General features: G+C 52.4%; 2 protein-coding genes across 3 annotated transcripts; one reads left to right on the top strand and one right to left on the bottom strand.

The window, feature by feature from the left end:
* The first annotated feature begins 31113 nt into the window (after nucleotides 1-31113).
* On the top strand, nucleotides 31114-41088 carry CST7 (cystatin F). 2 transcript variants are annotated; one of them, XM_040248854.1, is made up of 4 exons: nucleotides 31114-31226; nucleotides 38662-38834; nucleotides 39562-39699; nucleotides 40664-41088. In XM_040248854.1, the coding sequence occupies exons 1-4, from the start codon at nucleotides 31157-31159 to the stop codon at nucleotides 40739-40741; spliced, it is 459 nt and encodes a 152-aa protein (XP_040104788.1). In that variant the 5' UTR covers nucleotides 31114-31156; the 3' UTR covers nucleotides 40742-41088. The 2 variants fall into 2 exon arrangements, with proteins under 2 accessions (XP_040104788.1, XP_040104789.1); XM_040248855.1 differs by having other exon boundaries at nucleotides 31119-31226; nucleotides 39583-39699.
* A 1055-nt stretch (nucleotides 41089-42143) lies between these two features.
* Nucleotides 42144-70054, bottom strand: LOC120869493 (adipocyte plasma membrane associated protein). Its single transcript, XM_040248853.1, has 9 exons — nucleotides 68622-70054; nucleotides 60579-60695; nucleotides 56169-56284; nucleotides 49301-49393; nucleotides 47854-47970; nucleotides 46583-46757; nucleotides 45926-46060; nucleotides 45338-45530; nucleotides 42144-44147 (listed from the first exon to the last, which is right to left on the bottom strand). The coding sequence occupies exons 1-9, from the start codon at nucleotides 68711-68713 to the stop codon at nucleotides 43947-43949; spliced, it is 1239 nt and encodes a 412-aa protein (XP_040104787.1). The 5' UTR covers nucleotides 68714-70054; the 3' UTR covers nucleotides 42144-43946.
* Between the last annotated feature and the right edge of the window lie 641 nt (nucleotides 70055-70695).

Raw genomic sequence — 70695 nt, 5'->3', positions numbered from 1 at the left:
TTGATTTCAGTGTTTCTTACCTGTAATCTCTCTGCCTCACTCCCTCGTGACTGTCCCCCGAAAGTGATGCTGGTTTTGGCTATACGTACAGAGCCCCGCTGCTCCACTGCCTGCATCTCTGGGTGCAGACCCTTCCAGCACTTCTCCCGACAGAGCATGTTTCATGTGGGAAGGGTCCCCACACTCACCTGCCACCTTCCAGCAGCCCTGATTTCCAGAACAGGAGAGATGAGGTATCAGTGGGCACTGTGAGTGGGGAACGGGACAGGGGCCCTGCATGCCCCCCAGTCAACTTAAGAGGCCAGCATGTGGGTGCTAAGGATCTGGGAATCTCTCCTCTGTGTCTGTGTGCCCAGGGTGCAAGTGTCCAGGTGAGAATTCACATCTGCTGCTTATCCCCAAATTAACATTGAGTCCGCATTCCCCTCTGGTCCATGACTTTCTCAGTATCTCATTCAAGGCCCAGCCAGCATTCAGGGACTCTGTGCAGAGTCACTGAGTATTAAAAACAAGCCCCACTTGCTAAGGGGCCAGAAAGCCCTGCCCACCCCTGGGGAGATCTGGGCCTGGGACCAGGGCACCCCAGCTCTAGCTAAGAGAGAGAGACACACACACACCCTGCCTGGCAGGGCAAGCTCTGAGCCCACAAACAGCCTGGGTCTCCAGGCCTCAAATCTCCATCTCCGGGGAGGCCAGGTAAGCACCCTTCCCTCCCCTGAAGGCCACTCAGAGCCCAAGAAATCCTCTCTCTTGCCACTAAGCAGCTCATAGCCTGTCAAACTGGAGTCATCTTGTTAATCATTCACAAACTTTCATCTCCACTGGTATCTGCTATTCGTTAATTGAATAATTAGGTATAATTAATAACCTCACATATTAGTATCATCACAACATTATGGGTGTCAGGAGGATGGAAGTTAATTAGAGGTTAATGGTGTTGGCTCCAAATCAGATGCTTAAGCTGTGCGTTAGGCTCCTGCCAGCTGGGGAAGCATGAACTGTGCCCCTTTAATTAATTTTTCAGTGTTTCTAGGATCTAGAAAAGCTGATTTTTAAAAAATCTACTGATGTCTTTGGACTTCGTGGTTTAAGAGAAGTTCCCAGAAAACGACACCAATATTGCATATCAATACTTTCACCAAAAACCTGCCTTTTAGGGGACTACATGTAAGTCACCATGGGAGACACAAAAATCAGTCAGATGCAGACCCCACTGAAATGCCTGAAGCCAGGAAGGTAAAATCGGCCGGCACACGGGTCCCTTCAGGGGGATATAGAGAGAGCCGATGACTGTGGCCAAGGGGTGCTAAGCTGCTCTGAGTTTGCAGTGTGTGCGCTCAGGGAACAGTGGTTCTTTCATAAAGGTGACTTTTTAATAAACCACTAATTTCCTGTAATGAAACATTCAGGTCGGTGCTGGAGCTGGACTCTGGCAGGTCAGGAAAAGAAACTCTGTGTCAAAGCATTGATCATGATTTCGATTTAGAAAATCTGGCTCTTCAAGGGATATATGACAGACATAGGCTGTGGGAATTGTAGGGAAGATAAGGTTGTCTCTGCTTGAACGTGTTAGAACCCTTGGTTGTAAGTGAAGGGACCCCAATTCAAGTTGGCTATATCACCTGGGCTCCCCAGGGTGTCACTAATAGTAAAGAACCCACCTGCCAAAGCAGGAGATGGAAGAGATACAGGTTCCATCCCTGGGTAGGGAAGATCCCCTGGAGAAGGGAATGGCAACCCACTCCAGGATTCTTGCCTGGAGAATCCCATGGACAGAGGAGCCTGGTGGGCTACAGTCCATGGGGTCGCAAAGAGTCAGACATGACTGAGTGGCTTAGCACACACACAGTGGCCCACAGCACTGAAAACTCCAGGAGTAGATATCAGGCATGGCTGCCTCTAGGAATTCAGGAAGTATCAGCAGGAAGCTCTTTTTGTCTTTTCATTTTTTGGATGGGTGAGGCTTATGAGGAGGCTTCCCTGGTGGCTCAGATGGTAAAGAATCTACCTGCAATGTGGGAGACCTGGGTTCAATCCCTAGGTCAAGAAGATACCCAGGAGAAGGGAATGGCAACCCACTCTAGTATTCTTGCCTGGAGAATTCCATGTCCATCTGTGTTGGCATTTTCTCAGCCAGGCTCCCCTGTGGCAAAATGCCCAGGTTTAACTCTCTACCCACTCGGTTACTCCAGAAACAGCGATGGTGACAGTGATACGGAAACAGCTGGCACTTATTGTCCACTGTGCTGGGAAACGCAGCACCCAGGGGGTTTACATGGACTGATTCCTTTAATCTTCGACTCCTGGAAGGAAAGGGGTTGTGTAATGGGATGATAAAATCTGAGTTTAGAGCCAGACACTTGGGTTAAATTCCAGGTCTTCCTCTCACATCTGGTTGAACTTGAACCATGACTTCACATCCAAGCCTCAGCTTCATCACCTACACAGTAAACATCTCATTCAGATGAGGCCACTTCAGCCAGGCCTGTGACCCAGGCTGGCTTGTGTGTACTCAACAAACATTGGCTATTTGCTTTACCAATTATTTGTAGCAATGATGACAGAGGTCATGTGTACATAGCAGCAGTCAGCTTGGACTTTTAAAAATAGGCCCCATGTCTAATCTTCCATTTTCCCAGAAATTTTAACCAATATTTTGAAGTCCAAACAGCATCCTTCGGACAGAACTTTGAACTGGGAAAACCACACAAACTCCTTTATAAGACATGTTCCAGGCCAGGGTCAGGACCCCAACAGGACAGTCTCATTCCTTGGGGCCACTGCCACCGTAGCTGACCACCTGCTGTACAGTAGGTACCAGACAAGCCACGTGACAAGGGCAGCAGCCTCTCTGAGCAGGTGAGGAAGAAGCCTGGCCCGAGGTCCCTGCAGGCAAGAACGCTGAGCCGACGCTGAGCCCGCATCCAGATGCTGTGATGTCAGCCTTGGTGGCACCTCCTGAAGGCTCCAGCAACCGCGCTTGTCCCCCAGCAGCGGCCTCCCCGTGCTGCCCCAGCCTCATCTCGCGAGTGATGAGTGAGCTTGATGCTGCCTATTTTCTCTGCTGGTTTTCCTGAGAGAGTGCTTGCTTGCCACAAAATGGCCATCTAATGGCCACATCTAAAGGACAGAAGCACCATCAGAGCCAGATGCGGGCGGGTCATGGGGCTTCCTGCAGATTCCACCTGGCTTTGCGAGGTAATCACCTCGTAATGTGCAGGCTGGGATCTACAAAGACCGGGATGTTGCTGTCGCGGGAAGAGAGGTGCTGATAAAAAAGTGTCTGGTTGCACGTGGAAGCAAGCGCCTGTGTCCACATTAGCGCCCTGAAATGTACACCTGCCAGGACAGTGAGCTGGACTCTGTCTAGACCACCCTCCCCAGATAGTCCCTGCATGGGCCGGCAGCCGGCTGCTCCAAAATGCTGCAGAGCCACAGGCAGACAGTCCTTAGGCCCCATCTCGAAAGATAATTGGACATTTGCTTAATAGCCTCAATTTCTATTTCTGGCTCATGGATGCTTTTTCTGGCTTTTCCATGGCTAAGAGACAACAAAAGCTCCCCTAAGAGACAGCAGCCCAGGTTCCTGACGGCCACACAGATGCCAGCCACCTGGAGCACTGCTGCAAAGGGACCCCAGGCCACCTGAGCAGCAAGAAAATAGAGTGAAAAATTAGCAGCCTCTGGGCTGGGGCCTGGCAAGGTGGCGGGGAGGCCCTCTCCGCCAGCTCGGGGCCAGAGGGCAACATCACCCAGCTCTAGCCAGGCATTGGAGGCCTACTCAGGCCCAGACTTCTCCCAGACATGCCTCTGCCAATCAGTCCAGTGGTAACCCTGGACCCTCAAAGGACCACCACTCTGGAGTTCCTGCAGCCTCCCTAGGGGGCTGGTCCACAGGCAGTACCCCACCCTTTCTCCCCTCAGCCCCCGAATCCCTAGAAAAATGTCGTGCCCTTGGCTGATTAAATAAGGACCCTGAACTGAGCTTTCCATGAGCATGGGTACAGGGGTGAGCCTTCTGGGTGCAGAGGGTGCTCCCCCACTGGGACGCAGCTTCAGCCATGCTTCCCTGAGATGAAGGGAACACAGGGCCTTGCCCACCCCCACCCCCGCCCCATGGCTCCACGTGCAGGCTCACAGCATCCACATCAACCCCACCTGTGGGCCACGCCGGGAGATGCTGATTTGCAGGAATTCCTTCCATCCTGAGGGTTGACCGTTTCTTAACGAGTCCTTCTAAGGTCGCGTGTCAGCAGCCTTGTACCCCGGGACTGTGTGCTTCTGGCCAGGAGGGCCTGGACCGGTCCCCTAGGCTACCAGGACCTCTGTTCCTCCTTGGCTGGAGCTCTGGGGCAGTACTGGCACCCACGCCCGCCCCCTCCCCAGCTGCCAGGCGAGGAGGCTGGGGGTTGGAGATGTGGGGTGGTTAGAATAAGGGGTATCGATTCCCAGGCTCACAAGGCTCCCTGAAGACACAGAACGGTGACTGGACCCACGGGCAGTGGGAAATGGGGTACGCACCCCTCCCTGCAGTTTCTAAGGCCTCTCTGAAGGTACCCACCCACCCAGTGGTCCATTTGCTTGCTCCCTACCTTCCCTCCTCACCCCCACTGCCTTACTCCCCCGGGATCACACTCCCCAGCCCCCTACTCCACCCCTCCCTAATCCCTTCCCTATAAAAGGGGAACACGGGCTGTGTCTCAGGCTCTGCTTTCTAGGGAGCCAAGGCCAGGACAGGCCCTACCGAGAAGTGACCCCATACTGGGAGTCACTTCCTGCCAGGAGCAGGGCTATGACTGCCCTCCCGACCCTGACCCTGCTTCCTCCTGTGTCCCCCTGCTGGACACAAAGGCCAGGCTGGTACAAAGGCAAATCGCTCCAGTCAGGATAACCCACAGACAGCCCCCCACCCCAGTTCTCCAGAGCCTGTGGTTCCCCCCTCCCCAGAAATTCTGGCCCGTATCAATTCAGAGTCCAGCAGAGAAGCCGCCCCAAAACCCCTAGAAAGAGGGGACAGGTTTGAAAAGCAGTTGATGAAATGGAATTTAAATCATTCATTTGAATGTTAAATCATGAAATTGGTTATTTTTATCACATACCTTGGGAGCTGAATATTTTGACATATTAATCAGTTCTCCAAAATGGCATTTACATCAAAATTCTGGTTGCTTTTGCTGAGCTTCTGTCCTGGCTGTTATAGTTTCTCTCCGCCCCGGCTGGGTGAGAGACGGTTGCCAGTGGTGACTTGAAACCCATCCCTCAGCTTCCTAGGACATCTCCACCCCATGAACGGGGGAAGTGGTCCATTCCCTGGAGTTCCTTGGAGAAGTCTGCCAAACTTCTGTTCAGAGCTGGGGGAGGGGTGGGGGCAGGGCGCGCCTGGACCACACCCTTCACCCTTGTCCCTCCCCCCTCATCAGGTCTCATCTCCTTTCTCATTCTCCTTCCTGGAGCTCACTACCTCCCAACAACCTGTGCCGTGTTCTTACCTGTCTTGTCCACAGCCTTCCTCTTTTCTCACTGGGATGAAACTCTGAATGGACAAGGAATTTTGTCCCTTTATCTCACCACTTTCTCCCCAGGCACCCAGAAAATTTCCTAGCCCCTGGGAACTACTCAATATATATTCTGGTTGCTTCTGGATAAACTAGGTACCAACAAAAGAAGATAGCTGAACTTGCACATTATCAAAGGCCAACCCTTCAGCCCAGAGAAGGAGACTGTAAGGATGCGAGTCCACGCCAGTTTCCGCCCGTTGAGAGCTTGTCATGTCCCAGCCTCTGAGCGTCTCTCTACTCTCAGTTCGGGATGAATAAGCCCTTGTTCAGAAACGCCTGAAACCTCAGTCCCCAGCCTTGTGCTGGGGCCAGCCCCTCACCTCTGTGCTCCAGCTGCTACCCTCATCTACAAGGGAGTCGGGTAGAGCCTTCTTTCCCAAACTGCTTTCAGGGTTCAGGGTCCAGGGTCGATGACACTGCCTCTGCAGGGAGTGTCCAGAAACCACGCCCCCGTCATCACGGAAGGAGCAGAAATGGAACCACCAGTGAGGACGGCCACATCCATCACCCACACCGTGCACCAGAGAACTTGTCACTCAGTGGAAGCCCCATAGCAACCCTGTGGTTTGGGGACAATTATTAACCCACTTGTTCACAAGAACCTAGGTCGTAAGAGTCTTTCTCAACAGCCTAAATGCACAGAGAGCTGGCACTGCATTCACTCCTGCGAATGCCTTGGGGTGGCTTCTGAGCCCCAGTCTAACCTGGCCACTTCCCACCAGGGGTTCCACTCTGTCTCATGTCCCCTTGGCCTTGGCTCATCCTGGGGTGAACCAGGGGTGCCCTCCACACTCCCAGCTCCCATCCCTCTGCCCTCATTCCAGTAGCCAATGCAGCCTAGCAGTCAGCCTGAAATTAATGGTGGGAAGCACCACTCCATCATGCTTCGCTCCATTAATTTCAGGATGGCCCCTGTGGTGCCTTAGTACCCAGACTTCAGAAAGGGCACCGCAGGGCTGGCTGTCTGCCCTACATCCTCTGGGGTGCCTGGGATTGGGGCGACTAAGAGATGCAGATGCTAGCCATGGAATCTGGCTGGCATGAGCTGCAGGGGTAAGGACAGGCCCCAGGCAGCTTCTGGCACAACATGAGTCCTCAAAACTAAGTCACAGACAGTGCATACTTTGTTGACGAGATGTGAGGAGGAGGAAGGTCCTTTAACTCATGGCATGAGTTAAAAGAGCAGCTGGTAGAGGGGAAGTATATCAGCTAGAATGCTGTGCTCATAAGAACTGCTCCAACCCAGAGAATTCACGAACATATAGGAAGCCCATAGGTACAGGATCAAGACTGGGAACAGGTTCCCCAGAGACCAGGAGAGAAATGAAAACTCTCTGCAGTGGGCAGTCTCTCCCAGAAGCCACTGTTGACACAAGATGCAAACACCATAGTGGGAATACCTGGTGGTTTGGCCTGAACGGTCTGCTATGCCAGCCCTTTGGAGAAAACGTAGTTCCTGAAAAGGAAACCAGGCTGCAGAAAGGACGGAAAGAGGGACACGAGTGCACACAGTGATATAAGATGGAAAGAATTCTCACTGGATTCCAGCTCTGTTCTTTTCGTCCAGGCATGTGCCAGACCCAGAACTGCCTCTCAGTGGAGAGATCTCAGGTTTTCCCCCCCACAAAGCAACTAAACACTTGTGGGCAAACACCTGAATACCAAACAGTGCTGCGTGTCTCTCCTCTGAAACAAACAAGCAGTTCCTTGCAATTTTTGTGCCTACAAAGTCCTGCACAGTCTTTGTTTACCGAGGCATTTAAAGATAGCTCCTAATAGTGTGAATTCTTTTACCACTTTAAATAGAGTTTAGAATGTATTATTTTCGATTTTCAGCAACCATATTTATTTAGCAATTAAGGGTATTAGGGCTGCTAAATGATTTTGAAAAATGAACGTGGTGGCTGGAATAATGCAGTACGAAGGCTTTTTCTGTTAAATGGGAATCCAGATCACACAGTTTTATCCCAGTCCTCTAGTCCCTGAGTCCCCCAGTTAACTAGAAGCACAGACAATATACTTCTTCCCATCCTAAATAGATTCTCCTCTCTATTAACTCCAAAAAGTTTTACACTGGTCACCATATTCCCAAATTGTCCAATACAAACCATGGTACCTTGGGTGCCCTGGCCACAGACCCCAGCTCTCAGGGTTCCTGCCATATCCACAGAGTCCCTTATGTGGCCCGGAGACTCTGCCTAGGGGCTTTCCTGTCATGGGGTCCAGCAGGAAGGGACAGAGGGTGGATTCCCAGAAGCAGACCTTCAGTTCAGTCACTCAATTGTTTCCGACTCTTTGCGACCCCATGAATCGCGCATGCCAGGCCTCCCTGTCCATCACCAACTCCCAGACTTCACTCAGACTCACGTCCATCAAGTCAGTGATGCCATCCAGCCATCTCATCCTCTGTCGTCCTCTTCTCCTCCTGCCCCCAATCCCTCCCAGCATCAGAGTCTTTTCCGATGAGTCAGCTCTTCACATGAGGTGGCCAAAGTACTGGAGTTTAAGCAGATCTTAGCCAACAAGAAACGGAGGTTGAGAGAGATAGCCCGATTTCCCTGCCCCTCCGCCCCTTGGCTGGGACGGCACTGGCAGAAGGGAAAATGTTCTGAATCAGGAAGCCAGTGGCTCCCATGGGAATCCACAGATAAATCTTAGCCTGGGTCTTAGGTATCTCCCAGGGAGATCTAAAGGTCAGAGGGTACAGGAAAGAGCTGCCAGTCCCATCAGACACGAGGAGTGAGTACCTGCAGGCCCCTCCCTCACTTTTCACCCCTCCATCCCCCACCCCCCTCAAGTGGTCTGGGTGGCAGGACCTACCACCCTCCCCTGGCCTTTGTTCTTGAGGCTCCGGGAAGGAAAAAAAAAGCAAATTCCATTCAATCACCATAACCTGTCCTTGCAGAAGCATAAAAGTAACTGATTGCTTATTTTAAACACCTAACCTATCTATTGCAGCAGCAACTCAGAAAATCTGATAAGGTGCTAATGGAAAATGTGTCTTGCATGAATATCCATTTTAAAAATACACATGTCACACTTCACATATAGGTCAAAATTAATGTTATGTTGGAAACATTTTTCAAAGTACAATTATCTGGACTCATGAAGTGAACCAAATTCCTGTTTGGTTTACTGTCTTGGATTTCAGCCACACACATTTCACCAGAAGGGCCTCACCATCAGACTGTAGGCTGAGTTGATGTGCTACTCAGGGTCCCTCAGCCTCTGTCCAGATCCCTGCGTAGCCACCTCACCCTCCATGAGAAGCAAGCACCCTTCCTCCGCCTGGCCAGATGTATCCCCTCCCCGCTGGTGTCATCAGCTCTGAAGCCCCTGACCTGGGAGCCAATGGCCTCACATTTTGCAGCAGCAAGGAGCCCCCGTGGCATCCCAGGCACACAGACGAGCACTCAGCTGCTGACGGGTGTCCAGCTGGGGGACCGTCTTCCAGATATAGATGGGACTAGCTTCCCCCCAGTGTTGTCGCGTTACCTGGGGTCTACAAAGGGGGAGCTAGTGAAGAAAGCAAGAGCTGTTTTACCCTCTCTGATTTCTAAAATTCAAGTAAAAGAGACAGGCAATGAGGCCAAAAGCATAAGAAACTATAGATACCCATCTTGAGAGACGAGTTGCCCCGGGGACCTTCCTGAGCAAGGTTAAGTGGAACAGAAAAGACGGCAGGACACCCCGGGGCCTCGAATTTGGTGGTTAAATGTGAGTGGGTAGCCACACAGGCAAGCCAGGGATTCTGATGATCAGACGCCCTCACCGTGCCCCTCACTTCAGCATCCAGACCCTTGGGCTCTGGGGGCTCTGTCCTCTGCTGCCCCCTGGTGTCTGGAAGGTTGCCCACATGGAACAGAGACGAGGGATATTTGCTGAATTTAGAGCCAACAGGAATAGCCAATCCTATGGGAGTGAGCTTTCCGCCTGCCGTGTATTGAGGAGGGGACAATTCCAGGGCACACGCCCACCCACTCCACCCCAGCAACCCCCACCACTGACAGGTGGAGAAAAGTTAGACAAGTCACCTTGGATTCCACCTCTTTCCATTGCAGCCCTAACAACCTGCATCATGGAGCTGTCATGGGTCATCATGGGTCATCCCTGCAAGAGCCGTTCCAAACCCTAAGGTGTTGTGCAAACGAGCTGGTGATGATGATGGAAAAGGCACAGCAGGTGTTTCAAGTCCATTTCAAACAAATAAAGGCTAAAGTCCAAAAAGACAGGACAGATTTCTATTTATGGAAGGTTCAGAGGACGGAACAGACCCTGTCGTCAGAAATGGCTGGGCCCCAGGCGAGCCCTGACCCTAACACCCCTTCTGGACAGTGTGTCTTTGGGGGTTCAATGTCCCACTTCAAGTGAGCATGCCAAGTTTTAATCAGATAATCAATTGGCGGAGTAACAGCCAGACTGGCATGGATGAGGCCGAAGTCTGTCGCATATCTCCGGCCGGCAGGTGATATGCTTAGCTAAGCCTCTTCTGCCTCTGGTTCCTTGGTGTGAAGGGAGAGAAGGACTTGACCTCGTTGCTTTTCTACTGTTAGAGCTGCAGAACTAGGTTTTCAAGCAGAGCCCTGCACAGACTGAAGTCAATGTGTCTTATCCACGGCAGGCACAACATAAACGTTGTAAATGGACGCCTCTGCTACGGTGAATGCCTTCCCCCAACCACCCCAGCCCGTCCCCTTCAGTGTCACCCTGAACACATCTGAAACGCCCAAGCAACATGACCCCTGGCACTGCTGTCCTGCTGCAGAAAGTCTGGGCACACAAGACCCCAACCAGCAGGTTTCCCATCTGCCAGTCTGTCCTCCCCACCAGACACAGGCCTCAATTTCTTTGGAAATGTGTCTTACTGCCCTTGTTTGAATGAGATGGCCTGAATGTATGTGCAAAATCAAAAGATCATAAAAAAAAAAAAACCTCTCCAGAAACTGCTTGAACAGCCACGAGCCCCAGCTCCCATAGACCACAGAGATGCTTGTTGGATTTTCCTTTTGAAATCACACCTGGTGCAGCCACAGGAGTCCAGAGCCAGCCACCTCCCAGCTCAGAAACCATTCCAACCATCTGCTGATGCCACCTGGCCATGGGGCTTCCAGAACCATGTGCTCTGGGTCGTGACCAACATGCAATAAAGTCCTGATTCTGTTGGGAAGATCCCCTAGAGAAGGGAAAGGGTACCCACTCCAGTGTTCTGTCCTGGAGAATTCCATGGACTGTACAGTCCATGGGGTTGCAAAGAGTCAGACACAACTGAGCAACTTGCACTTTCTGCACAAACGCCCACCGGTGGTTGTAGAGCAGGTGAGTGTGTCAGTTGGGGGCACCTTAGAGGGAGAGGAAGGACCTCTGCTCTTTAATCTTATTATTAAGGTGGCTCAGACCATAAAGAATCTGCTGGCCATGCAGAAGACCCAGGTTTGATCCCTGGGCCAGGAAAGTCCCCTGGAGGAGGGCATGGCTACCCACTCCAGTATTCTTGCCTGGAGAATCCCATGGACAGAGGAGCCTATCGTGCATGATGCCACAAAGAGTCAGAAATGACTGAGAGACTAACTCTAAGGTGCCATCCACCTAAGTCTTTGTGCCTGCTCTTGGTTGATCTTCCCCAAGAATCAAGCATGAGCATCAGTCAACTTAGGGCCATCCTCACAGTCGTTCACTTGCCGTTGTCACTATGGCAAGTGAGGGCAGTGGGCAGTAATTAGATAAGAGATGACCAGCTTTTCCCTAGAGAAGACCAGGATGACCTCCTTACTCTACTCCTGCGACCAAAGACGGGGGGACCCAGGCCAGACAGAGCTCCACATGGAGTCAGCCCACACCAGCAGCCTCTCCCGTCCCACCTGCCTCCCCATCTCCCTGCAGCCCCACCTAGGAGCACTTCCTTAGAAACCACCGGCCCGTGAACCACCTACAGGGTCTGCCTCCAGGGCCTCCTCTCTCCTCAACCATGCAGGGTCAGCCTGGGCTGACGAAGCTTCTGGAGACTTTCAGAGACTGTATCTGCATTCGGGGCTGTGCACCCTTGGACAGACACAGGCATAAATCCTCTCTCCCTACATTTGGCCCTGCTGGCTCTGGGGACAAGCTTTTCTGTCCAAAGAGTGGCAGGAGCTGTCTTATCGTCTTCAGCAGCCCCGGGAAATCCCAGTGCCTTCCCTCCAGTGAGGGTCCCGGGGTACAGAGGCAGAGAGGGGAACAGAGTCTCCAGGTCAGCCTGGGAGATGTGGCTAGTCAACGGCCATCCCAAGAGTAAGCATGGAGATCTGGGCCGAGGCCAGGCAGGAACACTCATTTTACTGGGGAAGCGAGCCTCATCTCATCTTATCTGGTCCTTAGGGTAGGATGCTGCATTGTCCTGCCCACCAGGGTCCTCTAGGTCACCAGAACCCCGGGCACGCATGCATGCCAAGTTGCTTCAGTTGTGTCCCACTCTTTGTGACCCCATGGACTATACCCCACCAGGCTCCTCTGTCCATGGGATTCTCCAGGCAAGAATACTGGAGTGGGTTGAGTGACTTTCACTTTTGGGTTCTGGGGGAGAAGCAGGGGTGATGGAGGCAGGCCGTGGCCCTAGAGGAGCCCCACTGTGACACGGCACCTTGTTCTAAGGGCAGTCAGCCACTGCAGGGTTTCCCACATGGAGGCAGGATGAAGCACCACCTTCTGGATGCCGTCAGCCTGGAGCCTCCAAAAAGAGACTCTGAGTCAAAGACTTGTTGGGCTGTGGTCCCAGGAGCAGGGGGACGGGACAGGGGTGAGCGAGGCAAGAGGGAAGTCCACCTCCCCAGCTCAGGCCCACAGACTCTCAATCAGGAGGCACATGATGATTAAGAACCCTCAAGACCCTCCTCATTAACCCCTTGGCTCCCTGGAAGGCTGACCTGCCCAGGGGTCCAGGTGGGAGGTGTAGGGCCATGTGGGACAAGGATGTCTGGCATTGAGGCATCAGGGGAGGACCAAGCAGGGGAGGACAGAGCCCAGGCCCAGTCGGACTGCACAAGGTCACAGCCTGCGTGGCTCGGGTCATCACAGCCATGGCCGAAGCAAGACGGGGCCAGGACTGAATGGGTGCCGAGGAGGGTCCATCCGGAGACCGGAGGGATGTGAGGAGCGCCCAGGCACTGCCTCTCCAGGAGCAGGCCTCTGAATGGGCAGACATGTGGTCGACCGACAGAGGTCTCACAGGTATATTGTAGAAGTAGGTAAGAGCCACCACAGGTCAAAGAGGATAGAGTAACTCCAGACTCAGAGAGGTCTCAAAAAACCAGAAACAGCTAAAGAGAAGGTAGAGAGAGCACTGGACTAGAATTTCTCCAGCTTCTGGAATTAACATATTTCTCCAAATTTTACTTGCCATCAATCCCAATTCACAACTGATTTCTGCATCCACCTACCTCCCCCACTGAGGAGGAGCAGGACGAAGAGTTGAATGGGGATGTTAACAAAGAGAGCTCAAAAGACTTGAGCAGATAGTTAACAGGAGGTTGTATGAAAAATGACAAGCACAGCCGAGAATCTGGACGAACTCACGACCAGTAAGCACAACTTAAAGCCACAGCAAACTGCATGGAAAGAACACACTTCAGTTTTCAAATCTTTTCTAAGATTAGAGGTAACATGCTACGCATGCCTGCTTACTTGTGTCTTTCTAGTTTGTGAACCCATGGACTGTATCCCACCAGGCTCCTTCTGTCCGTGGAATTTTTCCAGGCAAGAATACTGGAGTAGGTTGCCATTTCTTCCTCCAGGGGATCTTCCCAACCCAGGGATCAAACCCATGTCCCTTGCATCTCCTGCACTGGCAATCGGGTTCTTCACCACTGCATCAGCTGGGAGTACCTAGAAAGAATTTGGAAGCACAGTTAGTCTTCATACCAGTAACATACTGAAAAATCAGCACATGCTTGCAAATCCTAGGTTATACCCCAATAGTATTTGAGAAATGGGGTTAAACTTATTAATTAACCAAGCCCATTATCAGTATGAATGCTGAGGTGCTTTGTCATCCATTCTTCATCTCATGCCTCTCCTTGCATGTTTCCAGATTACTATAGATGCTTCCTTTCAAAGGAATAAACCTCTGGACAAAGAAAAATGAGCACATACCACGTTGGGATACAAGGTATGGGTTGCAGAGTCAATAAATTTTGACATTTTAGGTTCTCAAGTGGAGAAAGGAAAATAGGGAGTGGGAAGGATTTAAAAAAAAAAAACATTTAAGCTGAACATGAAGAGCTTGGTGACTTGGGGCATTAAATTCTTAGTTTCCAACTGAAGATGGTGTTTCTGTCTCTATGATTTTCTGTTAAATAATATAACTTAGGATTTGTGAAGTTTTATTTTTAAATTAAAGAATGTTTTATTGCTTTACAAGATTAAAAAATAAAGCCAAGGACAAGATTCCACTATATCTCTCAGTGAAGAAAAACAGACATTGTCAAACGCTGGCAAGGTACCAACAGAGGAGAGCGCGTGACTTTGGAACTTGTGTCAACAGAACCACCTGGAAACTGACACTTTCCTGTAAAGCTGCACCTCTGTTGTCACTGTAACCTAACAGCCCACACCTGGGTGTGTATTCAAGAGAAGAGAAAACCAGTGTCCAGAGACAAAAGTTCCCAGGCTCTGCATCGCTGTGGGCGCGACTCAGTAACTGGAAGGAAGGTTCTGACTTCAGCCCCAGCCTGGACAAGGCAACAAAACATTATTCAGACAACAGCAGCCTGACAAAAAAAAAAAAAAACACCACCGCCTGTGACAGCAGGAACAGGAAACCAGTCTGGGCAGAAAGATCAGCACAGGGATCCCAGGGTGGGGAGCAGGCTGGGTGGGAAGGATCACAGGAAAATCCTGGATGATGAAGACCTCTATCTTGTCTGGATGATGCTCACATTGATACGTGAAATTTTCAAAGCTCATCAAACTGCAGGATCTGTGTATTTTACTCTGTGTCAGTTATGTTTAAATCTTAAAAAATGATGAATGTGGGCCCCTGACCGACCGAGGCTCAGACATGCAGGCCCCTGGACTGTGTCCTGCTGATGAAGCAGGGAGGTTTGCATGGTGTTTGCCCACCTGTCTCAGGTCCCAGGGCAGCAGCTTCAGTTCCTGTGTGAACAAATGAAGTCAGGATCACCACGTCCCCTGGCTTCAGCCCCACACTGCTTTGTCACTGCTCCCACCGATTTCATCCTGACCTTTCCAAGTCATTAAGTATTGGACACCAGGTCTGACGGCAGGACCATCCGTCCCACTGGACGGGCCGCACCCTGTGTTGGGGGAGGTGGTCTGGGTCTGGGTCTAGTGGCCACGCTGCCCACATCCAGAGTCAGCTGAAGTCCCTTTACTGCTCCGTGCCCCGGTGTCCTTACCTGTAAGGTGGGGACAATGTGTGTTACCTACCTCACAAGGGCTGCAGTGGAGGTCAAAGTGAATCATTTCTGCTGTGTGCTTATGGGGCTTTCTCAGTAACATTTAACTGTTTTCCTCTCTGCTGGGCACGTTGTGTCTTTCCAAGTTTCTATAAATAAGGGTGCATTGAACACCTGTGATTTTACTTGTTCTGAAATATTTCCTAAAGACACATTCCTGGAAGTGGAAAGCTGCTTTCCAGAAGGAGTCTTCTAAATTCTGCTGTGACCAAAAAGATGAGATGGGACCCATTCCCCATATCCGTGCAAGACTGTGCATTGCTGTGGGGGTTTTTTGTTTGTTTCAGGGTTTTTCAGCTATGTCATGTGGCATGCAGGCTCTTAGTTCCCCCATCAGGGATCAAAGCCGTGCCTCCTGCATTACGAGCACAGAGTCTCAACCACTGGACCACCAGGGAAGTCCCGACTCTGTGTTTATACTTGTTTGCAAAGCTTTCCCATTGTTGGCAAAAACACTTCCTCATGCTGCCTTCTTTTTTATTAACAGTGCTTTCCAACATGAACTGACCATCTGTTTTAATTTGCATACACAGTACCTTTCATGGCTTTACTCCACATTTCCATCCGGGTGTTCACCCATTTAACACAGAAAGACTCTTCATATATGACACGTATTAACCATTTCAGGATAACTGTGGGATTTATCATCTGGATGAGGGCACTGGGTAAGTACAAAGGTGGCAACGGATAATGTCACAGGACCACAGGCCTGAACCAGCCTCTCTGGAGCAGATCAGGGCTGCGGCCATCTAGCCATCTGCCTCTCACTGCAAATGTTCCTGCCGTTCTGCAGACCGGGGCTCACAAGGCTCTCTGTCAGCTCAGGGACAGAAACCACAGCTGCCGCCACGTGGGCGGCTGGCTCCAGCCAGCTGGGCTTGCAGCTGGGCTGTCGCCAATCACGCTGAGCCCCCTGCACAGGATGCTCTGGGTCAACGAAAATGCTTGAGGAAAAATAAATGGCCCTCCTCTGAGATGTCATGCAGCCAAGTGGACCTGCAACCAAGACGGCTCTTTGTCCTCGGTGTTACCCAAGCTAATTACGGGGTGGGAGGTGGGCAGTTACAGAATGAGCTACTGATGTCCCATCCCTCGTCTCGAGTCAGTGCCTTGGAGATGGCCACTAAAGTCTGAGCAGGGAGGGCCCACTCCACAGACAGGTGCGGGACTAGCTTTGCCCAGCAGCTCATGGAGACCCTGCCCATCCGTCAGTTTCACAGTGGGAGTGTCACACGGAGTATCTCCTGGCGGAAACTCCTGCCTGGTCTCTCTCTACCAGCACCCCCAGCTCCCCAGGGTCGTCCCTGGCACCAAGCTCCAGCAGACTACTCCTGGCCAAGCTTCCTGCCATGTGGGGACCACAGTCCTCCTCCCCAGGCCAGGGTGAACCCGATTCTTGCTCAGGGAGCCCCAGGGAGAAGTTGAGCTCAGATTTCTTCCTCAAAAGCCTCTTTTATTCATCTCTTCTTGTCAATGGTATCTTTAATGTCTCCAGAGCAGAATTTTTTTTTAATGCCCTTCATCTTTACAATAAAATCAATTTCAAAGATAAGCATGACTGCACAGCTACAGAAGTAAAGACAGTGTGGATGGGCATGCAACCGTGCCCAGCACCCCTCCAGCACCGAAACCCAGACAGCTTCCTCTCTCAGGGAAAGCCTGAGATGTCGCAGAGACTGAGAAAGGTGAAAATGCCCTGAGCACATGGATTTAGCCAGTACTGTTTTGAGCCGACCTCTCAGGAAGGACGTGCCCAGAGTGATGGGGTGGGAGCCACACAGAACTAACCAGCTGGCAGGAGCGCCATCCGTGACTGAGGAGACCCTGGCCTATTGGTCCACGCCCGATGCCTCCCCTCTGACCACAGAAGCACCTCCCGGAACCTTCCTCACCCACCCCAGCAGCGCCTCTCTCCAGAGCCCTCTCGAAGCCCCACCCTCCCTGCATGGAGCCGGAGTGTCCATCAGGGCCTCAGGTCCCTTTAAGAAGATAGCCTGAGGCTGAGCAACCCTCTGAGAGGGGGCCAGACAGGACCACAGCTCGGTGGGCAGCATCGACGGCTGCTTTGGGGAAGTGGCCATGATGACCACCCTCACCTGCAGGAGGAAGGGCGTAGCCCCCACCCCCAGGGTGACACTGCACTACTGACCGGGTCCGAGTGGACGGAGCAAGACGACGGGGGTGGCCCCCGGCCAAAGGCGATGGGATAGACACAGGGCGGGGGACGTCCAGGAAGGGCGGGCTGAGGACCCACACGGGGGCAGCTGCTCCTGACAGCTCATTGATTTTGGCCTTGTTGGCATGTCTCATGGTCCTCGTGATGCACAGACTGAAGAATAAACTGTTTATTCCTGACACGTAACTTTCCAACCTGCTAACCGATCATAGGAGATCTTCCTTGCCGACAACACTTCTCCTCACCCTTGACTAACATAAAACAATTTATCATTGAGTGAAGAGGCGGCAGGAGCCCCTTGTCGCAGGCTCCAGCCCGCCTCACAGAAGGTCTGAGCCAGTCACATCCTGCCCCCCACAACCAGAGCAGGACTCGCAAGGACAGACCCCCGGACCCCAGCAAGTCTTAGTGGGGGCACGTCTTACCCTGGAACGTGTGCGCTGCTGGGAACAGACCTCACAGCTTCACACTGGACACCCACACGCCGCCCACACGCACGCACTTCCCTTCAATTTGCCTGCCAGTCTTTGAAAATCTGCTATTTAAGAAAGATGAAATAAAAGATTTTAACCACTTAATACAATTCCTCTAAATTATTCACCCTCTTTCCACAAATAACAAAGAAATTGTCTTGTGAGTTGGGTTGAGACAGCCCCTGGCAGGGGTTGGGGCGGCTGGCTGGGGGTGGTTTTCCATCTCCTGTTTGACCCTGAACACCGCGGCCCATCAAAGCCACCTTCCAATTTAAAATTCCAGGGACAGGAAGCGAGGCCGAAACCACGTCAGGTGGGTGCGTCCAGATGACTGACAGCACGTGACCTGACCTCTGCTGACACGCTCACATGGGGGTGTCAGGACAGCGAGCACTGCCCCTTGTGCAGGGACCGCTTCGTGCCCCCTCCATGCAGAACTTGGAGGCACAGAGCCCCCAGGGCCCTGCTCCATCAACAGCCCCCTGGTGGGCAGCAGCAGAGACTCCCCACCACAGCAGCAGGGGCCACAGGACTCAGGGGCCAGCAGCACGACAGCCAAGCCCCAGAGGCCAGTGTCAGACCAGAAGTAACCAGATGGAAGGTTGTGCATTTGAACTCAAGAGATTAGTCACTCAGAAATGAGATGGCAGAGACTTGAACTGTCAGCACTTCTGATGGGAAAGTCCTAGGTTTTGAGTTCACCACAAGCTTCATAGGAACCAACACTGTGATGGGCTAGAGAAATATTAATTAACAAGCTAGGCCCTTTGCATGTGAAGAATTTCTGTGGCCCATCACCCCTGTGTCTGGAGTACCCATCTTCCCGTGTCTGTCTTGCCCATCACTCCTGAGTCTGTCACTCCTTCTCCTAAGCTCAGATATGTTCATAACTGTCTGTGAGGCCTCTCACCTCAATGCACACAGACCCTTAAACCTGAACTATGTGCACGGACCCCCGTTACCCGCCCAGCACACCCACACCCATACTGCCTGCAGCCCATTTTCTGGGTCTCCAGGCGCCCCAGCTTCAGTCCCTGAACCTCATCTCACCTCCATCCATGTCTCTCCCTCACCTCCTGCCAAAGCCTCTTCCCAGGAAGCCCCTGCTGACCTCCACCGCACCCCACCCCGGGCTCAGCATCAGCACCTTCTGCCTGGACAGTGGCTTCCCATATGACCCCTTTGCCTCATCCACCAAAGAGCATCCAGAACGATTTTTCAAAATGCAGTTCTGATTGTTATCAAATCCCTTCACAAGATCCCAGCTCCTGTAGAATAAAGTGCAAGTCCTATAGCCAGGCCCCTGGGACCCTCATGATTGGCACCTGCCATCTTGTCCAGGCTGCAGGCCACACTTTCATCTGAGCCACACTCTCCTGGGGATGGCACCTCAGGCCCTCCAGCCCCTAGTCCAGCACCTGGCGTGAAGGTGAACTCTGGCGCAACCCTGGTCACCCAGCCCCGCTCCCGAAGCTCTGTCCTCCTCTCCACCCCGATGCACCTACCCAGTGACGTTTGCACTGGGCAATGAATCTGTTTATGGGTCACTCTGGCCCACGAGACTGAGCAACGTGAGGACAAGACGTGTCCTGTGTTTGTGTAACTCCAGCACCAGGCTTCAAGCCTTCACGTGCCCACTAAAGAAAAGGATCTAATTAAGCCACACTTAGTGCATGAGTGGACGGACAGATGGACAGATGGGTCCCACCACCATCCCTTTGCATATTGCATTGCTCCTTCCTGCTTACACCAGTGAAACCTCCCCCAGGCATCTTCTCGAGTGCCGTTTATAGCAGCAGGACTCCCCTTCCAAGGCTTCCCTGTGTACAAGCGTGTCTGGAGCGGGGTGGGTGTTTCCAATAAGCTTCTTGAAGCAGAGATGCCTCCGGACACAGCAACATTGCCTCCTAAGGTGCCACTTCTAAAGCAGAGGCCCCAGCTGCTGGAGGATAAAGGGGCCTTATCCAGATGGGTAAATGAGCCCAGGACCAGAGAGGAGTCATTGAGTGTCATCTCTTGTAGGAAAACAAGGCCATGACGGAGAAGGAAGTGAGGGGCCTGCCACCCAGAGAAAATGAGGAACAAACCTCCTGGACATCCATAGCTGTGACTGCCAAGCAGCTCTGACTGTGCAAGGAGAGGAATCCCAGATCCTAGAACCATCACAACCAAAATGGGAGGGAACTTCACTGATGGCAAGTTAACATCTTATCCCCCTTCAGAGCATCTGGCAATGGAAGCAAAGGCTTTCAGCTCATGAACAGGACTTGAGATAGATGAGCAGTCAGCGTATTTTATCTTTTGAGAAACTTCAGAGGACACCCCAACAGAGCTTAAACAGCAACTCTGAAAATACCTTCCCAGGGTGGCAGCCCTAGGGGCTGTTCCTCTGCCCTGCCCCACCACACTCCCCACCCTGCCCCATCATAACTCAAAGGTGAGAATTACCTGAATTTCAGTGGAAGATTTATTACACCGGCTACTAAGAGACTTTTTATATTGAAGCCTTTTGTTTGGTCATTCTGCCCTATTGACAAATCAGAAAGTCAATAAGACAATAGCCAAAGAGATAAAAAGGTGAAACATTCTCAGGACTTCCCTGGTGATCCTGTGGCTAAGACTCTGTGCTCCCAATGCAGGGGGCCCAGGTTCAATCCCTGGTCAGGGAACTAAATCCCACGTGAGTTGGCATGCCACAACTAAAAGATTCCACATGCTGCAATGAGGATCCTGTGTACCACATCTAAGACCCCGTGCAGCCAAGTAAATTAAAAAAGAAAAATATTTAAGAAAAAGTTGAAATATTTTCAAAGAATCATTATTATATTGTAAGTAGTGCTTCAGCCTAATTTAATACACAGTTTAGGGTTTCTAATAGTCTTGGCTTAATAGTCACTCTAAGTGAGCAAAAAGTGGATGTAAAAGAAGAGAGAAAGGAAAAGGGGAGAAATAATTTAACGGTCCTCTGGGTGCTGGCTTGTGACCACATAACAGATGAGGAAACTGAGGTTTAGAAAAGCTTTTTAAAGCTAACCGAGGTCATAGAGTCATTGAGCTTTGATGGCAGAATGCAAGCCTGTGTATTATCAGAGGGGATGAGGAGTACAAGGCCCCAGGACTGCAGAGGTAGAGGCACCTTGCAGGCAGAGGAGGTGGTCTGTCCAACACAGAACCCGCCAGAGGACAAGGACAGAGGTCTGCCTACCCCCAGGGCACAGTGATCATCCCTGATGCTCGACAGAGACTTGGATGAATGGGGAAACCAACCATTTCTATCTAGAATCAATGACAACAGCAGAAAGTGAGGAGAGGGGGTCTGTGAAGACAAAAGAGAAGGGAATGATCAAATTCAAAAATATAAAGGTGCTCAACATGCTGGAGTGGACAAAAACCCAAGGAACGAGAGACTCTCAAACATGACCACAGAGTTCTAGTAAAGTACAAAGTGGAATTTCTGAAAATGAAAACTATAATCATTGAAATTTAAAACTCTGTGGGTTAAAGAGAAGAATAAATTTAGCTGGAGAGAGAAAAAGTCAACTGAAGAGCAGAGTGACAAAATTACACAGAAGTCACACCTGGGAGAAAAGAAATGCAAACTAAGAAAAGCACTAATGGTGGAAATCCTACCGGCAAAGATGACAAAACAGTCACATCTGGAATAGGCCTGTGGACCTGTCCGCAGTGAGGCAGCCTCAACTGGTGAAAAATGGTTTTAGACGGGGTGACGGTGCCAAGTGCCGACGGCACAGCTGCTGGGGGTGAAGATCGGTCGAGCTGCGCCGGAAAGCAGCCTGGCAGCTTCTGGAGAAACTGAAAATACACCTACCCACCGACTCACCAATCCCCCCGCCCCCAGGAGAAACGGACATTTATAGCAGCATTTTTCATAACAGCCAAACCTGGACAAAATGTAACACACATCAGCAAGTAATGGACAAATGGACAGAACCCTCCTCAGTCAAAGGAAAGGACACTGATACAGGGACCACAGGTCCGCCCCAGGGACACCACATGACCCAGAAGAAGCGGGCTGGGAAGACTGGTCAGCTGTGCAAGCCCACCACGCAGAGCTGCAGGTGGCCAGGCCAGCCTCTGGGGACAGGATCAGAGTACAGTGCCCGGGAGCCAGCAGAGTGGTGCCGGGACTCGTGGGAACCCATGGCTCTGTACCGAGTGCCTGGATCTGCAGAATTTCATGGAATCATCCACTTATGATCTTACATCCACTGCACGTAAATGTGCCCTCAATCAGATAGAAGTAGCAAGCCTCAAAGATCAACATTTTGATAAATTTCTACTTGGAGTCAAGGGGAAGAAGTGGCCCAGGGAAGTAGGCCTGACAGCCTGGGGTGCCCGCCTCGGGCACACCTCCACCTCCTCCACCCCAAGAATCATGATGAAATTCGGCTTGTTGGCCTTCGGCCCTTCTGGTCCTGTGGGCAGAGGCAGGGACTGCGGGTGCAGGTGGAATGGGCAGGTAGCTGCTGCAGGGGCCATGTGCTGACAATGTCTGTCCCCCTGGCTCCCACCTCGAGAGGCCAGGCAGCCTCAGGCCCCAGACCACCAAGCCAGTGGAAGTCAGCGGTTCCACCTATACCTGTGTCCATGAAGATGCCCCCCAACCTGACCCTCTAGGGGCAAGGTTCCCACCTGGGCCTTCAAATGGAGGGACAGGGAGTGGGAGGTGGGGTGACTGACCCTCCACTCCATAGCTTCCAAGCAAAGGTCAGGACCCAGACCCCACCCGGCCTTCAAGGTCATGGCCAAACTCATATCTCCAAGCTCAGCCCCTTGGTTCCCTTATTTTTTTATTGGACCGCAGTTGATTTACAATGTATTAATTTCTGTTGTATAGCAAGGCGAATCAGCTATACATATACATATATCCACTCCTTTGGATTCTTTTCCCATAAACACCATTACAGAGTATTGAATCAAGTTGCCTGTGCTATACAGCAGGTCCTTATTAGTGGTCTGTTTTATAGACCTATATAAAGTGGTCTATATAATAGTATGTATATATCAATCTAACCTCAGCCCCTCGGTTTCTAAGGCAACAAGTTCTGACTCCCCAGAGCAAAGTGTTCCCCCCACCCCAGTTATCATCTCTGATGGACATGCACTGCCCTTGAGCTGTAACCCATAAAGCAACGCAATCCACTCCCGTCGGCCCAGAGCATCGGCCTTCATGAGAGCGGCTGGGAACATCCGAGTAAATTAGTCATGAGGGAGCCTGTGGGCTGCGGAAGGTAATAAAATATATTGACACTGGCAAGAGTTAATTAAAGCTTTACAAGAGTTCACTCACTGAGGGCCTTTGAGTCCAAGCCAAACTCCAAAAGCCTGGAGAAATTAATAAAATTCACACACGTCCCCAGTCTGACCATCCACATAGGTACTAATAAGCCATCGACAATTAACACGGGTTTACTCTTTTGTTAACGACTTAATTTGCAACAGCAGAGTGTGAAAGACAGCATTGTGCGGTCCGCAGAAGGAGGCAAAGGCGTTCTCAAAGACACACACTCGCTTTCTTACAGTTTTACTTCGGGTGATGAGGAGATAAATCAAGCAAAGAAAGGTTATTGGTGCCATGGTGCATGCAGGTCTAACGATGACACCTCTCTCTCTGGGGCATGGCTGGACCCCTCTGCTGTGGGTCAGAGGAGCCATGGACACTATGAGAGCCACAGAGGGGCCGCAGGTGTGGCCCGAGGCAGACCTGCAGAGACACACAGCCTGCAGAGGAAACACACCCAGAACAGGGTCAAGTCACCACCCTGAAGGTGCTGTCCCAGAGCCAGCATCCAGGGACATCTGGGCCATAGGAGGGGCTGGCCTGGCCTCCCTTGGGGGCAAAGACTGTAGCACCCTTGGGCCAGAAGCATGTTTCCATCTCTATTCCAAAAGGACACCCCAGACTCTGGCTAAGCAGTTATTTTAGGGATCATTGGACTTCCAAGGAGCCATGCCAGCTTACAGCAGATGTTCTCAAAGTGGAGCCTCACCTGCCAGCTTGTTAGACCCACATATTCTGGGCCTGCCAGAGCCCTGGGCCAGGGACAGGACAGGCCCAGCTCCGGGCTCCAATTCCCCCACAGGTTCTGCCTCTTGATTCCCTTCAATGCCTTCTTTTAAAGAATCACCCTGGGAGAAAGGGAGCCTATCACTGGGCCCCTGGCACAAAAAGGGGCCTGGTGACAGCTGGAGTGGTAGAACTGGGCTGCAGCAGGTTTGGGAGGCTTTACTGACCCTGGGAGAATTTAAACCAAGGCTCTGAAGTCACTGGGCAGGATGGGGTCCCCAGAATTCAACATCAACTGAAGTGCAGCTACTTTGTGAATAATGTACAAGAGGAACTGAGGGGGATGGATGGATGATGGATGGATAAATGGATGGATGGCTAGAAGGATGGATGGATGATGGATGGATGGACGAATGGATGGATGAATGGAGCTGAAACTGTTAGGTGTCATTTCAGGGGCTCCAAAGAGCTCCATTACCATAGTCCTCTATGTCTTAGCACAGAGAAAAATTCAGTGAGAGGCAAAGTGATTTATTAAAATAGGACATTTGTGAGGCTTGCAAGCAGGTGGGCAAGGAGGTACCACACTCCAAGAGCTTACTGGGCTACAGTTTTATAATCAAAGGAAAAGGAGGGAGGGGGAGAAGACCTTCTTTGTCTTTCTTGAGTAGACCTCATGCTTCCATCATCAGCTCCTCCTCCAGGTTGGGCAGGGGAGCTTTTTTTGTCCCTACATGGTCCAGCTAGGCCCACAGATTTTGTTTTTATGCGAGCAGAGAGCATGTCCTGGGGATCATTAACTTTTTGAGCTCACTGGGCAGGATGTGGGACTCATGCCACTATTGTTTTATTGTTTGGGGGCATGCTTCGTGCTTCTGTTGTATGGTTTTGTTGAGAGGCAACCTGCTTTCTTGAATAATCATTAACTTACAGGGGTCTCCCATAGTTTTCCTACTTACAATTCCCTAGTGGGATTAACAATTTAATCATCAAGTTTGTGCCTTTTCTCTTTCTCTATCAAAGCCAGTAGAGAAGAAGTTAACTATGGCATTTAGGGGATGGCACGTGAGTATCCACAGAACAATTCATTCAGTTTTTCTGAAAAAGCTTGAACATTTTTCTACTAAAATGTTGCAGAAGAAATCAAGTGAGAACTGAGTTTCATGACCATCCCTTTGACCCTGGATCTGTGGTTCTGTGACAGCTGCACCCACCACACAAATGACATGTTAAATCCAGGCGGCCCCGGGTTGGGCCAGTCCAACAAAGTTAAGGGAGGTTGTGAAACCAACCCTAGCTCACGACACAACCTGGGGTCAGGAAATTGCTATGTGGAATTTTACACAAGGGCTGTGGAAACTAACGCAGAAGGAAAGTCAGTGAAGTGTGTTATCCGCAACACTGTGGAGTCAAGCAACTGAGGCCCAAGAGTTACAGATACACAAGGAAAGGTACGCCTGGTGCCTGCACGTGTGTGTGTGTTAATCACTTCAGTCATGTCCGACTCTTTAGAAACCCCTGGACTGTGGCCCACAAGTCTCCTCTGTCCCTGGGATTCTCCAGGCAAGAATCCTGGAGTGGGCTGCCATGCCCTCCTCCAGGGGATCTTCCTGACCCAAGAATCGAACCGACGTCTCCAGCGGCTTCTGCATTGCAGGCAGATTCTTTACCACTGAGCCACAGGGGAGGACCCACTCGGTGCTGAATTAATGGTAATAAATGGGTCATCAGACGCCAAGTGGGGGCAATGAGGCAGAGAGGCCACCTTCAACCATTCCAATCTGTGATCATCCTGAAATATGAGGAGGGACGCAGGGAGGAAGGTAAACCCAGTGGTGGAATGGGCAGTGTGTCTGCCTGAGCGGAGTGTCTGGTGCGTCTGCCCAGCAAGAGCCTATGCTTTATAACCTGTCTGCACAGGCTGTGTCCCCAGTCCAATCCCCACCCACATCTCCTGGTGAGAAAATAAAGGGCCACCCAGACGAGAGCAAGCAAAAGCCACCTCCCTTATTCAGAGTGTGTGACAACCAGGGAACTCGGTCACTCGCATGTGGTAGGGACAGGCATGCAAGCCAGGGTGGGGGACATGGAAGGTTTCAGGTTGGCCGGGGGATGCTGGCGGCAGGCAACCAGAAGTGGGGCCCAACTGGGGACACGTTCCACTTTCTTCCAGCTTTCGGCCCACAAAGCCTAAGGGCGAAAGCAGCAGCAGGATCCCATCCCGTCATAGTAGGCGCTGCTCCAAACCAGGACCCTGCGCAGCCGGTGTGGTCGGCTGACCAGGCTGACCCACCAGGGCCCTGAGCTGAGAGCCCCACATTCCACCCAGAAGAATCGCGTGTAAAGAGCTGGCAAGTCTGTCCTTCTGCCCAGGTCACCAGGCCAAGTGAGTGAAAGGCTGCCAGTGTTAGCACATAAAAATACACAGAATCTGACTTTTAGACAGTGAATGATTTTATTGTGTAAGTATGCCTCATGCAATACTTAGCATATATGTGTGTGTACTCAGTCATGTCCAACTCTTGCAACCGCATGGACTGTAGCCCGCCAGGCTCCTCTGTCCATGGCATTTCCCAGGCAAGAATACTGGAGTGGGTTGCCATTTCCTCCTCCAGAGGATCTTCCCAACCCAGGGATCGAACCTGTGTCTCCTGCTTTGGCAGGCAGGTTCTTTACCCACTGAGCCCCCTGGGAAGCCTACTTAGGTTATATTATACTGTACTTATACTAAAATATTACTTTAGTTTCTCTAAAATTCAAGTTTATGGGGTGCCCTGTATTTTAACTGGCAACCTTAGGTAATAGGTGTCAGAAGCCAAGCCAGGCCTTTAGGTGACCCCTGGACAGAAGCCACAGCACTGCCACAAGTAAGACAAGTTGTGTGCAGTGTCCGGGAGCCAAGCCCCACTGTGCCTGCGGTCATAACTGGAAAATCTAGCAGCGTATGAGCTTCAGGGTGGGTTTGATCCAGAAGTTTGTTATAGCTGAGTCTCTAAAATTCTCCCTTTAGAGCTTCCTCCTCAGCTGTCCTCTTATACCAAGAAGGCTACCAGCAGCTCTGGGGGGCTATGTGCTGCTTAACTGATGTACATGAAGAAAGAGGAGGGAACAGGATCGTGAAGCAAGACATTTTCCTCCCCCCCACCACAGACATAAGTCCTTTGGTCATTTGTCCACCTGTTAACCCACTGAGCTGACATGGGCCGATCAGAGCCTACTTCAAGAGCTGGTGTCAGCCCCTCCTAAACAGAATCCCTGGGCTATGGGGCCCGATGGCCCACTGCCCCACTGCCCCACCGCCCTGTCCTGACCATGCAGACAGCAACAGGTGTGGTAAAGGTTCACCTGCAGGCTTACCTGCAGTGGGTGGTAAAGTCAGGGAGGCAGGGTCCCTTTCAGAGAGGTTTAGCCTTTGATTCTCTCTGGACCCACCCGAGGCAGACATGCCCCCTCCCCCATGCCCTTATTACGGTGACACTGGCCCCAAGAGATGGGGCCGGCTTTGTTTCCTGTCCTTTGAATCTACGTCCGTCTGCTTCCCTGGTAGCTCAGCTGGTAAAGAATCTGCCGAAAATGCAGGAAATCAATTCAATTCCTGGGTCGGGAAGATCCTCTGGAGAAGGGATAGGCCACCCACTCCAGGATTCCTGGGCTTCCCTGGTGGCTCAGACGGTAAAGAATCTGCCTACAATATGGGAGACCTGGGTTCGATCCCTGGGTTGGGAAGATCCCCTGGAGGAGGACACAGCAACCCACTCCAGTATTCCAGCCTGGAGAATCCCAAGGACTGTATAGTCTATGGGGTGGCAAACAGTCAGACACAACTAAGCGATAAGCACAGCACAGGTCTGTGGTTATGACAGAAGTAACCCCGTGTGACTTCGAAGGCTAGTTCATAAAAGGCAATGAAGCTTCTGCTTGCCGCTCCAGGAGCCACAAGGCCAACAGCCCTGCAGAGATCTGTCCAGACAGGGCTTCAGCATCTTAGGTGACTCCAGACATCCCCTGAGGATCTCCCAGAGCTAGTGGAGCAGCTGTGCCCAGCCATGCAGCCCCCATGTGCAGAAGCATGGCCTTATGGAAGGTTGTGGGTGGCACTGGGTGTGCAAACCCCACCCCCAAGATCACTAAAATCCCCCAGGATGAGGCCCGGCCTGGGGAGGGTGAAGAGCCCCCAGGCCTAAGACCTGTGGGGTCCTCCCTGCTGAGAACTGCGTTTCCCCAGAGAGGGCCAAGGTCTGCTGAAATCTGTCACCAAAACAGTGCAGACATGAGGACAGGAGCAGAGGGGGTCCCAGAGCAGAGGAGGAAGCCCCCAGCCCCCAGCCCCGAGCCTGGGAAACGCCAGGCTAGACCTGCTTGTTTCTTGGGTCACAGCACCACCATGTGGACAAAGTCTGCTTGCCCCCTACTCACACCAGCAGCTCTTTTTGGACCATAAAGCACCCTCCTGCTTCTCCATTCAGACAGCTACTGTGGACTTTAGAAAATAAAGTACATGCAGACATAAGGGGTCAGAAGCCCATTGGATAATCTTCTTCAGGGGCAACCTGTTTTTGTGTTTCTTCTGTACATTGTTTGGGTACACAAAAGTCACACACACCCAGACTACTCCCCAGGCTCCCACACTCCCTGTTCTGCAGGGCCTCGTAATACTTTTGCTAACAGTCGTGCTGGACAGATGTCAGCCCCCTTGGGCCACCATCAGGGACCCCTATGGCCAAGCTGACGTCTGTAGGCTTGCCAGCACTTCAGGCTCGGGCCCCTGGGCAGGGTTGGGGGTGGGGGGTGCAGGACAGCGGCTAGGACCACACTGCTTGCATGGGCCCCACCTCTTCAGAATGTCCTGTAACTCCTCAGCCCTTGTGTCTCAGTTTCCCTGTCAAACAGTGTGAGGATTTGAAAATGGAGCTTAGAAAACGGCTGGGCCAGAGCCAGTGCTGGAACACACCCTCCAGTCGTCACCACCGCAGTCTTCAGAACTAACGCAGCAGCACGGCAGACAGAGCTCCGGCTCCCTGAGCCCAGCCGTGGCCAAGACAGGCAGCCTAAGGCAGGAAGCTCAGGACCCGAGAGCTGCAGGACAGCTCCAGTGTCCCATTCACTCCATGGCCATGTGGCTGGGCTGCCCAGGAAGGACAGTCTGAGAACTGGATGGCCCCAGCCAATCAGCAACGGGCACAGCGTGGAAGTCAGAAGTACACCATGCATGCTAGTGACCCTCCAGGCCAGAAAGCTTGACCTTGGAGACCAATGGTCTTGTGGAGGGTTTGTGGAACATCCTTGGGTCCCCCTCACAGAGCCCAATCAGGAGTAGAGCCCAAGAAGCTGCACTCACATCTGGGGCCCAGGGAGTCCTGAACGCACCCCGGGCGGGGACCACACACCATGCTTCACACAGGAAGAAGCGGCAGGAGGTGAGTGGTGAGAGGACCCGCGAATGAATGAGTGGGGCTCAGTGCAGAGTCCAAGACCCCCAGGCCACAGGTGGGGCAGAAAGAGTACAGGTACACACCTACATACAATCACACATATGCACAGACACACACACACATGTACAAGCAGACTCCCAAGCTGTATACACTCTCACACAGATACACACACATGCATAGAGAAACATACACATGAACAGGCAGACTCCCAAGCTGTATATACTCTCACAGATACACACAACCTGCCCAAGGGTATCAGTCAGGTTCTACAGAGAGACAGAGGCAGTGGGGAGAGATTTCTCACGAGGAATTAGCTTGTGGGATCAAAGAGGCTGAGAAGTCTGGACCCAGAACAGTCTCAGTCCAATTCTGAAGGCTGTGGAAGACAGACGACCCAGCTGGAAGACAGGCAGGCAAGAAGGACTCCCATTCCTCAGCCTTTGTTATATTCAGACCTCCAACTGATTGGACAAGGCCCACCACACAGGAGGGCTGGGTTCCTTAGTCAGTTTACTGGCTCCAATGCTGATCCCTTCTAGAAACATTGCTTATGAAAGCACAGGGGATTATGCTTGACCAACTGTCTGGGCCCTCAGTGGCCCAGTTAAGTTGATGCATAAAACCAACATCACAACATATGTATAAAACACCCACTCACACAAACTTACATACATCTGCTCATAAGCACCTACACACTTTTCATTCACATGCTTATACATGGGTTCACATTCAGACACATGTTCACGTTCAGACACATGTCAAGACTGAAACAAAGAGTGCTGGGTGTGCATACACAGTACACACACACACACACACTTCCCCAGGGCCCACAACACACTCCTTCCTCTTCTCTGGGCCTCTGCTAACCCACAGGCCTGGGCAGCGAGGTGGACCGTCACCCACATTCACAGACGACAGGGCCGAGGCCTGGAGATGGGCCGTACGTAGGCAGGTCCCATAACCACTCTGAGCCCCTCTACCCCAGAGCTTCTGAAAGTGGAATGACCCCTGGCCCTGAGGACCAGCAGCAGTGACCACAGGCCCCTGAGTTACCTCAGGGTCAAGGCCGTGAGCAGAGGGCAGCCCGACTCCCTGCCGCACCTGGTGGAAGGCGCAGGTAGTTGGTGGTTCAGACGGTAAGGAATCCGCCTGCCATGCAGGAGATCCAAGTTCGATCCTCGGGTTGGGAAGATTCCCCTGGAGAACGTAACCCACTCCAGTATCTTGCCTGGAGAATCCCATGGACAGAGGAGCCTGGCGGGTGACAGTACATGGGGTCGCAAGGAGTCAGACACGACTGAGAGACTCACACTAACTAACACTAACAGGCTGTAACAAAGGCTGTTACATTCACAGTGTCCCCAGATCCTCAGCACAAACTAACTGAGGAACTGAGGCTTGGAGACCCTCGCCCCAGGTCACCTAGGTGTTCAGGGGCTAAGCCAAAGGCCACATGGTTCTAGAGCCCCCTCTCCTAAACGCGGGTTGGGCTTGTAGAGGGCACTCGGGCAGGGCACCAGGACCACTGGGCCAGGCCCTGTTCCTTCCTCTCCTTTGCCGGCTCTGAGCCAAAGGTTGGAGGATCAGTCACTCATCAGCAAACCCTGCTCCTCACCTGGCTCCTCTGAACTGCAATCTGCACCCTGGTTTCTGGCCACTTCCCAGGGAGACTGGCCTGTTCAACCCAGAAGGACGATCTCCTGCAGGGGGCCACTCGGACCCCAGAATCTGGGCCTTTGGAAGAGAAACCCCAAGCATCTGTTCTGAAAATCCCTGTTTGTTCTTCTCTGGACATCTCTTCCACGTGTTTCCAGGTCAGAAAATCGCTGAGGTTTTGCTAGCCCCTCACTTCTTCCTCCTCCCTCTGCAAATAATCGTTGCTTGGAAATTCTTACAAAGGAAGTGGTTGAGTTTGTAGCTGAGAGATGTGGAGGTGAAGAGCAAGAAACCACCAGCCCACCCCAGACAGGCGGTTCACTGGGCGGGGCTTCCCCACCACCTAGGGGAGGCGCCCCTGCCCAGCACAGTCTGAGCACAGCCATGCACGCCGCCGGGGCGCTGCTGGCCGTCTGTGGCCTGGTCCTGGGTGTCTTGGGGAAGCCTTCACCAGGTAAGAGGGGATCTCCCCACTGCCTGGGTGCCATGAGCTTGCTGCTCACATGTTGTCACCAAGGCACATTCCAGGGGACCTCACAGAGGCTGCCTTTGTGGGGAGCAGGCTTTGGGGATACTGGGGGCTCTGGGGGCCAGTGAACTGTCTTCTGTTCCCTGCCATTCCTGGTGTCTGTGAGTGCCCAGAGGAGGCCCCGCCCCCAGGGCTGCTCCATGGGGACAGCTCGCAGGGTCAGGCCATTTCTGAGAGTGCATCCTTCTGGCCTCCACTGCAGGCCTATGACTTCCCTGGGGAACCTTTATTCTTCCAGCCAGGCCACCACTAGGGGAAGCAGCTTAGGGCAGGGGAGGGCAGGAACACCCATCCCAGTGCGGTGGAGACATGGGCCCCTCACTCAGGCCTTCCCTTCGGACGGGCACTCGGGGGTCCCAGGCAGACAGACGACCCAGAAGAGAGGCCCCGTGGGGTTCACAGTGTGAGCTAAGACCGCGGCCTGGGGGAGGGGAAGGCGAGGGGAGCCGCCAGGAAATGAGGCCCAGAGAGGGTAGTTGACTTGCCCAGTCACACAGCCCCTGAGCACCTGCCTCCACGTGCACGAGGAAGCTGTTGGCCGGAGCTGAAATGACCAGCAGCAGTGTGAGGCGTGGGGGCAGTGCCCAGGCAGCAACTGGTCTCTGCCTTCCTCTGTCTTCAAAGGGGGCTGAAGCATGGCCACAGGTGACCAGGTAGAGATGCCTAGGCAGGTGACAAGGAGACAGTCTGATCCTCTCAGTCCCTGGAGTGGTCACAGCCTCGGGAGTGGGCTACACTGCCTGGGGCTCTGGCCCATCTTGGGGATCACAGGGACCAGACAACCCGCCTCGGTCCCCTCCCCCAGGCCACGGTCTTAGCTCACACTGTGAACCCCACGGGGCCTCTCTTCTGGGTCGTCTGTCTGCCTGGGACCCCCGAGTGCCTGTCCGAAGGGAAGGCCTGAGTGAGGGGCCCATGTCTCCACCGCACTGGGATGGGTGTTCCTGCCCTCCCCTGCCCTAAGCTGCTTTTGCTGCCTCCCTTCCTCCCCTAACAAGCGGAGGGCGAGGGGAATCCTGGCCCAGAGGCGCTGGGCACGGGCCTCTTCCCTTGGTCGGACTGCCTGTCCTCTGCCAGGGTTTGGCCCTGGACCCAGCCATCTCCAACCCCACAGGAGAGGCCTGTCCCTGCCACACCCATACCCTCTGGCTGGCCGGGCCCTCCCCTGTCAGCTCTGCTCACAACCCTGCAGCCCAAGATGAAGGAGGGCCCAGGGTCCAACTCACATGCAGAGGCCTGGGAAGCTCGAGCCTCTCTGAGCCTCAGTCTCACCATCCACAAAAGGGGCAAATCATTGTACCGCCTGAGGCCCAGGAGGAGACTGGCTACTGTGGCCAAGGAAGTCAGTCCCTCTGGGTCTGGAGCGCTGGGCAGTTGCCCACCCAAACCCCAGGTCCTGAGCCTCTGCTGGCCGCAACCCCCATGCCACACAGATTCTCTCTGCTTTGACGGAGGCCAGGCCTAGTGAGGGGCTTGGAGGCCCCTGGCTGGTGGTCCAGCAGAGACAGTTCAGCCCCGGCCCCGAGTCTGCCCTCACCACAGCCCTCTCCAAGAACAGATTCCAGAGCCTTCCACAGCAGGGGGACAGGTGCCCCCAGTGTCACGCCCTGGGCACCTGACTTCTTCCCACCCCTGGCACTGAACTGCGCTGACCTGAACCCTTTAGAACCTGGGAAACCGCTGCACTGATTTCTTCAGCTGTTCTACCTTCGGTTGAGAATGAAAAGCCCTTCTCTCTCAAGCTGACTCTCATTTCTCCTGGGAAGCCCCCTAGGGGTCCAGCCCATCGGCCACCAGTGACAGGACCTGGGCATACCCAGAGACCACCCTCCACAAGGGAGGCCCATGCTAGGCTGCATCCGGGGTTGGGGGGGATGTCACATCTCGGCATGGGGGCTCTGACCCACCCTCTGCATTCTGAGATTTCTTTTGTCCAGCTGGGACACCCTTTACCCCTACTGCAGCCATTTTGCATATCTGATATTTGACAGTCGCGACACTATTACACAACCCGTTAGCGACAAGACCTTCCTGCGGACAGTCTCCTGTACTTTCACCACAACCCTCAGGGGTAGGTGCCATCAAGCGAGGCTCAGAGAGGTCAAGCAATTTCCCCAAGACCAGCTCTTGAGAGACAGAGCTGGGATTCACTCTGGGTGGGTCCCGCTGGGTTAAGGCTGGGACTAACTAGCATCCTACCTGTGCTGGGGGATACATACATCCCCTAAACGGAGGGAGACTCATCCCTCAGAGCCCCCAGAGTATGGCTGGTGGGTGTGGCCCCACAGAATTAAGGGCAACCACTGGCTCACTGAGATGTGATGTCACACGAGGGGGAATGGCTTGGGGTGAACCTCCAGGCAGACCATGGACACCAGCACCCCAGTTCCTGGGCATGACCCCTCCCCTCCAGTTTGAGCCCCAGGCCCTGCCTAGGACAAGGGCCCCATGAAGCTGGCAGGGAAGCAACCACTGGGAGGAAACCCCCAGGGACACGGGGTGGGGGGGTGGGCCTTCAGCAGAGACGTCAAGAGTGTTCCACTCCTGGGCACCCTGGTTCTCTTCTCGGGTTCACCTCGCCTCCTAGGCATACCCAGAACATTCCTGAAACAGGAAGGGGTGGGGAGCCTCAGGCCACCCAGGAGCCCCTTGCCCTTCCACACCGGGAAACTCCCCTCCCCACAGGGCTGCTTATCCACCCACGGGGAAGGACTGCAAGGCCAGGCCCGGCCCCCTCCCCAGCTTCAGTGCCTGGACCCTGGCCAGCATCCCAGGCTTCAGTGCCTCCCTAGTGTCTTCATTTTTTAGAAAAGCAAGTTAAGGGACATTTGTTTACGCAAAACATTTGCTACTGATTCATTTTACAGCCGGTCCTTGTCAGAAAGTTGCTGTCCTTTCTCAGGACGCTTTCTGAACGTTTGGGGGTGATTCGAGGGCAGACCCCGTCCTCTGTAACCTGCATGGGAACAGTGAACTGTTGCTGCCACTCACGGGGCTGCAGGCAGCATCCCCTGAGCTCCGGCCCACCTGGTCAGCAGTGGACCTGCCCTGACCCCTAGATGCCTGTGAAGCGCCCACACACTCCTGGTGGGAGCAGAGTGCCCCACCCCGTGAGGGCAAGCACAGGGCCTGGCCACCGAGAGCACGGGCAGGGGGCCGGCATTGAAGAAGGGGTTGTCCGGCAGGGAGGACAGGAGCCGGAGGAGTCGTCACTTGGGATTCTGATGGAAAGTTAACTTTTCAGCTAGAAACATCAGAACAGTTCTTGACGCTTTGCTTCCCACTGTGATCACCAGGAGAGGAAAGAGTCCTCGATTCCCTTGAATCTGGAGCTGAAGGGGCCTGGGGTGACTTCACAGAAGGGAGTGGCCGGGGAGTCCACCGGGGCGGCCTGGTCCAAGCCACCCGGGGGTCAGTGGGAGCAGCCTTGGTGGTATCAGGGCGAGCGGGCAGGGTCTGCCAAGAGCCAGCCCTGCACAGGTTCCTGCCCATGACCTGTCCGGGCCCAGTTCTGTTACCCTGGTCTGAGACGACACCCCGTCTCCACCGGGGGCGTCTGTTCTGGCCGCGGGAAGGCTGGGCCTCTGCCGTCCTCCCCTCCAGGCCTTTGCGCTCCTGCCCAGGGGCTCATCCGGGTGTCATGACAACTGTGTCCCCGGGGGCGGCCAGACCCCCCACTTGGTGCCCGCCGCCTGCCGCCATCCCCCTAACCTCCCCAAGTCCCTGGACCCTCCATGTCTTCTTTGTCGAATCTCCTGCCACCTGAGTTATTTCTTCCAGACCAGCTGAAGAGCTCTTTCTCTCCCAAGAGGCATGAGGGAGCCTCCTCTCTCCTTCCTGACTCAGCCCACCCCCCTCAGGAGTCTGCCCACCTCCGTCTCCCCTGTGCCTCTCAGGGCTGCGGCCCCCACTGCCCCACCTCATCCGGAGACCTCACTTCCCTCCTAGCTGCCCCTGGGTGTGGGAGGCAGAGCATTTGTTCCTCCTCACAACCTCACCTCCTGGTGGTCCTCTCAGCCCATGTCAACAGGCCACCACCTGCCACCAGGGTGAGTCACAGTCCCACTCCGGGCCCCACACCCAGCCTCCAGCTCAAGGCTCTCTCTGCTCTCCTTTACCACCCTCCATCCACCACGCACCTCCCAACCCTCTAACTGGTCCCCACCTGGCTCCCTCCTGAAGCCCCTTCTGCCAGGTCACTGTCACCATCACTGTCCCCCACCTTCTGGACTGTGTGCCCCCCCTAGCTCCTGGCATCACTCCCAGCACCCCTCCAGAAATACTTCTTGAGAGAAAGAGTGTGGCTTTAGAACCTGGAGTTAAACCCGCCCTGCACTCCTTGGAGGCCTGTTACTCCCTGTAGATGGGGTAGAGGTGTGAGGAAGACAGCCCCCCAGGACCCCCTCGGCGGGGGTGGGGGACCGGCTACCTGACTGGGACCCTGGCCCCCACCCGGCTGCCTCTTTTCTGGAAGAGACCCCCCACCCCAACCTTGGGCTTATTCTGTCCCCAGCTTTTCCCTGTTGATGTCTTGAAGAATCATTCTGAAAATAGGTTCGACTTTTCAACTTTTTCAAACTAAAAATGAGGTTCTATCGTTTGCTTCGACAGCTCTGCTGACAAATCCTCAGTGAACTGAAGCCTGTATTTTAGGAAACATAGTTAAAAATAAATCAAGTTCAATGATTCTCATAACCTCTGTAATTTTACCGAAATCACTTAGGAACTGACGTCACACGCTTGGGAGGGATGTTCATAGGTCTGGCCTCGCCTAGTTTCACTTCGTTATTATTAATACAATCATGTTAAGTTCAAGTGAAATGACATTTAATACATTTTATTTAAAAAACAGGTGACAGTGATTATCTTTGCAACACTGAGTGAGCGCTAACGTTTTTGTTATACTTTTCTATATTTTTCAAGTTTCCTACCAGATAGGTAAGCCTATAATCAGAAAAGGCACCATATGTAACTTGTACAAAGGAAAAATCGACAGCCATGGATATAGACCTATAAACACACGGGAGACTGGGCTCCTGTCCACCAGGTGCTCCTGCTGTTTATAGACTATGCTGATGAGCAGAAATCAAGATGTTCTCCCAAAAGAAAGCCACACAACTTCCCGGCGTCAACAGCAGGCCAGGAGCCCTCCAGCACCAGAGTCAGAGCCACGGGCTCAGGGCCCAGACGGCCAACCAACACAGCTGCCATGTCCAGAGACCTCAGCCATGGCTGGCATCTGTGGGATATCACATGAGGGCCGGGTCACTGCAAAGGAGAGTCTCAGAGACACTGGGGACAGTTTTGTGGGGGACCAGTGGCAGCATTCCGTGCCGGGAGGTTCTCACCAGAGTGGAGCAGGCCCCTAGCTGAGCGGGCCTCACAGAGCCATCCAGAGCTCCGTCTCGACCAGGGACCCAGCTGGGCCCACCTGCCAGGAGGGGTCCCGCTTGGGCAGCCAGTGCCAGTCTCCCTGACAAAGAGGCTGTCACAGGCACCAGCGGGTCACACATAGGGTCAGGGGCCCTAGAGAGACCCTACCCAGACCCAGATAGGGCCCACGCCTTCTCTGCCCAGCTGGGCTGATGTGGCCGGCCTGGCCGGCCTGGTTCTCACTTCTGGTTGGGGTCTCCTGTGCCTGCTGCCATGTCAGACACCCAGTTCTAAGGAGGGCTTCGTGAAGACCTCAAGCCTCCTCTGGGAGCTTCAATCTAAGCCACAGGATCACTGACACCCCAGCAAGACCACCCTGCCAAGCTGAGCTGGATGTCCGCCACGTCCCAACCTTTGCTAGAACCCATGGACAGGCTGGCCCCAGGAAAGGTTCCAGCATCTCTGACTGACCCCAGCACAGGCTCCTGGGCACACAGACCCACACAGGCCATGCTGCCAGGCGCCCAGGCCCCAGCCCAACCAGCCAACTGGGCCTAACCCCTACCCACCCCCAGCTCAAGTTGAAGGTCCTCTCGGCCCGTCAGCCTCATGACTGGGGGTCTCTGTCCCCCAGTCCGGCCCCTGAGGAATGAAGCCCCCACACACTGCTGACCTCACAGCACGGTTTTCCTCCCAGGAGTCAAGAGTTCTTCATAACCAGAGAGCTGTGTGTCCTCTGATAGTGGGGCCCACACCCAGCACCCCAAGTCTGCAGTCCCAGCGAGTCCCCCATGAGGAGGGACCCAGGCAGTGCTGACCCGTTCTCTCCACACTCTACGCCTGGAAGCTCGTCCACACATCTGTGGCTCCAGCCTGCCCACCTTGTGCTGACCCCAGCCCCACCGAATCCTCCACAAGGTGCTCCCCAAGGTAGGCAGAGTAACCCTCCAGGCAGCACAAGCCAACAGACCATCGACACTGGCCAGAACGCAGCTGAGCCCTGACTCGGGCCATGCCTGATACGAGGACCCCACTCTCCACACAACTCAGAGGAAGACCACAGCTGAGCAGGAACCAGGGGATGGGTCAGCTCCAGGTCACCTCGGGCACAAGATGACTTCAGGAAAATCGGGGGAATTCCTAGTAAAGAGAAGTAATCTACCACCCAAACCCTCCTCCCGTTCTCCCTCCCCCACAATTTTGATTTTAATGCACAAGTAGTCTGTGTCCACTGCAGCAAAACTGAGAAATGTTGGCTTGAAATCAAGTCAGCCCTGAATCGCCAACTACAATTTCTGCCATCCACCTGCTTCCTGAACTTCCAGAGGAGCAGCACACGGGTGCCCCAGGGACCTAGCAGCTAGCACACGCGTGCCCTGGAAACCTAGCAGCTAGCACACGGGTGCCCTGGAAACCTAGCAGCTAGCACACAGATGCCCTGGGGACCTGGCAGCTAGCACACGCGTGCCCTGGAAACCTAGCAGCCTGGTCGTTTCAGTCCAGAGTCCCGGGAGTGATGGACGGCCTCCAGGCACCTCTCCCTCGGCCACTTGCTGGAGACAAGCAGAGGGGTCGGAGCCAGAGGGCAGCCTCAGAGACCAGGGGCGACTTCTCTGCACACCAGGGCTCATTCTGACAGAGGCTCTGGGGGGCTGTCCAGGTTCCTGTGACCGTCAGAGACAACCTGGCTTCTGAAAGGGGCCAGGCAGGCAGGGACGGGACTTCTTACCCATCTCTCTGCTCCCCACCACACTGGCCCTTCGCTGGGGACAGGACAGCCACGGAGACACACAGGAGATGCACCAGGAGGTGCGGGGTAGACGGGCCAGGAGGGTACACGGCCAGGGGTGGGGGGGGACAGGCCAGGTGGGCGGATGGGGAGGTGGACGGGTGGGGGCCACACTGGGAGCAGAGGTGGGAGGCATGATCCCTGGGCCAAGCCCCCACCCCTCAGCAAAGTTCTCATCTGGTTCTGTTTCTCATCCAGACTTTTGCTCCCAGATCCTTAAGTCAGATGTGAAACCAGGATTTCCCAAGACCATCAAGACCAACGACCCAGACGTCCTCAGGGCGGCCCGACACAGCGCCGAGAGCTTCAACAACTGCAGCAATGATGCCTTCTTGTTCCGGGAGTCACGCGTCAGCAGAGCCCTTGTCCAGGTGAGGTCTGGGCTCGCAACAGCGCAGGGCGGCCAGGTCTGACCAGATCTGACCTCCCAGAACCAGCCTGGGGCCACCAGTGTCAGGCTCCAAGGCCGGCACCATCTCTCAGCAGACCAGGCTTCCCCAGGGTGGACAGTGCAGCCCCTGGGGCGGGGCCACAAGCTGCACTGCTGCCCACCTTCAGGGCTGTCTGAGGGTGGCTCCGCCACAGCCCCAAAGCATCTCTGGCCACGCTGCCCCCACCGTGCCCCATCCCCACACGTCACATCCCGGGAGGTCCCCATGCTTCTCAGCGACCCCGTATGGGAGGCCTGATGCTCCCCACACAGGGGCCCCATGGGGCAGCCAGGCCTGGCTCCTGAGCACACAGGTCGAGGGTACAGGACCCAGTCACTCACCCGGTAAAAGCAGGGGCCCAGGGCAGCCGGTCACAAGCTTCACATTCACTGACCCGACCCGGCATGCTGACCCCCCGTACACAGGATTGGCCAGGTGACTGTGTTATCTCTCTTTGGCGATTGCCAACTCTGAGGGCAGGGTGCTGTCTGGATTGGGGAGGGTGGTCTGCGTGGATGAAAGCTGCATCAGGGCTCTGGGGGCCCAGACCGGGGGATCGGGGTCTTCCCTCCCCACTGCCTGCAGGAACCCGGGCCCAAGCCTGGAGGGAGGGAGGTGGCCCCCAGCTCACTCCCTCTCTCACCATGTCCTGGACCCAGTGTCCCAGGCCCACCCTCTGTCCCCTCAGATAGTGAAAGGCCTGAAGTTCATGCTGGACGTGGACATTGGCAGAACCACCTGCAGGAAGACCGGGCACGCAAACCTGGATGACTGTGGCTTCCAGACCAACCGCACCCTGCAGTGGGTAAGAGGGGGTCTCGCCTCCCCACCCTCGCACCCCCCAACCGCCTCCATAGCCTTGAGGTCACCCTCAGCACTTCTCTCCCTGTGAGGCTCCAGATCCCACCCCGACACCAGAGGGTAAGAGGCGGGCCCCTGGGACTTCCCAAATGTCCAGCCCTCCTCGTTCCCAGAAGCATGTGTCCAGGAGCACACACTGAAGGCATGGAGGTGTGGGCGGAGCAGAAACACCTTTGACCTAACTCAGAAACTATATATACACACTCAGGGAGAGCAGAGGCAGCAGAACTTAGGGTTAGTCGCTCAGTCATGTCCGATTCTTTGTGACCGCACGGACTGAAGCCTGCCAGGCTCCTCTGTCCATGGGATTCTCCAGGCAAGAGTACTCGAGTGGGTTGCCAGCAGCAAAACTTGGTAATCTATAAACAGAGGTGTGGAGGATGTGCTGTTTTCTTCTTTTTGGCTGTGCTTGGTCTTCGTTGCTGGAAGTGGCCGACTTGCTAGTCGTGGTGCAGGGGCTTCTCACTGCGGAGGCTTCTCTCATTGCGAAGCGCAAGCTCAGTAGTTGTGGTTCATGGGCTTGGTTGCCCCACAGCATGTGGGGTCTTCATGGAAGAGGGATCAAACTCGTGCCCCCACACTGGCAGTGGACTCTTAACCACTGGACTGCCAGGGAAGCCCAAGTGTGTATTCCTGAATTACTCCTGCAACTTTCCTGTAGATTTGAAGTTTTTCAAAATAAAGACAGGGCAGGAAGAGAACTCTCCAGTAAAGAAAACACACAGGCCTATATGTGGGTGCACACAGAGATATGCACATGTGAACACATGCACACAAGCACCCGTGTGTGTACATAACCCCCCTGCCAAGGCAGTGGCACTGGGAACCCACTTCTGCAACAGGTGGGGGTGCCCTGGTGGGGTGGGCAGCCTCTGGGAAGGGAACCCTCAGGCCACCCCTCCTTTCAGACCCTCAGCTGCTACTCTGAAGTCTGGGTCATCCCCTGGCTGCAGACTACCAAGGTGTCCGTCCTCCACTGTCACTGACCGCCGCCTCCCAGCTCTGTCCCTGCTGTCACCAGTCCTTGGGAATGGCCTCTGCCAGGAGCAGAACGGTGGCGCCAGGAGCCCACGGATAGCCACGTCGTTGCTGGGATGGGACACCGGTCTGCAGAGGTGGGGCAAGCCCTCTGGTGCGAGTTACACGGGTTCTCAACACCAAGGGCCCTCCCACTCGACTTCCCCGAGGTCCCAGGCCCTCGAGGAAAGCCCAGAGGGCCGTCCTTCAGGCTGAATAATCATCCCAGTACTGGGCAGGGACCCGACCAGCTCAGTAACGACCTCCAAGGTGAACACTTAGGAAGAAACCTGAATAAAGAACTGACCCCCTCAAAGCTCTGCCTGGTGCTTGACCCACTGAGGGGAGAACTGGAAAGGCAGCTCAGTGATGGGAGGGCCCGCCGTACGGTGGGGCATGGCAGGAACCCTGGGCCCAGCACCTCGGGACAACCCCGTGGGCCCACCGCGCCTGACGCAGCACACAGGCTCTGAACTCCCCTCTGTCTTCACACACCAACACGCACTGGAGCACAAGGCCAGGTTTCTGACAACCATGGGGCCACCCGATGCTGCCCCACAAGCCTCATGGGACATCGGAACGGAGAGGTGTTGGGGGAGCGGCCCCAGGGCACCCCCAAGTCCCCCGTGCCCATGACGGCATCACGAACTGCAGGGGGAGGGTGTCAGCCAGCAGGGGCCTTGAGGCCCGCACTGCCACCCGGTCTGCGTGCTTTTTAAAACACAGCGGCTCTGCCCTTAGAGCGAATGAGTCTGACAGCGGCAAGCTGGGCCTCCATCTCATTCAGTGTCACCGGGAAAACGTCAAGTTAAGGACCCAGGATTCTAAGACGCACAGAGGTACCACCAAGAAGGAACACTCAGGTCTCACACTGACCGAAACCAAACTCCAGCCAGCCAGCCCATCCTAAGTGTTCCCCAGCCTCCCCACCAGGCCTCCGCCCCTGCCCATCAGCCGTGGAGACTGGGATCCAGCTCCAGGCCCCTTCCCCGCCCCCACCCCGGGCTGCAGATGGACCAGGCTCTGAGGAACACCCGCTGCCCGGTGGACTAACCGCCCGCAAGGCTTAGTCTCACTGTGGCCCAGCCTCAGTGCCAGGGACCCAGGAACCCGTAGGTCTGAGCCCTGGGCTGAGCGGTCACCCTGCCCCCTGCCCCCAGCCGCCTGCACCTCTGGGAAGGTCCCTCCCCAGCCTCCACTCCCAGTGAGACTTGGTCAGTTTCCCTGTATCATTAAGAGCTCAGCACACGTGAAAACCCTTCAGCACGGCAGAGCGAATGCTGACGACAACCTCAGCGTGAGGCCTCGGTCCTGTGAAAGGCAGTGACGGAGTACTGACGGTGTTTTTGTAACAGATGAAGCAGCACACAATGAATGAATCATTTGCTTTAATTTTAAGAGCATGTTACCAATTCACATTACAACAAATCCATTTTATATTTACAACAAAAGTCTATCGTATATTTAAGACTAATGAAGCTATACTTTACACCTTACCATGGCAAATAACCACAAAGAACACAGGAAATGACACTTTGAGACAGAAAAGCAACACCTGAGTCAGGGAAAAAAAAAAAAAGACACCTTTGCTGAAAACTGTGAAAAGCTACCAGCTTCTCTGCACTGACAGCGCAGCCCTCGGCTCCCGGCTCCCAACCAAGAAACGTTCAGGGTCAGCGCGCTTGGGCTGCGTTTTCATGGCAGAATGGTCAGGTTTTACCCAACTGTTCCCGCAGACGTCATACACGGGTGCACTGCTGCCTATTAACAACCATTTCCCGTGAGGTCACGTCACCTGACAGGACACGGGTCACTGCCCTGCGGCCAGTCTGACTGCTCTGCACAGCTGTGTGGGGAGCTGGCCCTCGGCAGAAGATGACCCCCGTCAGACTGACTGTTCTCCCCTAAAATGGGAGGGGGGCCTGAGTCAGCACACGGAACAAAGGGTTCAGGTTTCACCACTGCTGTCGGCCCTCCTGACAGTCACTGTTGTCATCTATTCAAAATACCGTCTTTTCAACTCACAAAGACAACTCCAGACACACAGTCCCTGATGTGTTCTCACCAATGCCAGGAAAGGGGGGAGCAGACAGCAGCCCTGCCTGGCAGGGCAGCAGTGTCACGTGGGCTGAGCCAGTGTGGGGGGCCACGGGGGAGGCACCAAGCACAGGCAAGCACGGTCCCAGCAGAACAGCCCTCACGGCACCCGGAAAACAGACCTCACTCGCTGTTGGAGCAAGTCAAACCAGAGAACAAAGTCCCGGGCAACACCATCCACAGGTCAATCCACAAGGGTTGCCCACAACCAGGACCACGTGTGGACACATCCGTCAGGCTTGTGACACCGGAGCAGAAGTGACCCCGGCACACGCACTGTTCACACTCGGGTCTGGGGACGAGGAACCAGCTGTGAACAGGACTCCTGGTGCCCAGCGCCCACCTTCCATCCCCATCCTGCGATTTGCACAGCAGGCTGTACACAGAGAAGCTGGCTAGTCCTCTGAGTGGCTGGAATCAACATGTTCTTCCTCCACACACATCCAGGTCCTTGCCTTCAGAACGCTGGCGGGGGCCCAGGGAGGGAGGGAGGGAGGGAGGGAGGGAGGGAGGGAGGGAGGGAGGGAGGAGCCTGGGCGGGGGACGAGGGTGGGAGCCACAGGAGGGACGCCCAGAGCTGAGGCCCAGTCCCTGACGACTCTGGGGAAGAGTCTTCGCCCGCAGAGCCCTTCTTGAGTTCTCACACACGTTTGTTCTGAGCTCTCCTCACCCTCCTGGGGTCCCTCCCCCAAAGGCAGGCATCACCTGCTTAACAGCAAAGACACCAAGGCTGGTGAGACACAGCCAGCAGCAGGGTCAAGACCTCAGCTGCTCACCCACAAATCCATCCTCACCAAAGTACACCAAGTCCCCAGGTCCCAGAGACAATCAGCACGCTTGGGGAGGTTTTTAAGAGAAAATGGCTTTACAAGGACTCATCTTCCCCTCGGCAAAGTCAAGGCCTAGCCCAGGTGAGGGTGTCCTGGGACCGCACCACACTTCCAGGACCAGCGGGCGTGGGGGAAGGGCATCCATGTGCCTCCAGGCCCAGGGGCGGCACATGGGGTGACAACGGGCTCCAGATAACAGTGAGCTCCAGGTGACAGTGGGCAGAGGGTGACAGCAGGCCTAAGCAGACTACAGGCGGAGTCTGCACAGGTAGGGGGCCCTGAAGGAGCCCAGGTAGAGGTGCCCATTGTGTTCATGCGCCTCGCTCACGTAGGTGACCACCCGCCCTTCGGGGTCGTGCAGACTCCTCCGGAAGGCCCCGCTATCACTGAGCTCCAGGACAAGGCTGTACCGCGGTATGAATTTCATCACCGTCTCTTGGCTGAATAGCTGCAACGGAAACACAGAGCAAAGAGAGTATGGCAGGGCAGGTGTAGCCCCTGGAGCCCAGACAACAGGCCCACCTGGAGACCCGCAGCCAGGCACCCAGTCCTGTCACCTGCTGGGTGCATCCCATCTACACTGAACCCCCCCACTGAACCACCTCCCCACCTGCCCCCCTCCACACAAGAGTGAGACTGCCTTTTTAAAATATTGGTCCCCAAACATTTAGTCAAAAAATGGCTTGTGGGGCTGAGCAGGGTAGGTGTGTGCAGGAGTTGCCCAGACCAGGGAGTCAGTCTGTGTAGGGAGCATCCACCCTGGAGGAGAGGCCATGGCTCCAAGCAGGGGAGATGGTGTCCTGCAGTGGGGCAGCCGGCACAGGCCATGGGCCCCCAAGGGAAGAGCAGGCCCCTACACGTGGCTGGGAGAAAGGAGAAGCTGGGAGGAAGGAGAAGGGCTGGCCTGGGTACCAGAGCCCTAACCAGGGCAGTGTGATGCTGGGGACAAAGGCTACAAATGTGGACACAAGGGGAATCCGATCAAACAGGCATGAGGGAGCACGGGACCCAGGTTTCTCACCGTTAGAGAAAGGAAGTACCAACATGGATGGTAAGAAGACAGGCATAGATCCTGTGGTGTTAGACCAGAAACACCAGTCTTACTTAGAGTTTTCAGTTTAAAGGAACAGATAAAGATATATGAATGTAGGTACAAAGGTCTGCCCATGAGCACGTGTGCACAGACTCATTCAGGAACTGCTGCCTGGCACCTTCCAGGACCTTAGGTTACAAACAGTTCAGTACCAGGAATTGGTACTGGCACTGGGACATGGGCAGGATGCCACGGAGGGCATGACGAGGCTCCGGGGAGGCAGGAGGAAGGGGCACCTAAACCACTCGAGGAAGAGCCAAAGGCTGGGCGTCTGAGGGAGAAGCAAGAGGGACAAGCAGGACAGAGGCCCAACAGGTCATGGTGGTAAGGGTGACAGTTCCAGACGAGGAGACCAGGAGGGAAAGAGTCAGAGGGCTCAAAGATGTAAATTTACATTTTAAGCTGAAGGATAAGTGTAAAGAAGTCACTGAAAGCATCAGATATCATAAGCAGAACTAGAATTTTTAGAGCTTTCACAAGGGTCAAAAAAACCCACAGTGAGATGCAGTTTCATTTTGTTTCTTGAAATCAGTTTTCATGTTTACCTTAAAAATCACTTTTTTAAGAAAAGGCCTCTCGGATAAGAAATCCAACATGGAGAAGCCGGGATTGGCGCGGATGGCCGCCATGCTGACCCAGTACCCCCCGGAGCTGCTGGCTCGGATGTTGTCCGGTAAGCCAGGCAAATTCTCCACAAACATGTCAGCCCCTCCCTTCATCAGGCCAGACACGTAGAACCTGAAAAAGTCAACCAAGCAGGCAATGAACAGCAGCCCCCCAAAACAAAAAACTGGAGCCAAACACCAAAGCATCCATCACGAACGAGGGCACTTGATGCAACGGCCCACTGCAAGGGCGTCAGAGCCCTGGGTCCAGCGAGAAGCAGGGGCGGGAACTGGGCCGGGCCAGGACCACAGTCAGCGTTCTGCCGAGACTCTCCCAGCCCGCGACACTCAAGAAGGTTGAGGGAAAGAGAGAAGACAACTCTCCCCTCACAAAGGACCAGCCTCTGCCGCGGCCCAGGCTCTGCAGCAGGCCTCTCAAACCGGCCCCGCCCCGCTTCTCACCCAGGCCCCCAGGCCCCGCCCCTCACGCCCCCAGGCCGCGCCCCTCACGATCTGCGGCTCACGCACCTCCTGATCCTCACCATGGTCAACTCCGCCACCAAGACAAAGTCCTCCGCAGGAGACAGCTGTACCCCGTTGGGGAACCGCAAGTGGTCCAGCAAAACCTTCACCTCCTTGGTTTGGGTGTCGTACTCCAGCAGGCTGCAGGCACCAACGCAGAGGGTCACATGGGGCATCTGGGAGCCCTGCTGGGCTGGAGTGGAGCCCGCGGCTAGGGTCTGTGCAGGGGCACTTGGCCTGCACTGGAGCGGCAGGGCCCCCATCCTCCACTCAGACCAGTTCCAGGCTGGCCCTGGAGGGCCACCAAGGCACCCCCTCCAGACAAGCCTATGGTCAGTTCTCTCGCTGACCTGGGCACTAGCTCACACCAGGGGGGTTGCCATGGCTCCAGCCTCACAGGAGCTGAGGTTCCCCGCCAAGTGCCAGACCACCCCCCACACCCTCAGATGGCCTGGCTGTTCTTAGCTTCATTTCTCCAAAGAGAATTGAGAACGTCTCGCTGCCCTGTTGTGTCCACCACCTATTTCCAGGAAACATTAAGATCCTCCCTTAAAAGCTGAGCAGATGCTCAGAAACACCCACCAACTCCTGGGCATGATATACTCTCCAACGTCATCCTGCCCATCTAACAGCCTCCCTGGGCAGATTCAGGAGGACACTCACCGCCCATCATCCGTCCCCTCCATCAACAGGAACAGATAATCTCGTCTTTGCCATTTGCTGCTAGAATCCGTAAAGTAAACCTTCCTCCCGTCCCGAGTTACTGTAAGATCGTTCAAGAAGGACATTTTCCTCCCCTCAATGGGGGTCTCGGAGGACAGCAGCAGTTTTACTTCACCTGAGGGGACGGGAAGGAAGAAAAGGAAAGACAGGAAGAAAGAAGAAAGAGGGTAGACTTGCTTTCATTCTTAGAACCTGTAGCTCAATAGTTTCAAACTATTAATCAACCTTATTTAAAAGGAAAAACTAAGGGAGCCTCCCCACTCTCTATGTCAGAAGATGCACACTCGGCACAGTGTTCCCTCCTTTCTATTCAGTGATGAACTTTTTAGAACAACCCCACTCAAGGCAGACTCCTCCCTATGGCCGAGCAACTCCTTTCCCCAAGACCAACTGACTTAAAAATCTGCCAAGAGTCTGAGGTTAATAAGGCAATTTTCTATTTGAGAGAAATACAGTGCTCCCCTCACCTGCTTTTAAATGTGAAAAGCAGGAGGAGTAGTGAGTCTTTCCAGACTATAGTACAGACACTCATGGAGTGCTCAGTTCTCTTTACATCCAACCCCATTTAAACCCCGACAACGATCCCCCAAGGCAGGCCCTCCTGTCAGCCCTACTCTGTGGTGAGGCAAGTGGACTCAGAGGCTGAGTAACTGGCACACGCCAGCATCCGGCAGAGTGGGGGCCACCCAGGGGCCCTGTGCACCACCCACGAGGACAACTCCTCCCTCCACGTGACCCTCCCCGTTAAGCACACACAGCAATATCACAGCACTGGTCCACAGGACACCATGACCAGTCAGGGGAGGGAAACAGCAGAAGCAGCTGGAGGAAGGAAAAGTAAAAAGAGATGAAGGGGAAGGAAAAAGAGAAGACTGAGGAGCAGAAAACAAACAGGGAGCCCAGACGGACACACAGAAAAGTGAAGACAGGAAGAGGAGTCTCACACCCTCGGAATGAGACCTTCTGGGACCCGGTGGTCAGGGGAGAGGAAGGTATGAACCTGAGGCAGGCTTGAGTGAGGAGCCACAGGACGTGAATACTGGTGCTCTCTGCAGGCAAGACCTTCAGTACCATTCGGTATGTAAGAAAAATACCAGGGTCTCCGGTAGGCTATACTGAACAAGTTCTACTAAATCCATTTATAAATAAATACACACGTTGTTTAAAAGATCCGCAATCATCACAGAAGGAAGCAAGTTACTGGCACGTACGTTTCCAGGGATTTACTTCAAACAGCCCTTTGTATGCATCAACCACAAAAAGGGTCCCATTGGGCCCGGCCCGGATGCCCAGGGGTCTCCCACAAGCAGGCTCGTCATCTCGGGTTTCTAGGAAAACAGACAGGAATCAGTGGCTGGCCCCAGATTCTGCCTGTGGCCCATCAGTGTCCAATCACCTCATCTATCCCGTCCTAAAGCAGCATCTTGCTGCAGAGAACAAAACTGACCATGGCATCAGGGACCGACTCAGCCCCCACCGTGTCCCTGGCCCCCAGAGCTTAGGACGACTGTCCAGTCTGTCCAGAGGGTCCAGCGGAGAGTCAGGATGTGGACACACGCACAGCAACTGGCGCTCAAGAATCAAGCTCACATCAGTGTTTGGAGACTCAAACAGTCAGCGCAGGCACAGGCCCCACCCCCGGATCCCCCAGCACTCCAGGAGTGGGGTTGAAGCCCCACAGCTGGACCTGAATGCTGTGCCCGTCCAAGGACATGGCAGGGTCCCTCCACCCATCATAAAGGAAAAGCTACCATATTACTCCTTAGATCCATTCTCCTGCTCTACTACCTATATTCTTTTTAAACCTGTGGCAGAGCATATTTAGTGCTGGGCACTCACTGCAGGGCACTTACCACAGGGCACTTACTAATGAGCGCTTATTGCAGGGTACTTACTATTGAGTGCTCACTACTCAGTGCTTATTGCAGGGTGTTTACCAGAGTGCTTATTGCAGGGTGCTTACTACAGAGTGCTTATTGCAGAGGGCTTACTGCAGGACCCTTATTGCAGAAGCACTTAACATGCATGCTTATATTAGGATGCTTACCCCAGGATGCTTACTGCAGAGGCACTTATGGCCACAATACGGAGTGGGAAAAGCAAGTTAAATACTCATATGCAGAGTATGATCCCATCACTTACAACCATGTGTGGGTGTGAGTCCATGAACAGAAAGAGATCTGAACAGTTATTCATTACATTGTTAACAAGTTACACCTGAGAAGACTGTAGGTGATTTTTACTTTCTTCTTTGTGCTGTTTGCATTTTACTATAAAAATGCATCATTTTTACAAAAACATTCTAGCTCCTAACAAAAGGATAGTAAGTCTGTGCTACTAGTGCTTAAATAGTGAGTTTCTAAAACCTGAGGGACCTAAGGGTAATTCACTCTGGATGAAGGGCTGAGGTCCCTGGTAGGCTAGTGTGGGAATGCACTTCGGCACCTGAGGAACAAAGCCTAGAGCCTCCCACAGCAGCTCTAGAGTACGTGCTGAGGTGAGGGGTGTGAGGGGTCTGGAGGGAAAGTATGACCACAGGGGCCTCAGCTGGGCAGCGGGGCTCTCCTCTTCCGAATACCTGACTTCAGAAAACACAGCTCCTCTCAGCACCTTCCTTGGGTGCCTGGAAGAGACACAAAGGCGGTCACCAAAACTTACTGCACGGGCCTGAGCCAAATCGAGCAATGGTCTCTACTTCACCATTTTCAAGCTTTACAACTCGGCCATCTGTTGTACCCGTGAACATCACATCTGTTCAAAGACAGGAAGGAGTAAGGGTGTTACTAGGTTAGCCTAAGAACTATGCTCTCACCACCACCGACAACAGAGGTGGCCAGTCTGTGCTTTGTCTCCAGAGAGGAAATGGCAGTTTTAAAAATGAAAGCAAGTGGTGTCTGGGGCCAAAAGCCTTAACACATGCAGCGATAACGCCATAAGGGCCTTGGAACCAGCATGGGCATGACCCTGAGGCTGGAGCAAGGGCACAGCAGACACCAGTCAGAGATAAAAACAGGATTTTCTACCCTCAAAGAAGCGGGAACCCTCAGGCTGATGCTCAGCGCTTGGGTCTGGTCACATCTGCCTCATGGCAGTGTCTAATTGCAGAAGGTGACTATCCAACCAAAGGGAAACAACTGCTGGGAAGGCCCCCGGGTGTAAAATCAAGTGCTCACTTCAGCAGCACATATACTAGAACCAGAACCACGCAGAACTTGCAATGATGTGCAAATTCATGAAATGCTCCATATTCTTAAACGTAAATATTGCAAACTCTAGGGGAGCCACTAAAAAAAGTATTTAAAATAAGTATAACTGATAGGTAAAGAATGGACAGAAAAGAGAATCATATAAGATGCTCAACTGAATTACTGAACTCCCAAAGTGGATGAGAAAATAAGGAAGAAAATAACATAAGCAATGAATAGAAAACAGTAACAAACATGGGAGAGAGTAATCCAACAACAGCTGACCCTTGAACAGCTGGGGGTTAGGGGGTGTCAACCCTCTGCACAGTCAAACATCTGTGGATAACTTTATGGTCAGCCCTCACATCCTCAAGGTCCTGAATCTGCGAGGTTCTGCATCACAAGATTCCAGACCCACGGATTTAAGCAACTGTGGATGGAGCAGTGCTGCAGAATGTGTTCAATGGAAAAAAATCCATTTTAAGTGAACCTGAGTTGTTAAAGGGTCAACTGTATATCAATTACCATCTTAAACATTAATGGCATAAAAACCTCAATTAAAAGACAGAGAATGTCATTGAGTGTATTAGAAAACAAGACGCAATGAAATGCAGTCTGTAAGAAGCTCCCTTTATGTATACAGACACATAGAGATGAAAAATGAAGGGGTAAAGAAAAATACACCACACTAACACTAATTAAAAGAAAGCTGCAGGGCTAGGAACATGATCAGGGATAAAGAAGACCATCAGGTAACGACAAAGGTCAACTGTAGAGAAGATACAACAGTCCTTAACATGTATGCGCCTGATAATAATTGTCAAAATACATGAGGCAAAACTGATACAACTGCAAGGAAGCACAGGAATCCATGATTAGAGGAGAAGACCTCAGCATCCCTCCCTCAGAAACAGAAAGACCCTGATGAGCAACAAGATCCGACTGCACAGCACAGTCATAGAACAGGGGGCTAGCTGCAATGTCCTGGGCTAAACCACAACGAAAAATAAAACGGAAAAGAATGTACATATACGTATAACTGAGTCACTTTAATGTACAGTGGAAATTAACACAACACTGTAAATCAACTATATGTCAAAAAAAATAAAAAATTAATGGACAGATCCTGTGAACAGAAAATTACCCTAACTGAAGCCCATTCGCCTATAGCCAGTGCTCCAGAAGAGAAGCCACCACAGTGAGAAGCCCGTGCCCTGCAACAAAAAGTAGCCCCCACTCGCCACAACTAGACGAAAACCCGGTACAGCCAAAAACAATAAATCAATAAGAAAATCAATAAAGACACAGTTGAACTCAACAGCACCATTGCTTAACTGGATGTAATTGACACCCTTCAACACCTCATCCAACAAACAGCAAAATATATATTTTTCTTGAGTTCACATGAAACATTCACCAAGATAGACCACATTTGGGGCCATAACATATGCCTTAATAAATTTAAAAGAACAGAAATGGTACAATATCTGCTCTCACACCAACATGAAATTAAACTAGAAATCACTAAAAGAAAGAGAGCTGAAAATCCCAAAATACTTAGAGATTAAACAACACACACTTCTAATTAACACATAGGTCAAAGAAGAAATTCCAAGAGGAATTACAAAACATCTTGAACTAAGTTAAATTGAAAACGCAACTTATCAAAAATTTCCTGGAGGAAGAGAAAACAGTGCTTAGAAAGAAAGTTACAGCATCAAAGACACATATTAGAAAAGGAAGAGACCTAAAATCAGTCATCTAAGCTTCCATCTTCGGAAACTAGATGAAGAACAAAGGAAACCCAAGGTAAGCAGAAGAAAGAATAAAAATTAGAGCAGATATCAACGAAATTGAAACAAGAAATCAATAAAGAAAAATCAGCAAAATCAAAAATTGGTTCTTTGAAAAAATCAATAAAATAAATAATCCTTTAGCTAGGCTAACAAAGATAGAAATTACCAATATCAGAAATGAAAGACCCCCCTGGGCATTAAGAGGATACTAAAGAAATACTATGAACAACTCTAAGTCCACAAATTTGATAATGTAGATGAAACAGTCAGATTCCTTGAAAGGCACAATCTGCCAAAATGCATACAAGAGACAATTTGAATAGGTCTGTATCTATTGAAGAAATGAATCAATAGTTAATAACCTTCCAAAACAGCATAGGCTGAGATGGGTTCACTGATGAATTCTACCAAACATTTAAGAAGGAAGAAATGGTACCAACTTTCTATAATCTCTTCCAGAAAACAGAAGGAGAGGAATACTTCTTAATTCATTCCATGAAGCCAGCATCACTTTAATACCAAAACCAGATAAAGTCATTTCAAGAAAACTACACACCAATATCTCTCAAGTACAAAGATGTGAAAATTCTCAATAAAATATTAGCAAATCAAATCCAAAATGTATAAAAGGAATTACACACCCCAACAAAATGGGATTTATCCCAAGTATGTAAGGCTGGTGTAGCATCTAAGTAACCCATAATATTAAAAGACTAAAGAAAAATTACATGAACTTATCAACAGATGCAGAAAAAGTATTGACAAAAATCCAACACCCATTTCATGATAAAAACTTTTAGCAAATTAGGAACAGAAGGGAACTTCCTCAACTTGATAAAGAATATCTACGAAAAAATCTACAGTTAACATCATACTTAATGGTGAAAACTAGAAGCTTTCTCACTAAAATCAGGAACAAAGCAAGGATGTCCCCTTTCATCACTTCTTTACAATACTGGGCTGAAAGTTCTAGCTAATGCAGTAAGACCAGAAAAGGATATAAAAGGTGTAAATAAAATTATGTTCATTTGTAGATGACATGACTGTCTATGTAGAAAATCTCAAAGAATCAACAACAATAAGTCTTGGAAACTAATAAGCAATTATAGCAAGGTTGCAGGATACAAAGATAATATACTAAAGTCAATCAGTTTCCTATATACCAACAATGAACAAGTGAAATCTGAAATTAAATTCAGAGTAGCAGAAGGTGTTTCACTACCTTCCAAAAAGAATGAAATATTTAGGTCTAAATATAATGAAATATACACAAGATCTAGATGAGAAAAACCATGAAATTCAGACAACAGAAATCAAGGAACTTAATAAAGGGAGAGACAGTCCATGTTCATGGATTAAAAGATACAACACTGTCAAGAGGTCAGTTCTTCTCAACCTGAGCTCTAGATTCAGAGCGATCCCAGTAGCTATTTTGTAGATAATCTACAAAATGATCCTAAACCTTACACGAAGAAGCAAAGATCTAGAAGAGCCAACGCGATTCTGAAAAAGAACAAAGTTGGGGGCCGTACACCACTTGACTTCAAGACTTACTATAGGGACTTCCCTGACATTCAGTGGTTAAGACTCCACCTTCCAATGCAGGGGGCACGGGTTCGGTCCCTGTTCAGGGATGGCTCTCGGCCAAAAAACAAACAAACAAAAAAAAAACCAGAAGCAATATTTCAATAAAGACTTAAAAAAAAAAGTTACTATAAAGCTACAATAACGAAGCCAATGTGGTAAAAGCAAAAGAACAGAAAAACAGATCAATGCAACAGAATACAGAGCCCAGCAGTAGACCCACAACTCACCTCTAACCAAAGAGCAAAGGTGACACAGTGAGGTATAGATGGTCTCTTCAACAAATCTCGCTGAAACAACTAGACATCCACATGCAAAAAGATGAACCTTGACACAGACCCTACACCCTTCACAAAAATTAACTCAAAACGGATTTCAGACCTAAACATTAAACACAAAACTACAAAACTCCTAGAAGACAAAAACAGAGAAAACTGAGTTGACATTGCGTATGGTGATGATGTTTTAAATACAACACCAAAGATATGATCCATAAAAGAAAGAACTGCTAAGCTGGGCTTCATTAAAACTTAAAAACTTCTGCTCTGAGAAAGACACTGTCTAGAGAATGGGAAGACAAGCCACAGACTGGAAGGAAGTATCTGCAAACAATGCATCTGATAACGGACTTGCATCCAAAATATACAAAAAATTCTTTAGACTCAACAATAAGAAAATGAACAATCCAATTTTAAAAATATCCCAAAGACTTAACACATCTCACCACAGAAGGTCTACTATGGTGGAAAACAAACACATGAAATGATGTTCCACATCATATATTATCAAGGAACTACAAATTAAAATAGCCATGAGATACCACTTCACACCTATTAAAATGGCCAAAATCCGGAACACTGACAGTGCCAATCACCAGGGGTATGGAGCTACAAGAGCTGCCACTCATGACTGGGGGCGGGGCGGGGGGGGGGGGGCGGTGCAAAATGGTACAGCCACTTCTGAAGACAGTTTGGCAACTTATAAAACTAAACAAGGTGAATGGAAAAATGAACTATGATACATCCAGGCAATGGCATATTATTCATAATAAAAAGGAATGAGCTATAAAGCTATAAAAAGACTTGTGAATGTGAAAGTCGCTCAGTCGTGTCTGACTCTGCAACCCCCATGGACTGTAGCCCACCAGGCTCCTCTGTCCTTGGAGATTCTCCAGGCAAGAACACTGGAGTAGTAGGCTTCCCTTCTCCAGGGATCTTCCCAACCCAGGTCTCCCACATTGCAACCAGATTCTTTACCGTCTGAGCCACCAGGGAAGCCCAGGAGTACTGGAGTGGGTAGAACCGTAAAATGCATAGCGTAAGTGAAAGAAGTCAATTTAAAAAGGCTACCTGATGTGCGATTCGAACTCTAAAGCATTTGGGAAAGGCAAAACTATGGAAACAAGAAACAGACCAGCGGCCGCCAGAGGCTTGGGGGCAGAGTGGGACGAAGAGGCTGAACGCAGCGGAATTCAAGGGGCAGTAAAAATTCTCTGTGTGATTATCTAATGATGGATACATGTCATTAAACATTTGTCCAAACCCATAGAACATACACACCAAGAGTAAACCCTAACGTAAACCATGGACTCTGGTGATGATGATGTGACAAGGAGGAGTTGTCAAACGTACTCTCAATAAATGTACCATCTTGGGGGAGATGTTAATAATGCGGCAAGCATGGGGTAGAGGATGTATGGTAAGCTCCTGTATCTTCCCCTCCACGTTGCTGTGACTCCAAAACTGCTCTAGAAAGTCGAGTCTCAATGGTGTTCGCTGGTGACCCCTCTCCTGGCACCTTCTGAGGTGAGTGCCTCTCTCTGCTGTCAGCGGCAGGTGCCCAGAAGCCCTCAGGCAGTTCCCACCTGCAGGGGATAACCAGAAATGTCCCCAAAGGACAAGCGGAGAAAAGAGGGCGCTGCGCTGACAGAGCAGGATACAGCGTCAGGCCCAGTGGAAAAGACAAAGAAAGCATTCTCTGGGAGATCTGAGGGCGCGCGGGGGCGGGAATCACTGGGACTCCTCAACATTCCAATTTTAAACGGCAGTACTAGATTTCTTAACCAAAACCATGAAGTTTGTGAAATTAATAAACATCAATGTCTTTTTAAGAGAAACACAAAACTCAATCACAAAATGCCCATCTCTCCTGAGCAATTCTGACTCTGCCAGACAAAAGCAACAACCAACTACAGAAACACCCAGTCCTCAGGCCGGTCGAAGAGCAAGGCTGGGAAAGGCAGGCTGGTTCACAGCTTCGGAGGTGGAGGCGCGGGCCTGACAGGCCTTCAGAAGGAAACGGAAGCATGGCAGCCATTCGGGCCGTTCCACCGCACTCTGGGGTGATGGCCAGTAAGCTGAGGTAACAAACAAGATGCAGGAAATCCTCACGTCTCAGTCCTCGCCAACCTCTTCACTAACCGTATCTTTTGACTCCTAAGCTTAATTCTCATTCTAACAGACAGGAAAGGCCTGTTCCAGGTTGCTACAGACTCAAGAATTAGAACCAGACCCTCTTCTAGTCTGAAGGTTCGGGCAAGTCTGAAGCAGATGGTTACCCTTAAATGTACCCACCAAGGTGACCGTTAAAAAAAGTGGAAATACTGAGAACAGTTCCTGTTCTTGTCAAAAATGAAATCTACACGAAGACAACCTATGCTACATCAAGTAACACCTACTCAATTGTGACGAACTAAAACACCAGTGTTCACATTTTTTCTTTCTCCTTTCCTTTTAAATGGTCCAACAGTCTGAGCAGAATAAAGCTTATTAGACAGGAACTCAAAATCACCCAGTACTAAAACAGCTTGCAACTCAGAGAGGCAAGAGGCTCCCTCGGGGCATCTGCCAGACAAACAGGCACAATCGCAGCCCAGAAGGCCGCCCAGGACTCCCCTTGGCACTGTCCCCACAGAACCCCGCTCAGGCAGCAGACAGCGCCAAGTCCCAGGGGTCTACTTACCCCCAATATTTGCTATGGACTCTGGCCCAACAAGCTGATTTTCAAATAGCTTTTCCGCCTGTTGTAACTTCGTATTTGGTTGCAGCACACCAAGGAAGAGAGGAGGCTCTTTGAAGCTGTAAAATAATGCAATTATAGGGATTTGTCTATAAAAACATATGAAGAAAGTATTTACTGAAGACCTGCAAGGGCCTACATGCATAATTCGCCATTCTTTGACAAAGAGCACACATTTCAATAATATTCCTAGTTGCCAGAAGCACTAGTTAAAAGAAAAAACCTCCCAGGATATCAGGAAAGGTCACAGCACAGAAGAAAACTGAAGGCATCAATGTGGCTGACGTATGAACACTCTCCTGTCATCTGAGGCCCAGGGCGCTGGGCCTCCCCAACCCATCCAACAAGCTTCACCCTCCAGCTCACAGAGCCCGGCATTTATTTTGCCACTGGCTGCCCGGCCATCCAGGCCCAACCGAGACAGGGAGAGCGGAGTGGACGTTGCACAGGGACAGCCTTGCTTCCTGCTCCATGGGGAGAACAGAAGACAGCTGGGCCTGGGGCCACCCGCCCTGTGGCCTGGACCCCCACCTCCACCCCAGGCTCACGAAAAAGTGCCCAGGAGCTCTCCTGTCTCCTCCACCCACAGGCAAACACACTGTTTCTCCCAAGCCGTCAGCAACTGTTGCCACCCAGAGCCATGCCACCATCTTCCCTCCCCGCCTCCTCCCTCATCCCCCCACGTCAGCTTGCGACCCAGCAGCCCACCTGCGCTCTGTGAAGCACAGATCAAGGGCATCCACCCCTCAATACCTGCAAACAGGCCCTCTCCCCGGAGCCAAAGTCTCCCACGAACTCCTCGCCCAACAGTCCGGCCATGGCCTCCCCTTGCTCTGCTCTCCCAGCTGGTCACCAAGGGCCCTGGGCATCTACCATTTTAAACCCGCTGCCTCCTCCCATCACCTCCTCAGTGAAGTCTGCTCTGATCACACAGTGTAACACTCAGCGCTACCCCCAGAAGCCCAGACCCCACACCACTGTGTTTGCATCGTCAACTCCTCACTCTGTCAGCTGCCTGTGCCAACTTGCTGGGTTCTCACTGACTTGCTGGGTTCTCACTGCTGTATCCTGAACGCTGGCCCCCAGGAGGCTCCCAGGGGAGCAGGGGAGAGGAGTTCCCACGTGTCACACACACCCCCCGCCCCCACCACGCCCACCCCGGCCCTGAGAGTAGGAGAACCAAAGGGAGAGTGGGGCTGGCGGTCTGGGAGCTCTCCATCCCCACCCCCTCTCAGCACAACTCCCCTGGAACTAAACCTCCCCCTCCATCCTTGGCCCTGTCTCACAAATACAGCTTCCTAACTGCTCTTCAAAAGCACACGTGTGGTTCAACTAAAGAGCTTTATTTCCAGAGTGGCAGAGAAGGACTGGGACCTGCAACACACTTGGGTTCAAGCTCTGCAGGAAGGTCACACCTCCGGAGGGGCAGGGACGTGTGCAGACAGGCAACAGACAAGCACACGGAGCAGGGGCAGAGGGGGCCCCCCGAGTCCCAGCCTCCCCGCCGTCCCCGTGGGCGCTGCCAGATTCCCTGCACTCAGGAAGGCCTCGAAGGGCTGCAGCATCAAACTAGTCAGGGTGGTGCACTGTCCCTGCCCCTAAGGGGAGACGGGAAAGCACAGAAAATGCAGCAGCCCGGAAGAAAGGCACCAGGGACGGCAGCCCAGGCGCTCATTAACTGCCTGGGTGCTCCGCTGGGCACAGAGGCACCAGGGACGGCAGCCCAGGCGCTCACTCCTGCTGACTCTCCTAATTCGGTCACCGTCTATGCCCGGTTTCCGGTTTTGTCCTGTTTCTCCCCATGGTTCTATCTGATTAGGATCATTCTTTAATATTTCTTCTGAAATCAAACTGATAAAAATGTCCCCACTAGCTGCGAGTTTGTCTCACAAGCATGGGGCCAGGACACGGCCAGTGGCCTCGACTCAGCAGCAGTCACTGCGGCCTCCACCCCCCGCTCTGGGGAAGGACTGGGTTTCCATCCAGAAAGGAAGAGAAACATGAGTTTTCATGAAAAGACAGGACTGTTTCTGTCATATTTAAAACATATTTGTTACTGTAAAATTTAACATAAAGACACAGTAGTGTTGTAAAGAAGAGATTTTGTGCCTATGATTTTAAAAACCAACAAGGACAGTAACTCTTCTAGCAGCTGAAAGCTATTACTGTTAACTGTCAAAAATTTGCATTTTATTAACAGGGTAAAACTGTAGAACTCAAAGATAATAAATAAAAAGCAGCGACAAAGCACTATGGGTGGTCAGGGATGTGAGGGGCAAACAGAAACACACAAAAATAAAACTCAGGGAAGGCCCACAAGAGACCTGAGGGGGAAGGAGCGGGACGGTGGCCCATGCCCCCGACCTTCAGGCAGGGAGACAGCCTGGGCTCCTCACAGATGCTCAGGAAACCCATGAGCGGCCCCCCACCCGACCCCGATCCCGACTCTCTGGCTCCATAGGTGGACACTCCCCCGTGGTAAGGAGGGAATATCCACCAAGCGGATATTCCTGAGCCCACGTCATCCACGCCTGATGACACCGCTGTGATCCCACCTCTGGGAACACATGTGTCCCAACAGACGCTGGGCAACACCCTCCAGGAATCAGGATGTCACAGGTGTCGTGTCCACCAGCCCCAGATCTTCCTAATGAGGAAAAGAAGGCTGCTGTGCACAGCAGGGTCTGGCCAAGCCTGGCGGCCTCCCTGGTGACCGTGCTCGCTAAAAGGCTGCCACCATCTGCATAACCCGCCACCTGGGAGGGTCTCCCCCAGTCCTGGGCCCTCCAGGTCTGTCTGTCCTCTGACTTCCTGGGTCTCCTAAAGGCAGAGCCCCCGAGGCACCCCCACCAGCTGAGCCGCCAGCATGGAGACTGCACCGCTCGTCCCAGGCAGTGTGTCCGCCCCTTTCCTTGCTCTTTCTGCTCTGATCAGAGTTTCATAGAAGACCTTTCTGCTGTTGTTACCAGTACTTTTCCCCAAACCTCAGTTCGTTCCCGTTCTCACTGTCTGCCAGTCTTCTGCCTTCGTTCTGGCTTCAGGGCCCCACACCCCCAAAGTGGGAGCCAGTCATTGCCCAACTCTGAGCCCAGGAGAGACCCATCAGCCACGCCGGTTTCTATGGGTTTCTCCTCACCAGGCACATCTATTTCCCCGACAGGGCTCGTTCTGGACAGCCTCAAAGCCTTCCCGACCTGGCTCCTCTCCGGGCTGCCGGGACGTCACACTACCTTTCCCCTGAATTTCTTCACCACTCTTGGCACGATTAACGACCTCTACTGAGACCAAAGGTCTTGGGTCCCCTTAGAAGCCGTGTGTCCACCTGCTTACCACCACCTCACTCTCCATGGCCAGCTCTCCAGCCCAGGTTTCAACTCCCAGCTTTGGACACAAATCTCACTCCCATCTGGCGCACTGGATTAGCAGAAAGGCCCAGGCAGTCTGCATTTGAAGCTAGTTTAGCCACCTCCTTCTGCACAGTGAGGGGGGCTGGCAGGAGGGAGACCTTCAGAGAGAGGACGCCCAACACACTGCCCACTGTGAAGCCTCAACTCTCACTCACAAAACAACACATCATTCAGTTTATACCTATTAGCTTCCCTCTATACTGAGACGGGGTTCTTATCTGAACTTTTCAACTTTACATGAACTCACAGCAAACTTCAGGCAGCTTCACCACCCTGAGCGGCTCTGAGGGGAAACCAGACTGCACAGCCCTTGACATCATGAACAGTCACATGAAGAGAAGCCTGGCTCTGCATGACTGTAACTACAAATGTGAATACCTTCACGAGACCTGAGGTGCACACTAGTTTTTCAAGTATGCTGTTTTACCTACATATCCCCACTGATGAAGGGTAATTTAGGAAAAATAGAACAGTAATTATTATACAAGGTTTATTAAAAATCAACTACTCGTAAATCCTTACTTCAGGAAACATAGTGGTGACTGCCAAATAAATAGCACTTATCAATAATTTTTAAAAATCAGCTACTTAAAAAATTTAAACATGGCAACTTGAACTTAACCTTCGTTTGTGTGTCTGTGCTCTTAACACTTCAAATGAATTCAGGTTAATCACCTCTAATACTTAAGTTTCTCCTGTTTGGGATTTTTCTAGTTTTTAATGTCGGTTTGCACAGTTTTGTTTGTGAAAGAGTAGCATGCCTAACACTGGGCACATGTTGTGTAACACCTGATTCAACACGGAGCACAGGCACTAAAGGGCTCATGCTCTCTCCTGCTCGGCATAGCCCACCCTGCAGAGCAGGTTGATTTATTAGCCAAGAAGCTCTCAGCCCGATTTTGTCGAGCAGCAACACCCACCCTGCCCGAGCTGCGTGGCTACTCACCTGAGAGGCTCCGGGTCTATAGGTGAGTCAAGCAGCACCAGGGCGCCGAGCAGGGGGATGGTGAGGAAGGCTGCCAGCATGAGGAAGGTGGCTCGGAACACTCTGCCGCTAAAGGAGCTGCCGGACACAAAGCACACGAAGGCATCCACGGGGCTCAGACCGACTGGCCGCACCCTCAGCCCTCTGGGCAGGGGCAGCCCTCCCACCCGGCCTGCCCCTTTCAAGGCCACCACCTCCGTGGCGGTGACTAAAGGTCAGCACTCTTTGCTAGGATGGCAATCATGCCCTTGTTCTTTTTTTAATCTTCTGGGGTGTGGAACACTCATCAGTTACCTCCCAGGTAGTCCGATGAGCTGTATCCTGGATCCTCCACCAGATGCTAAAAGCCAGTAAACCCAAAGAACCAATGGGCACAAAGTGACGGAGGTATGAGTGAAGCTGTGGGAAGGAGCCACCCTTGTCCACCGGGAAGACGGCGGCCCTCAGTCACCACCTCTGACCACCGAGGCTCAGAGCAGCAAGGATCAGAGACACATTCACAAAGGAAACGGAGGCAGAACATCCTGAAGGTCCAAACCCAACCATAACCAGACACGGGAGAACCTACAAAGCCACACCTCCAGACCACCTCTTCAAAAGCCACGGGGAGACCTAACAGTGGCCTGGGCCCTCAAGCAGAGTGTGTGGCCATGGGGGGGCTGAAACACCCTCCAACAACCCTCACCAACGACCTCACTCACTCATGGGCCAGGCAGCATGTGATGCCTCCTGCTAAGAAATAAACTGCCGGGATCACTACTTGCCTGTATCAGGATATTCAGATTCACTAAACACCTGAAACCAAGAGTAACTTAGAGCAAATTAAAATCCTGAGCTCCTAAAGTGGAAAATCTTTTTCTATCCAAAAAAGCTGACTTGAAAAAAGTTAGGACGCACACCTGACCAACTAAGGGCAATGTTTCATTTGATTTTTGACAAGACGGTTTCGATGTAGAATGCAGAAATGTGTGGGCTGGGGGTGGGCAGTCCGCTGCCAGAAGGCCGGAACCGAGGGTCATGTCTGACCCCAAGCCAGAGGTCACCACTAACGACACCGCCTGCCGAGGACAGGAGGAGATGCCTGGACCCGGAGCCCAGAGTCAGGTTTCAAACATGCTGCATAAGCTGACCGTGTCTGCTCCCCTGGGGGATTTTGGGGTGAAGGCAAACAGCTGGTGTGGCCCCTGCGAGCCTGCGCTCAGCACCACGTGTCCCGCTTCACCCCAGAAGTCCATGGCAGTGCTTCCTGTCGCTCCTTCCACAACTCAACAACACAAAAGTTTTCCACTCATCTACTAAGGGACACTTGTTGGGAGGGGAGATGAGAAGGGGTTACTTAATGGCAACAAGGAGTTTCATGAGATGAGGACAAGTTTTGAAACTAGAGAAGAGTAGTGGTTGCCCAAGAGTAAACACTGCTGAACTGTATGCACTCTAAGGAGGTTCCTTTTACGTTATGTACCCCACCTCAAAAAGACGTTAACGGTGACCAGAATGTTCTTCACTTAGACTGTGGTGATTTGTCACTTTAGCAAATCTCTCTAAATGAGCTAAAAATCCCTGAACTGGACATTCTAAACTGGTGACTGATGATATGCGAATTACAGCTCCACAAAGACGTCCACAAAGTCAAAGTCGGAGGCCGCCCGTCCAGAGGCTGGGACACACGCCACCCAGGACTTCCCTGGGGGCCTGGTCTGTCAGTGCGACCACCACAGCCGGCGACTGCACAGGCAGAGCATGTCTGCAAGGGCTCGGGGCAGGAATGGCGTGGTCCTGTGGTTCCTTCAAAAGTAGAGTCCCAAAGTGCCCACATGGCACTGCACAAACCGCCCCTCAGAGCCCACGGGGATGGACGGTGCCCTGCCAAGGGGGCTGACGCAATCAGCCCGCCCCCACCCCGCACAGTTGCAGCCCCTGGGGGAGCTGCCTTGTGCAAACGCACCAGCAAAAGTGCTGACACTGGCCAGTGTCCCTTTCCCTTTTCCTTGCCCAACACATTTCCACATAAAACAGATCCTTCCTGTCTAACTTAGACTCTATGCTAACTCTCCTTTTCTATGTGATAGTGTGTATTTTAAAATCTTAATTTAGGGATGTGATTCGGAGCTTGTGGCAGCGTGCTTGAAGACCTGATTGCCCCTTCCTACGACAGGGAAAACGAGAAGTCCAGCCTGGACAGAAAGTGACTGCTTGCAGCTAGAAAGGCGGCCGGAACTCCAGCAAAGCCTCATGTCCACATGGTCCCACCTGCCAGGCAGGTTCAAGCCCCAGTTGTTCCTGATGTGCGGCTGGACACCGCTGACCTGATCCAACCCCTCTCCAGGGAAAGAAGTCCATCAGCACCATGGCTGACCGCCAGCCAGTTCCTACTGGAAAGCTCCATACAGGGTCAAGTTTTAGAACCGGCAGCTCAGCCCCACGCTGTTTACTTCCTCACTGTAGGCTGAGACTCTAGCTCTGCAGGGCCATCAAACTCCAACTTTACATATCAAGTAACTTGACAAATGGCCCCAACACCCAAGTTTTTAGCCATTCAGAGCCCGCCTGCTTTATGTGCTTGGCAAAACCTCCCCAGACAGTGGCTCGGTTCAGTTCAGTTGCTCAATCGTGTCTGACTCTTTGCGACTCCATGGACTGCAGCACGCCAGGCCTCCCTGTCCATCACCACCTCCCAAGGTTGACTCAAACTCATGTCATGTTTGACTCAACTCAAACTTGAGTCGGTGATGCCATCCAACTATCTCATCCTGTGTCGTCCCCTTCTCCTCCCACCTTCAATCTTTTCCAGCATCAGGGTCTTTTCCAATGAGTCAGTTCTTCCATCAGGTGGCCAAAGTGGTGCAGTTTCAGCTTCAGCATCAGTCCTTCCAATGAATATTCAGGACTGATCTCTTTTAGGATGGGCTGGTTGGATCTCCTTGCAGTCCAAGGGACTCTCAAGAGTCTTCTCCAACACCACAGTTCAAAAGCATCAATCCTTCGGCACTCTGCTTTCTTTATAGTCCAGCTCTCACATCCATACATGACTAATGGAAAAACCATAGCTTTGGCTAGGCGGACCTTTGTTGACAAAGTAATGTCTCTGCTTTTTAATATACTATCTACGTTGGTCATAACTTTTCTTCCAAGAAGTAAGCGTCTTTTAATTTCATGGCTCCAATCACCATCTGCAGTGATTTTGGAGCCCAAGAATATAAAGTCTGTCACTGTTTCCACTGTTTCCCCACCTATTTCCCATGAAGTGATGGGACCAGATGCCATGATCTTAGTTTTCTGAATGTTGAGTTTTAAGCCAACTTCTTTACTCTCCTCTTTCACTTTCATCAAGAGGCTCTTTAGTGCTTCTTCGCTTTCTGCCGCAAGGGTGATGTCATTGATATTTCTCCCGGGAATCTTGATTCCAGTTTGTGCTTCATCCAGACAGTGACTACCCTTCAATAAAACAGAGTCTCACCACTTCCACTGAATGTTCATTGGAAGGACTGATGCTATAGCTGAAGCTCCAATACTTTGGCCACCTGATGGGAAGAACTACCTCCTTGGAAAAGACCCTTGGGAAAGACTGAAGGCAGGAAGAGAAGGGGACGACAGAAGATGAGCTGGTTGGATGGCATCATCAACTCAATGGACATGAGTTTGAACAAGCTCCAGGAGTCAGTGATGGACAGGGAAGCCTGGTGTGCTGCAGTCCGTGGGGTCGCAAAAAGTCGGACATGACTGAGTGACTGAACTGAACTGAACTGAACTCTACTCCTACCCCAACTCCTGCCCTTGGAACTCTCAGACCCTCACCTTGACCCAGAAGCCCCGCTCGTCCCCTGCCCTATGAGACTCCCCCACATGCAAACCTGTCAGTGTCACCCACAAAGCTGAGGTGGCTGCTGCCACCTCACAGCCATATCACTTTCCTTCATCAGCCTCAGCAACCCCCAAACCCGCTACATAGCACAAACAAGGAAGTGAATTTTAAATTTTGGTTCATTTTAATTAATTTAGACTTAAGTAGTTACATGCGGCCAAGTGACTGCCACATCAGACGGCACCCCCTGGGAGTCCACAAGCACTCCATGACCACCTGCGCGAGTGGCGCAGGCAGCCAACCCCCAGAGCAAAGCAGTCAAGTGCCCGCCCTCTGTGCAGCCGAGGGTGCGCGAAGCCAGACAGGCAGCCACCAGCATGGAGAGGAGCAGTGCCTCAGGTCGGCAGAGGGTGGGGAGGGTTTGAAGCCCACGGACTCTGCACAGATTTCAGGAGAAGCAACCAGCAGGGCTACGCAGCCGAGGAAACACAGGACTCAATGAGCTCCGGGCACAGGTGAGAGCCACACAACCCTGGGCACTGAGTCTGTAACTGGCAGGTGCACAGGTCCTGGAGGTGAGGTCAGAGAGCTCCTGACCCAGGCTCTGGGAGCATGATTATTGCAGCCCAAGGTTCATTAACTTTTTTGGCAGGCCCATCTCACTGCTGGCTCCTGGGAACTCACAGTCAACTACAGTTCCATCTGCTCTGTAACGGCCCGACCACACACTGCACTGTGCTCCACTGCGAAGTCGTGTCTGACTCTATGTAACCTCAGGGACTGTAGCCCGCCAGGCCCCTCTAGCCTCAGGATTCTCCAGGCAAGAATACTGGAGTGGGTTGCCATGTCCTCCTCCAGGGGAATCTTCCCAACACAAGGCTCGAACCCGCGTCTCCTGCCTGAGCCTCCTGCACTAGCCAGTGGATTCTTCACCACTTGAGCCATATGGGAAGCCCTGCACACCTGCACTATGTCCACTCGTCTGAAGGACCCTCCGTTTATCCAAACCATCTTCACCAACAAAGTGCTGCACAGGCCCATCATACTCTCTTCAGTCTGTGCTGACACACCCCGGAAGGCCAGCCCCCTCCCTCCCAGGTGCCATCCGGGAGGTCAGCTTGCTTGCCCCAACCCCTACACCTGCAAGCCATCTCTACACCTGCACCTTCAGAGCCATGCCTGGGATGTACAGGATCTGACAACTACCAACGGCTCAGTCACAACTTACAAAATCCTGTTAAATGGGATTTACTGGGGCAAAATGTGGCGAAGGGTGTCCTCTAATAGCTTCTGCACACAAGACATCAAGGCCTTGAGGAAAAGACTGAAGTCCTGACCCACACGCTCCATGAGATCAACACAGACCTGTGATTTCAGGCCCCAATCCACGAGAGACCGGAATCCCGGGTGCTGAGGTGATCCCTGGAACCTGAGACTCACACACAGTGGCCCAGTCCTTTCAAGTGACTGCGCCCTGCATTGGTTCACTTTCCACAGTCCTTTACACCAGGGCTCCGAGACTGCAGGCATTGTTTCAGCGCTAACACCAAACTGAAAACACGGTAAAAGAACAATTTGAAAACACACACCCAGGGGAAGGGCTAAGAAAACTCTGGAATCCTGGCTCCCCACAACCTCATGAATTATGACAGCCCCAGCTGTCTCTCCCCCTGCCTCCCTTTTGCTTCAGTCTTAAAAAGGAAAATGGACCTACAAGAGATTTTTAATTAGTCTGAACCCTTTGGAAGCTTATTGAAAAGAAGCTGGTAACTTTTCAACTCTTCACTCCTAAAAAAGTATAGATGGACATTAAACAGTTGTTCTCTCCTCTCAGACAAAACTATGTTCCAAAAGGGAAGGAATCCATTCTGGGTTACAATCACTCTGTCAATAAACTTCTTAAACCTGTGGGGAAACTGATGCCAAATGACAATCATTAGAAACCCGCACTGGGGACCTCCCTGGTGGTCCAGTGGTTAACACTCTGCACGTCAGGGGGCACAGGTTCAATCCCAGCCAAGTAACTAAGATCCTGCATGCCACGGCCAAAAAAAGATTACTGTTCAGATACAGGCAGGCAACAACTTTGAAATAAAACATTATCTCCAAAGCCTGATTTTAAAAATACACTTCTCATTGTCCAGAAGCCAATTCTGTCCTTCATTTGTTTTCATGTCTCTTGCGACTCCATTCCTCTGTAACTTTACAAAAACCATGTCACTCACAAAGACTTCAATGACCTCACCAGTAAAACAGAGCTAGTGCCACCACTCATGCCAGGAGACTGGGCAAGGTATCATTCAGTGTCCCATCCACTAAAATCTACTGTCCTGCTTCTGTAAATTGTCCTTTCTTTATTCTGTTCAGCACATCTAAAGTTTACTATATAGCCATCACATTTCTATTTCCTTCAGATTCCTTTCCTTCACTCATTATACACAATACTTTCTTGTCTTAGAGTGAACCCTCAAATTTTAAGGTAATCAAGATGTCAATCAGATGAACTACTAGAAACCACTACAAAAGAAATGAAAACTAGAAAACTGCATGATAAAAATAAGAAAAAGCTAAAGAATTACAATATACACATAGGAAGGAAGGTGGGTGACAGGAAACAGACTGTTACAAAGACCCAGAAGAGGATCAAAGAAGAGAAGGGGAAACACAGGAAAGCCAAGAAAATGTCTTAAATCAACAGAGAGCAAAAGGCACCCAGGGGAAGACTAGCAACAGCTGAGGAGTTTGGAACACAAAGTAACCCTGCCATTAAGGAGGAAATCCCAGAGAAACTGGAAAACAAGTAAATTAACTCTGCCCCCTGCCCTGGGGCCTACAGGGCCCAGCTAATGGTTGGGCCCATCCAACTACTCCCCTTGGGTGCTCTATGCCCTGTGCCTCATAGCAGACCCAGGCCGGCTGCCCCCTGGTCTCCTGGGCACAAGTGTGTGGCAATGCGAGTGGGCACGGTTGCACAGCACTGCTAGTACTAGCTTGTCTGCTCTGCAGGCTCCTAAGTCATCAGCAGATGATCTCACAACATCCAGTCAAAACGGTGACCGACCTGTCGTGGTCTGCGCACAGTCAGCACTCTAGAATCCACACCCTAGAATCCAGAGCAAAGCAGAATGGCTGGTCACCCCACAAAGAGGAGTGTATTCCTGACCTTTCCACTGGTCCCGGGACTCTTGCTAGTGAAAAATCTCCAAAAATCATAGATTTTTAGAGACCAAACACTCCTTCCTTTCATTATTATCAGGGAATAAATTCAGTCTCTCTCAGCAAACACTGCTGCATTCAGTATGTACCACACCCAATGGCACGGCAAAAAATATCCCCAAATTACCATCAACATAGAAGCCAATCGGTTCCAAACTTTGAACTTGGGTCTCTGTGGGGCCTCTTGGTTCTTAAAAACCTAAAGTTATGCCACTCGGGGCACAGAGTTAAGAGGAGAATTTTAAGAACTTTAAAGGCTTATGCTTCAGTTTCTAGCTAACAAAGCAATGTATATTTACACTCGGGAAGGTTAGAAGAAGCGAAGCTGGGAGAAGATCTGATATTCCCTTTATCAAGCACCAACATCGCCGGTGCCCTATGCACAGCAGTCCCTACCAGGAAAACGTGCAAGGGTGGACCCTCACAGAAACTGCCCAACGACGTCCCTTCTGCTTCCCGCTCTTTCCGAGAAGGGCAGGTACGGAAGCGGCTCCGCGGACGCCCCTGCTGCAAAGTGCGGCAGGGCCGAGGCCGGGGGGCTCTGGGGCCGGGCAATGACGCAGCGGTGGGGCCGAAGGGCTTCAGGTGCACCGCGCGCCGAGAGCCCGCTTCCACCCGCAAAGCGAGGCTGCTACTGCTGCTAAGTCGCTTAAGTCTTGTCCGACTCTCTGCGACCCCATAGACGGCAGCCCACCAGGCTCCCCCATCCCTGGGATTCTCCAGGCAAGAACACTGGAGTGGGTTGCCATTTCCTTCTCCAATGCATGAAAGTGAAAAGTGAAAGTGAAGTCGCTCAGTCGTGTCCGACTCTTAGCGACCCCATGGACTGCAGCCTAGCAGGCTCCTCCGCCCATGGGATTTTCCAGGCAAGAGTACTGGAGTGGGGTGCCATTGTCTTCTCCCGAAGCGAGGCTGCCGAGGACTAAATGAGGCGCCAGCTGCTGTCGCCGCCTTGGGAGCACAGCCCCGCTCCAGGCACGGCCTACCTGCCGCCCTTGGCCTCCGGTGTCCGGTTGTCGTCCGTGACCACCTGCGGCCGCAGGGGCCGGCGCTGCCGCAGCCCGTCAGCCTCGGTCATGGTTCTGAGACGCCAGTCAACTCCCCGCGCTGACCACCTCCCGCCAGGCGCGCGGAAGTGACGACCGAGGCTCCGCCTCCCCGCTCGGGCGCGCGCGGGAGTGACGTAGGGCCCGCCTCTTCCGGCCTCCCGGGAGGTGGGCAGCTGCGGGGTTCTTTCGCGCGAGCCCTACCCACCGCGCCATCCCCGAGGCGGTGGCGGCTTCCGGGGTCGGGACTGCCGCGTCCTCGCCCCTGGTGGCCCCGGCCCCTCACGTCCGATCTGACCGCGGGAATCCCGGGGCCGTTTCCGAACCGGCGGGGTTGAGGGAAAGACTCGCTGGAAAAGGGCGGCTGGTCGTGTCCGTCTTTGTGACGGCCATAGCGACGGTGGGCGGTTTGTAAGCGTGTGGCCGGGTCTGTCGCCGGGCGCTGTGGGTAGGTCGAGACCCGCGCCCGCGCCGAAGGGAACCAGCGGGCTCGTGGGGGCGTTTGGCAAATAAAGGAGCGAAAGATGGACGGGATGGGAAAGACACTGGGAGGGGGCTTTTCCGGCGGAGGAAACCGGGTCCTTTTACTGTGCAGCGTCTCCAGAAAAGACCGCTCGGAGTGAAGCCCTGAGAATCGCTTTCCCTGCTGCTCCGCAAGGCAGTTCCCAGGTCAGCGGGCTCCCCGAGCCCTTCTGGGTGCTGGGGGAGGGGCGGCGTCAGACCCCCTACTCGACTGCCCCCGAGAAAAATCTGCAAGACCCAGCGTGAGGGGATGAAACTTTCTTGATGAATCGAGGTTTGCAGGGTTCCAGGGTTATATAATTAACACCTGCGCAACATCTTTGCTGATGCACCAGAACGGCCGCTGTCCCAGGGATGGGTTTTAACAGCTACAGGATGGGCCCCTTCCTGCCTGTCTGGAGCATCCCTCCCGCCCTGAATCCTGTGTTTCACACACTCAGTATTATTTGCTGTTTCTAATTCTGTGCCTCCCTGCCTTGGTCCCTATTATTCCTTGTCTCTCTGATACTGCTTTCTTTCACCTCCACTTGGCCAAAACCATTTTTATGTCTCAGGGCCCATGTCATTTGCTGAAAATCCTTCCCCTAATTTCAGAAGCAGGACACCTTTGTGTCTAAGGCACTCTCACTGGAGATTTTTGTATTCCAGCCAACTGGAAACAGGAACATGACTGTACAAGAAAATAATAAAAACTTAGGTTTATTGAACTTGCTTCAGCAAAGAAATGCACCAGAGGACACATGAGTCTCCTCCGGACAGCAGTGTAATGGAAGGGTCTCCGAGGGGTCTGGGCTGGAGTTAATCATAGATGGTCTTGGCAAGGATGGGTCAGAGTTTGTAACCAGAATAGTCACTGGAGGGGTCAATGGTTTTGTCTTGGAGCATGTGCTCTGCACAAGCAGAGCCGCGTGTTGCACACCACAGTTTAGTCCTGTTTTTCTGTTTAGTTGTCGTAAGAAGCAAAATTAGCACTAACCTTTTAAGTTAGTGCTAGTTGTGGTGGTTTCTTCTCAGAACCCCCCACACCCCATACCTTCCAGGATAGCTGCCATCCTGTTCCTGACACGGGATGGGACCACCTTGTTGGTTAGATCAGGTTCCTCAACCTCTGCACTACTGACAATTTGGGCCAGATAATTCTTTGGCGAGAAGAGGAGGAGCTGTCCTGCGCATTGTAGGGTGTTGAGCAGCAGCCCACTTACTCATGGCTGCACCCTGAGCCTGGGGCTGAGGCCCACTTCCAGCAGTGCTGCCTTCCCAGTTGCTTGCTCTTAAGTCATTTGGACCAGGAGGACCGTCCCAGCGGCTAGACACCACAGTCAGTCTCTTGAGGCCTTCAGTGTCAGCAGCTGGACCCAAAGGCATAACATGAGGGTGAAAATAAACATGTTCACCCTGTGACAAATGCCCTGCAGGTTGCTGTGATTGCAGTGCCACCACTCCTTAAGACTGGAGTTCTTAGCTGCACATTAGATCATCCGGTTATCTTTGA

The sequence above is a fragment of the Oryx dammah genome, unplaced genomic scaffold (genome assembly GCF_014754425.2).
Source record: "Oryx dammah isolate SB20612 unplaced genomic scaffold, SCBI_Odam_1.1 HiC_scaffold_10, whole genome shotgun sequence".
NCBI classification, from domain to species: Eukaryota; Metazoa; Chordata; class Mammalia; order Artiodactyla; family Bovidae; genus Oryx; species Oryx dammah.
The sequence above is the reverse complement of the archived record's forward strand: the minus strand, read 5'-3'. Positions and strand labels throughout refer to the sequence as shown.

Bases quoted from the DNA above. Each gene is read 5' to 3' on its own strand.
- CST7 (XM_040248854.1), top strand. From the start codon at position 31,157: ATGCACGCCGCCGGGGCGCTGCTGGCCGTCTGTGGCCTGGTCCTGGGT. The intron at 31,227-38,661 runs GTAAGAGGGGAT...TTTCTCATCCAG, and splicing joins CTTGGGGAAGCCTTCACCAG to ACTTTTGCTCCCAGATCCTT. The intron at 38,835-39,561 runs GTGAGGTCTGGG...CCAGTGTCCCAG, and splicing joins TCAGCAGAGCCCTTGTCCAG to GCCCACCCTCTGTCCCCTCA.
- LOC120869493 (XM_040248853.1), bottom strand. From the start codon at position 68,713: ATGACCGAGGCTGACGGGCTGCGGCAGCGCCGGCCCCTGCGGCCGCAG. The intron at 46,758-47,853 runs GTACGTGCCAGT...CCGTCCCCTCAG, and splicing joins TGAAGTAAATCCCTGGAAAC to GTGAAGTAAAACTGCTGCTG. The intron at 46,061-46,582 runs GTGAGTGTCCTC...TGGTGCCTGCAG, and splicing joins GAGGGGACGGATGATGGGCG to CCTGCTGGAGTACGACACCC.